The 72,089-nt window shown below is 43.4% G+C and overlaps 1 protein-coding gene across 2 annotated transcripts; it reads right to left on the bottom strand.

The window, feature by feature from the left end:
* Nucleotides 1-10,927: 10,927 nt before the first annotated feature.
* SAXO6 (stabilizer of axonemal microtubules 6) lies at nt 10,928-43,307 on the bottom strand. Of its 2 annotated transcripts, XM_008256764.5 has the most exons (15): nt 43,112-43,307; nt 42,146-42,260; nt 36,529-36,893; nt 35,362-35,496; nt 33,033-33,200; nt 31,768-31,871; nt 31,567-31,666; nt 27,659-27,688; nt 27,152-27,327; nt 25,801-26,142; nt 24,550-24,665; nt 24,352-24,461; nt 15,946-16,198; nt 12,912-12,971; nt 10,928-11,694 (listed from the first exon to the last, which is right to left on the bottom strand). In XM_008256764.5, exons 1-15 carry the CDS (start codon nt 43,127-43,129, stop codon nt 11,582-11,584), a joined length of 2,205 nt encoding a protein of 734 aa, XP_008254986.1. In that variant the 5' UTR covers nt 43,130-43,307; the 3' UTR covers nt 10,928-11,581. The 2 variants fall into 2 exon arrangements, with proteins under 2 accessions (XP_008254986.1, XP_002711364.1); XM_002711318.6 differs by lacking the exon at nt 27,659-27,688.
* Between the last annotated feature and the right edge of the window lie 28,782 nt (nt 43,308-72,089).

Below are 72,089 nucleotides of genomic sequence, written 5' to 3' on the forward strand. Positions count from 1 at the left end.
AGATTTATTTGAGAGGTAGAGTTACAGACACAGAGAGGGAGAGACATAGAGAGAGCTCTTTCATCTGCTGGTTCACTCTCCAAATGGCTGCAACGTCTGGAACTGGACCCATCTAAAGCCAGGAGCTTCTTCCAGGTCTCTCATGTGGGTGCAGGAGCCCAAGGACTGGGGCCATCTTTTACTGCTTTCCCAGGCCATTAGCAGGGAGCTGGATTGGAAGAGAAGCAGCCAGGACTCAAACTGGCCCCCAATATGGGATGCCAGCATTGCAGGCGAAGGCTTAGCCTGCCATGGCACAGCACTAGCTCTGCTTGCCCGATTTTTATTATTTGAAAACAAAATCCAAAAGCTTGACTGTCTCTCTCTCCAGTTATGGAAGTACAATATTCTGGACATAATGGAGTATGCAACACACCACGTGGATCACAGCTTATGGTCCAATGCTGAATTGGGAGAGAAAAACAGCCCAATAGAAAACCCCAGGTTAGAGGATAGGAATGGGAAGAACTTATGCTTACTATATCACATGAATATGTCACTGCACTACAGGAAATTCACTCCCTCTCCTCTCCTCACCCCTGCCTGCCAAGGAGTATGCCATTTGTCTCTGGTGCCTACCCACCCACGGTGTGCACTTCAGCTGATGCCTTAACCGTGCAATTGGGGTCCAGACAAAAATATGCCAAAGGCTGCAGAACACTTGTTAGAGTTGACTCTCCTGGCTTCTGTTTACCTGTCTCAATTACTAGTTACTCTTTTTTTTTCAAATACCAAGTAAAGATCATTGTTTCTCCCAACATCCCTCACCTCCTGTAAAATAGAGCTGTTTGCAGGACTAAGAGAACAGCAATAACAGTTACAATTTGTTTTGAGCTCTAACTATCTGCCAATGTTAAGAGCTTCACCCACATGAAATCATTTGTCACAACATAATTTAATATAACTTATGGTTAATGTCCAGGACCACACAGCTAACAAAACAAAATCTTCTTATCTGACCCAAGAGTCCAAGTCTTGTTTGGAATTCACATTTGTGTTGTCCAGGCATTTAGCCTAACAGTTAAGATGTCCACAGCCCACACCTGAGCACCTGGGCTTGATACGTGGCTCTGGCTCCTGGCTCCTGCTACCTATCAATGCAGACCCTGGGAAGCAGCAGGAATAGCTCAAGTAGTTGGGTCTCTGCCACCACATGAAAGACCTGTATTGAGTTCCTGATTTCAGCTGTGGTCCAGCCCCAGCTCATATAGGCATTTGGAGAATGAACCAGAAGATGAGGGATCTCTCTCTCTCACTCTCGCTCCCCCTCCTTCCCCCTCCCCCTTCTTCTCAAACAGCTTTTTTGAAAACTGACATTTATGGCTATCTCTTTTCCCCAGCTCCTTTGGGACCTTGTTAAGATTCGAAGAAAATCTATTGTAGGAAGACTTAAAGAGGTTGAATCATTCACCCAGAGAAAAATTTGGTAAGTGAACATCAGCAGGCAAGGGAATTTCCAAAAGTACCTGGAAAATGCATATTGTGAAAAACTATGCGTGAGTTTCAAAAATTTTTGCACCAGAAAACACTTATCTTTTGATTCCGTCTTTTAAACAAGCATTTTAAGGCATTCCTGTATTCTAAACACATTCAAATTCAGGTCATTGCCGCGTCTGGTTCTGGGACGCCCTGCTGGGGCCAAGGCAAAGGAGAGTTCTGGAGATCCGGCATAGCCAGGATGTTTGCACCAGAAGGGAGCATGCTCCACGCTTCACATGGAAAACCAGAGGGGCAAAGACAGGGCAAATGTTCTTTCAAATGCGCCAGTTTGGCAAGGCGGGGAGCATACAAGAGTTGTTATATTTCTATCTTCCTCTAAGAGCACGCATAGGAACTGCGGTCAATGACACAATGTCAGTGTGTTGGCGTTATCATTAACACACATGCAAACATGGACTCATGCACACGCAAACCACGCATGTCCTTTGTTACTGCAGCTTAGGTGGACTGTGTTAGTAACTGGGACAGAGTTCAGCGAGGGGACCCTGACATGGGAAAAAGCAACACCCTCGGGCTCTGCGTCCCCCAGAGACAGAAGGAAGTGGAAATTGCTTGTCACGGAAAATCTGAAAACGCATGAGGCATGAGTGGGAAATGATCTTTCTTATATGGAATTAACCGAAAATAATAGCAAGATGTCTAAAAAATTATTTTGTAAACCGCAACAGGGACTTATTTACAATTACGTGAGTTAACTACCTACAGACAAACACGAGATTTATGGATTTTTACGTATTGGAAGATAGCTGTGAAATTTTTGCCTGCAGTTAAAATGAATGAATGAATGAAAATAATCATATCTGTATCCCAAGGAGGAACATCAGTGGTTTTTTTTTTTAAGAGCATCTCTAATAAAAAAAATTCACTGTTTTCTGAGGCTGGCATTTGGCTACTAATTAGGATACCAGTCAGGAGGCCCACATCATAGTGCCTGGGTTCCATTCCTGGCTCCACTCCCAACTCCAGCTTCCTGCTAATGAGCACCTGGGAGGCAGAGGCGAGGGCTCCAATATTTGGGTTCCCGCCATCCTCATAGCAGACCTGCACTGAGTCTCAGCTCCCAGCTTCAGGTCCATGCCATTGCAAGCATCTGAGTAGTAAACCAGTGGATCTCTCTTTCTCCCTCCCTCTTTATATTCTCTCTGTGCCTTTTTTTTTTTTTTTAAGGAAAAAGTTTATTGGGAGAAACCAGACAGACCGGAGGGAAGGGGCAAAGAAGGAAAAGAGGGAGGAAAGCATGAGATCAAGAGAGAGAGAGATCAAGAGACATAGACACAGAGAGAAAGAGATCAAGAGAGCCATGTGCTCAGGAACAGGTCCTCTGAACTTTGCCCGGGGGCAGGCAGGGAAGCAGGAGCAGCGAATCCCATTAGGATGGAGGTGGAACTGACAATGGTGGTTGGCCATGGGGTCATCTGGCTTCCAGCCATGGCGGCAGGGGCTAGAGCCTAGGATGGTGTCCAGGGTATAGATCGTGCCATAGATATGACTGTGCCATTTTACTAACATTCCCCCTTTTTATTTTCTATAAAGCAAGTTCTCTGTACCTTTGAACATAAATTTTTAAAATTGTTAAAATTAAAAAATCAGGTTAGTTATTGCACTACTATTTAAATAAGTCATGACCATACATGCTGATACATCAATCTCTGGTATACTATGTTTTTACATTTCTTCAAAACATAAAAATAAATATGTAAATATGTAAAAAAAATTTTCTTGACTCTCACCTCTCTGACTGATGAAAAATATAACTGACATGTTCTTAGATCATTTAAATTCACAGTAATGAATTTGATTACACAAGGGTGTCTGTTAATAACAAATAATAAAGCACTTGGACATTCCATCTTCACAAAATTACAAACTGAACGTTATAACTGCTCTTCCTTATGGAACCAAAGGGTTAGTAGAGTCACACAACCAATTTTCAACTTTCTCTTAGTTTCCCCAGAACCTTAACCGTTTTGACCTGAATAATTTTTTTAACGGGAACAGTAAATACTAAGAGGCTCATTGTGGGCAAGTTTCCCAAACCCTGACTCTCACTGAATTCTGAGGGTAAAGCATCCACTTTTTCCCATAAAAAGTGGCTGCTACGTGAGTTTATATTTTCTTCTTGAAATTACAAGACTGAGTTGTACTCTAATCCACTTTTAAACAGGTTCCTTGCAGCAGACATAAGAAATCATTGATACTGGGTGTGCATTCATTCAGGGACCAACCTTGCCTCACTCTGCTTTCGTTGGTGATGATAGTGGGTCCTTGATGGCCGCATTTCCTGACTCACATCCGATAACATCAGCAATTCATGGCTACGCTCATGTAGTTTGCATATACCAGGTAACTGATTCCACCTTCTAGAGTCGCTGAGTCACAGCGATGCAGAAGCAATCCTTTCTGCTTGACCACATAACGGAAACAGACAAATCATTTCAGCACCTCTACTCAAAACTGCCTCCGTGGGAGCTGAATGTAGGTCAGACAAGCTGGGGCTGTGCTGAGAGATGCCACAATTTCAGGATATCTTGTCTCTTGCTCGCTCAAGTCCACCTTAACCTCTACTATTGCTTTTATGAAAATTGGCCAACATAATATTTTGAAGGGAATTAACATTTGAATCACACATATGAAACACCTTTGCAGACCCTATGCCATTTCATCTTAAAACTGAACTGGCTGGGGCCGGTGCTGTGGCATATAGTGCATTAAGACACCGCCTACTGTGCTGGCATCCCATATGGGCGCCAAATGGAGTTCATGCTGTTCTACTTCTGATCCAGCTCCCTGCTAATGTGTCTGGGAAAGCAGCGGAAGATGGCCCAAGTGTTTGGGGGAGACCTGGGTAAAGCTCCTGGCTGCTGGATTTGGCCTGGCCCAGCCCTGGCTGCTGTAGCCATCTGATGAGTAACCCAGCAGATCAAAGACCTCTCTCTCTCTCTCTGTCTCTGTCTCTTTCTCTCTGTCTTCCTCCCCCCCACCAACTTTGCCTTTCAAAATAAATAAAATAATTTTTAAAGATTTTTACTTATTTATTTGAGAGGTAGAATTACAGAAAGTGAGAGGGAGAGACAGAGAGAAAGGTCTTCCTTCCGTTGGTTCACTCCCCAAATGGCCACAACGGCCGGAGCTGCGCTGACCTGAAGCCAGGAGCCAGGAGCTTCTTCCGGGTCTCCCATGCAGGTGCAGGGGCCCAAGGACTGGGACCATCTTCTACTGCTTTCCCAGGCCATAGCAGAGAGCTGGACGGGAAGAGTAGCAGCCAGGACTAGAACCAGCACCCATATGGGATGCCGGCACTGCAGGTGGAGGATTAACCTACTGTGCCATGGCATGAGCCCCAATAATAATTTTTTTAAAAAAAGAACTGTTTAACCATTATCCTCAATTGCGAGGTAAGGACTACAGGCTCAAAGAAACTTAACCAGTTTTCTCAAGGTAGAACTGGGCTTAGATTATTGATTATTAAAACCCCAGCACCAGTGCTTTCCAGTCTACCTAAAACTCAGAATCACTGGGAAGATGATACACACAGATTCCTAGGCCCTATCTCTGGACAGTTCCACAGGTGAACCAGGGGTGCTCTCTCTATAAATCACTTGTCTGCTTTTTGTGCCTTGTTTTTTATTTTCTCGGTGGAGTCCAGCAGAGATAGAAAATTAAACCAAGCTGTTTTATTTTTATAAGCCAAGGAGTATGTGAATGGTACAATCTTTATTTGTTTTATTTGAAAGGCAGAGTAAAAGAAAGAGAGAACGAGAGAGAGAGAGATCTTCCATCCCCTAATGGTTGTAACAGCCAGGTCTGGGCCAGGTCCAAGACAGGAACCTGGAACTTCAGCCATGTCTCCCCTGGGTTGCAGGGATTCAAACACCTGAACCATCTCCACTGCCTTCTCAGGAGCACTAGTAGAAAGCTGGACTGGAAGTAAAGCAGCCAGGGCTCAAACTGGCACTCTGATATGGGACGCTGGTATTACAGGCAGTGGCTTAACCCACTGCACCACCACCCACTGCTCCAGTAAAATAAGATCTATCTCAAGCTGCCTCTTAGCTCCTTTCTGAATTATACTGTTTTCTCCACCAGTCTTGTTAGGTAACAAAGGGAGCGGTTGATGTAGTGGTCACAGGGGTGAGCTTGCAAACTCCCTCTGGCGGGGAGAGAAGAGAAGTGCTGACTGAGAGGGTTTGCTGATTTCAGTGGTGTAAATACTCCCACCATGGCCAGTTGCAAACTGCTGATGACTTAATCGCCTGCTCACAAAATTCCTGAACACTGAACAACTGGCTCACGAACCAGCTCCACCATATGACAGGATATAGAAGACGTAAGGGAGAAATTGAATAATTTCTCAGCATTATCTAAATCCTCCATTATGTGGTCTGAACCACTGTGAACCCCTCAGACACCACTCTACCTGTTGGCCTCATGCTCTGACTTGTAAAGGCTGCTTGGTGACCATGAGTCCTCATTTCTTCCTGTTTCCAAGGGGATGCTCTGACACTGCCTTGGTTATCCATGGTCCCGGGCATCACGAAGCCATGGATGAGTCTAGTCATGGAGACAGGGTGAGCAAGAATTAAGTGCTGGGACCATCGCTGTGGCACAGAGGGTTAACGCCCTGGCCTGAAGTGCAGGCATCCCATTAGGGTGCCAGTTCTAGTCCTGGCTGCTCCTCTTCCCATCCAGCTCTCTGCTATGGCCTGGGAAAGCAGTAGAAGATGGCCCAAGTCCTTGGGCCCCTACACCTACATGGGAGACTTGGAAGAAGCTCCTGGCTCCTGGCTTCAGATCAGCACAGCTCCTGCCATTGCAGCCAACTGGGGAGTGAACCAGTGGATGGAAGACCTCTCTCTCTCTCTCTCTCTCTCTCTCTCTCTCTCTGCCTCTCCTCTCTCTGTGTAACTCTGACTTTCAAATAAATAAATAAATCTTAAAAAAAAAAAAAAAGAATTAAGTGTTTTCTATGGGACGACTGTTTCTTTGTTGCTACCTGCCAAGTGGCAAGTATAGGATGGGGGCGCCACCCCCTGCTTGGGAGCACCAGAGTGGGAATGGAACATAAATGGGATTGAAGGAAGCTTAACTCTGAGCCTGAGAGCAAACTGTCAGGTCTCTCTGTGCCTCCACTCACCACAGAAGAGACATCTGTTTAGATTGGAATACAGGGTCAACATTAGCACAAAAAGTCATGGACACAGAGCTGATGATTCATGGTCATTGGCTACTTTTAATCCACGAGTTACGCTGCAGGGGTTGTAAGCTCTCAGAGCCCCCACATGACCCAGCCCAATGAAGGACAACCTCAGGTGGTCCAAGGGCAGAGAGAGCCCTTTTACCTGGAGTACTCAGTGTACACAATCATCTTGGGAAACTGAGTCATTGCTGCTGTGTGACAAATTCTGGGCCCTGAGCATGGTAATGTGACCACAGCCACCACATGGGAAAATACAAAAACACATTCCAAAGTGAAATACAAATGATTCTAGCACCACCTACCATTTTAGATGGTAAAGTTCCAGAAGTCAGGATAATTATTTTTGGATATCTATGAAACATATGTACCACCTCCTTAGCTTCTTGAGTAGCCAACCTCAATGCTGAGCTCTATTTTGAATGCTAACTCATTTACATTCTGGTCGAATCCATTTGTACAATATTTCAATTACCCCATACTCTTTTCCTGACTATAAAAGAAAGGCACTTATCTTCCAAGAAGGTAAAATGGAAAATTAACTCCCAAATGTATCATCAGAGGACTGAATTTCAGTAGGAATTACACTCCAGAGGAGGTAGTTTGGGTGGATTTCAAGAAAGAAAACCTAAATTGAATTCACCAGCTGAGATCTTAGGCAAATCTCTTTTTCCATCAATAAGATGAGGATATTTATGCTTCAATGACATGGTAACATGTCTCACTATGGGCCAAGCTTGTAAGCATACAGAATGCTTATAAACCATCTTCTCCAAGGGTTTTTAGCTTAAAACTCTGGGATCTGTAGATGAAACATAAAATTAACATGCAAAACCTCCCAAGTGTGTGTATTTGTGCATTTTCATCTGGATTCTCAACCAGGCAGGGACACACTGACAACCTCTGCATCTGGGCTAAAGATCACAGCAGGGACAAGAGGTGGACAGAAGGGTGAGGTGTGCGCACGTTGAAAAAATCATCTATCGTAGTGCTGACATTTGCTTCTCCATCTGGAGTGAGATGCCAACTGAGACCAAAGAGAAAGATTTTTAATATTGACCTGGATAGGCTGGCGCCGCGGCTCACTAGGCTAATCCTCCACCTGCGGCGCCGGCACACCGGGGTCTAGTCCTGGTTGGGGCACCAGATTCTGTCTCAGTTGCTCCTCTTCCAGTCCAGCTCTCTGCTCTGGCCTGGGAGTACAGTGGAGGATGGCCCATGTACTTGGGCCCTGAACCCGCATGGAAGACCAGGAGAAGCACCTGGCTCCTGGCTTCAGATCAGCACGGTGCGCCAGCCGCAGCGGCCATTGGAGGGTGAACCAACGGAAAAGGAAGACCTTTCTCTCTGTCTCTCTCTCTCACTGTCCACTCTGCCTGTCAAAAAAAAAATTGACCTGGATATACAATACATATATACTATATGTGTATATATATATATATATATATATATACACATATTTTTCAACATATATACTGCACATGTATATATATGCATATACATACACATATATAAAGTAGAAATTATATTTAAGGTGAATAAAACTGGATTATCTAGATATCCTCCAAAGAGAAATTAAAGCATACATCTACACATAAAATTGCATACAAATATCAAGAGCACAGCTTTATCCGTTATAGTCCCAAACTCCAAACAACCCAAAAGTCCCACCTGTGGGTGAATAAATTCAAAGGAAACATGCACAACAAAACATGAATGACTCTCAAAAATACTGACTGAAAGGCAAAGAGGTTCCACTTACGTAGAATTCTTCCAAACTAGTTCATACTGACAGGAAGATAAGCAGCTGCCTTCGGGACCAGGGGTGGGAGGCCAGATCAACTGCAAAGGGAAATGAGGAAATGTTTAGGGTGACGGAAATATACTTTGATTATGCTACTGGTTTCACAGATTCTGTCCAAATTCATTGTTATACTCTTTTAACAATCACAGTTTATTGTACATAAACGTATGCCTTACCTGGGAAAGCAGTGGAAGATAGACCAAGTGTTTGGGCCTCTGCACCCGCAAGGGAGACCTGGAAGAAGCTCCTGGCTTCTGGCTTTGGATGGGCCCAGTTCCAGCAGTTGCAGCCATTTGGGGAGTGAACCAGCAGACAAAAGATTTCTCTCTCTGTCTCTGCCTCTCTGTAAATCTGCCTTTCAAATAAATAAATCTTTAAAAAATAAAGAGTATGCCTTAATAAAACTGATATAAATTGAATTAGAAATCTCACTAGCAAATCTCATGGGATAGTTCTTGTGTAATTAAGACACACCCACCAACTCAAATGCATGTCTTTTGAATTCCTCTTCCAGTACAAATAATGAGATGGTACTGACTGCTTAGCAATTCTCTCCCCTGAGCCACTGAGTAGGTTAACAGAGGGGCACTCAATAGTATACTGAAAAGGTAACTGTCATACACAGACTGGAATCATGCCTTAGCCCCACAAGAACCATAACTAATCCATCTATGCCTGGTAGATCAAGTTTACCCTAACGGATGTACCCGAATTATAGTCTGTAGCTAGGCAAAATAATGTCATGGACAACATTCAATAAGCTAGCTACAATTTTTTTCTTTATACCAGTGGTCAGTCTATGCAAATTCTATGCTCACCAACTAAGCTAACCATCTTTTAAGGAAGAAGACAATCATATCTAAGCTTCCAAAGTCCAAAATATGTTACAACTAATATGGCTCAGAACACATTTATATACAAACCAATTTGTTCTAAAATCCAGTATACACCAATTTTAAGATTTTATTTCCATGCTTAGTATCTCATGAAAAAAATTTTGTGAACAAATTATTTTAAATGGTCAGTGGAATGTAGGCAAATATCTGTATTCTATGTCTATATATGTCCATTTCTGTCTTATGATCAAGATTTTGTGTAATATAGCTTATAAAATCTGTTTTTCAGAAACTTAAATTCAACATAATTTGCAAGATAGTAAAGCAACAGAATATATCCTTGTGAGTAAAGTGGTTCAAAAGTTTGTGCTAGGGGCTGGCACTGTGACTTAATGGGTAAAGCTGCCACCTGTGATGCTGGCATCCTATATAGGCAGTGGTTTGTGTCCTGGCTGTTCCAATTCTGATTCAGCTCCTGATAAAGCACCTGGAAAGCAGCAGATGATGGCCCAAAAAGTTGGGCCACTGCCACCCACGTGGGAGACTTGGATGAAGCTCCTGGCTCCTGAACTCAGCCTGACCCAACCCTCACCGTTGAGACGATTGGGGAATGAACCAGTGGGTAGAAGATTCTCTCTGCCTCTCCCTCTCTCTGTAACTCTTTCAAATAAATAATTAAAACTTTAAAAAGTTTGTGCTAAATTTTTTAAATGGCTCTGCATTTTAGATTCTGTTATTTGTACTATATTTGTGCAGAAATATTGTAGACTCAACCTCACTGCGCTTTTTTTTTTCAAAGATTTTATTTATTTATCTGAGAGGTAGAGTTACAGACAGTGAGAGAGAGAGACAGAGAGAGAGGTCTTCCATTTGATGGTTCACTCCCCAAATGGCCGCAACAGCCGGAGCTGTGCCAGGAGTCAAGAGCTTCTTCCAGGTCTCCCACACAGGTGCAGGGGCCCAAGCACTTGGGCCATCTTGTACTGCTTTCCTAGGCCACAGCAGAGAGCTGGGTTGGAAGAGGAACAGCTGGGACTAGAATCAGTGCCCATATGGGATGCCGGCGCTGCAGGGGGAGGATTAACCTACTGCGCCACGGCGCTGGCCACTGCATTTTTTTTTTTTAAGATTTATTTTATTTGAAAGGCAGAGTTACAGAGAGGTAGAGAGGCAGAGGGAGAGAAAGAGAGAGAGCGAGAGAGAGAGAGAGGTCTTCTATCCACTGGTTCACTCTCCAAATGGCCCCAATGGCCGGAGCTGTGCTGATCCAAAGCCAGGAGCTTCTTCTGGGTCTCCCATGTGGGTGAAGGGGCTCTAGAACTTGGGCCATCTTCCACTGCTTTCCCAAGCCATAGCAAAGAACTGGATTGGAAGTAAAGCAGCTGGGACTTGAACTGGCAACCATATGGGATGCCAGCACGGCAGGTGGCGGCTTTACTCACTACGCCACAGCGCTGGCCCCTTCACTGCATTCTAACAGCAGCAAAAGAAGAATAGCTTATGCCGCCACAGACAGTTATTTGTTCCATGTAATAACTTTCTGGAGAAGCCAAACACACTTGATCAATTTTTATTTCAAAATATCTACAAAGTTTTAATTTCACATTATACAAATAATTTTTCAAAATCCAGACATTATTCAATGTAAGCTGAAGTCATTATACAAATAGAATACACACCAAGATAAAAATATACACATTCTCTCAGCAAATTTTGTTACATAAATAAGAAAAATATATACAGCTAGTATTTTCAAAGTATAGTTTTCTTAAATAACATTGCAACAACATGTAGATGGTGCTAAAATAAATAGTACAGCAAAAGTTAAAGGAACAGTAACTCATTTTATGACTTCTGCCATTATAAAGACACAGTCAATCTTAGAAGAATACACACTCCCCACTTGGCTGTTAACTTTATCTTTTTAGAATATTCTCTGGCTGGGTGAAATTCACAATTCTGCCAGCTATCCCTGACAACTAATTAAAAAAAAAAATTAGGACATGTGAAGAACTATATAATCTACATCTTAAAAATTTGTATAAGCATGTGGTAAAAATTTCCAAGTAAACTGAATTGACTATTGAAAAATCACTTTTTTTTAAGAAATGTCAGAAAAAAATTCAAACACTCAAAAAATCTTAACACAGTAAGTAATACAGAAAAAATAGGGCAATAGTTCCCTAGATGAAGGTGTTGCAACTCCATTTATGTTTTGCCCCAGAAATTCTCCTTCCTCTTCTGGGCCCGTGCCAGTGTCTGGAAAGCCCGGAGACTAGAGGCTGCAGAGCGTGCGGAAATCTCAGACAGTCTGTCCTCATCTGCAATGACAGAACCCCAAGGTCACGTTCAGAGCAAGAACAACCATTAAACAACATTATGTTGTATACAAGAGTAACAGAAAATTAAAAGCATCAAATTTTATAATATTAATGTTGGACCAATCAGAAAAACATAATTCATTGACATGTAAGAAACACCTTCATGGTAACTTACATTAATCTTCCCAGTTTAACATTCATAGAAATCAATCATGCTTCTCTTCCCCAAATCCCGCAACATCATAAACTAAACACATAGCCTATAATTTCAGTATTACTTGGACACAATTAATCGTAATATCATCCTGTCTGACTTTTCAAAAACACAGCTGCTCTGAACAAAAAAATCATTGCTAAACTTTTTAAACAAAATGCCAGACCTGACCATGGTACTTACATCACCTTTCTAAAGTAATCTCACTAAATATAAACATACTGTTTGATTTTAATATGCTACTTTTCCTTATTACTGAAATTCCTCAATGAGTATGCAATCTATTTATAAAAACTGCTCTTCCATTAAAAATAAAACAGAACTGGATTCAAAGTTGCCAGATATTTGCATTTCAAAATCTAACAAATTGATTTCTAGTTCACTGAATTCTAAGGAAAAAAAATCATAAATTTCCCAAGTGCAAAGAAAATCCTTAATATATGTGAAGTATGAAATTAACATTTGCTTTTCAGTTCAAACTTCAGAAATTCAGTAATTCCATACTTCTTAGGATGAATCAAAATGATAATTTCAACTGTTCACATTGAGAACACAAAAATCTTCCGGCCACTATTAGAAGCAAATGAATGTCAGAATGAAAACCTCACAGGAGGAAAAAAAGTCCATTTTCCCTACTCATATCATATTTTGAGAACTGAAAATTGAGAAAAACATAGATATTTGAAAACAAACATGAAGGGAGTATCACTAGGAAAAATCCCTGAGCCACAAGCTGGACAGGGTGGACAAACAGAAAGAGAAACTGCCCTTGGCTGGGACACCAGGCGCGGGCTCTAATGATCCCACCGCCCTGGTGAAGGGCCTGACCACTGCGGTGCCAGCTGACTCATCTACAGATGGGATAACTTCTCCCCCTCCTCACAAAGGATCTAAGGAAATAACTGCGGAAGTACTTTATAAACAATAAAGTGCCAATCAAATGTAAGGTCATTATGCTCTCACACACACTATCATAGACTTCTAAGTCACGACACTGAAATACCTTCATCATTAAAGGCTCCATGCTGAGGTAACTGGAAATTGTGCGTCCTTGTTTTTCCCACTTAAAAAAAAAAAAAAAAGAAGAAGAAGAAGAAGAAATTATCCTCAAAGTCACCAAATAGCATATCTTAGTGCTCTGGTTTCAACGTCTGTCCCCTCCAGAGCTCATGTTAAAATGACATTTCATTGTGATGGCACTGGGAGGTGGGATGGGTAAGAGCTGCTTCAGGCAGTAATCTCAAGAGTGGGTTCACACCTCAGGCGATCACTGACGTCATAAATAAGAATGTTACTTGTTAAAAGAACAGAAGTCACTGTGCACTTACTCCCCATATAGGACCTCCATCCCTAATGAGTTGTACTATGAGAATCGACTGCAAATTTTGTTCTCAAACTGTACTCTATATGTTGTGTGTGTGTGCATGGGTGCAAACTGTTGAAGTCTATGCTTAGCATGGAGTTGGTCCTCTGTATATAAAGTCAAACTAAAAATGAACCATAAAGAAGGAGATGGCAGAGGGAGAGGGAGAGGGAGAGGGAGGTGAGATGGGAGTTGAGTGGGGGAGGGTGGGTATGGGGGAAAGAACCACTGTATTCCTAAAGTTGTATCTATGAAAAAATGCATTCATTAAATAAAAACTTAAAAAAATTTTAAAATTAAAAAAAATTGGGTTTATTATCATAGGAGCAGCTCTCTGGTGAGAGGGCCTTGATCTGGACTGCTCAGCCTCCACAACTGTGAGCCAGTAAGTTTCTGTTCATTGTGAATGCCAGTCTCAGGCATGCTAGTATAGAAGCACAAAACAGACTAAAACTTGGATCGTAAATCTTTAGTGAAAGTAGGCTATACAAATTTTATTAATTCCACATTTTGAAGGGCCAGGGCCGTGTAGTAGTGGGTTAAGCATCTGTCTGAGGCGCCAGCATCCCATATATGCACCAGTTCATGTCCCAGCTGCTCCACTTCCAATCCAGCTCCCTGTTGATGGTCTGGGCAAACAATTGAAAACAGCCTAAGCACTTGGGCCCCTGCACCTGCATGGGAGATCCGGAAGAAATTCCTGGCTCCTGGCTTCGGATGAGCCCAGATCCGGCCATTGCAGCTCTTTGGGGAGTGAACCAGCAGATGGAAGACCCCTCTCTCATTCTTTCTCTAACTCTCAAACTCTGCCTCTCAAGTAAATAAATAAATCTTAAAAAAATTCCTTATCTTGATAGAAATTGCTATCAAAGGGCCATTCATTAATGTTTAGTGTACTTAGCAAATATGTAAGCAAACTACAGATAATCTCCTAGAATTCCTTTTAATAATTATATTGATCTAACTTTAAAGAAACATAGTAGGCTTGTGTTTAGAGATGACAGGTTAAATATACACATTTACATTTAATTTACATTTAATTAATTTACATTTAATGGGAGACAAGAAAACAGTGACAAAACTTTGGGAACTGAAGGGCAGTGAGTGTGTAATGATATCTGAGCAGGGTGCATTCTTAAGCCAACAGAGGAGCGAAACCAAGAAGCAATCAGTGTGTCCCCTAAATGGGGCAGGCTTTGGGAAGACTGAGTACCCCTGAGAAGATAAGTGAGTGGACCTAAGACTAGACAGGAAACTGGGTGAAAGTCTTTCTACAAAACAGACTACAAGAATCTTCTTTAAATTTACACCGCTGGGTGACTGCCACTCACCCAAAGGAGGAATGGCAATTTAGTCTTTAAAGGTTTATTAGAGCTACCGTGACTGAAGGACACTCAGGTTCAACTGAGGGCAAGGTACCATATTTGAAACAGGGTGGGTGATAGATGTATCATTTATTTCCTCAGAGATAAAACATTCAATACATGAAATAAAAATGGAATGTTGTATAAAAGAAGTAGGTAGTAATTTTTTAATTTTTAGAAATAAAAAATATTGTAGCAAAAGTTATTTTAAAGAAAGAACAAAAAAGGTAGAAGATACAAATTAGCATCCCTTTCAAATTAAATAGAAAGACAGAGATGGAAAATAGGAGCAGGAAGGTAAACAAAATGGAATCACATCCAACAGCTAAGTAATAGGAGCACTAAAAAAAGGCAACAGGAGCCAGTGCTGTGGCATGGTAGGTTAATCATCCACCTGAGGCGCTGGCCTCCCTTATGGGCACTGGTTCAAGTCCCAGCTTCTCCTCTTCTGATCCAGCTCTCTGCTATGGCCTGAGAAAGCAGTAGAAGATGGCCCCAGTGCACCCACATGGGAACCCATAAGACGCTGCTGGCTCCTAGCTTCGGACTGGCTCAGCTCCAACCATTGCAGCCATTTGGGGAGTGAACCAGCAGATGGAAGACCTTTCTCTTTTTCTCTCCCTTTCACTGTCTGTGACCCTACATCTCAGATAAATAAATTAAAAAATTATTAAAAATCTTGAAAAAAAAAGAGGCAACAGAAGATGGAGCAGAATTAATTACTGACTGAATAATTCAAGAAAAGTTCCCAGAGGTGAGAATTTTCTAGATTGGAAAGATCTACAGAGTACCAACAAAACAGATGAAAAAGAAACCTGCTCTCACTTTAGGTGTGATGAGAAAACCCTATAAGCTTCCCAAAAGAAAATGCTATATACAAAATAAAGTAATAACAGGACAGAAATAGCACTAGATTATCAGATGTCTCAATAGCAAAAGTAGAAGGTAAAAAAGAGCAGAGTGATGATACCTAATAAAACTAAGGGAAAATGATTTCTGACCGTGAGTTCTATACCCAAGCAACGTCAGGCAATTTCAGATTTCATCTGGGGCTGTCACGCCCGGAGAGGTGCTGTGGGGACCCAATGGGTTACTTACACAGGTATGAACGTGAATAAGAACTTGGGAGAGAGCTCATACTTACGTAAGAGCAAAATGCAAACTGAGTTGTAGTATAATTGAATGTCTCAAAGAAATCTACTGTGTTAACTAAAAAACTAAATTGTTTATTAATACAGGCTTACCTGTGTACCATATATTTTACTTATCAGTCATTTCAACAGACAATAAATTGAAACTAAAATAGTTACCATTATGCTGAAATTCTGGGTGTCTCAGAGAGCCCTGAATTCGACGAGAGGGATGCCAGTAGGATAAAGCATACGGTGGAGAAGGTGACTGTCCGGGGGTGTTCATTGGATATGCTGGAATTTTTGAAACTGGAGGAGTTGCCTCAGCACATTTAGGGATATTGATTTCAGAATCTTCCCGCAAAGGCAGGGGATCAACTGTTTTTATACCAGCAGCTGGAGAAGTCAGTACAGATACAGCACGACTTTCTTTCTAAATGAAAACAACAACAACAAAAGATGTACATATTTGAGGGGACTTCAAAAATTTCGTGAGGGCTGGCTTTGTGGCACAGCGCCCATATGAGCAAGGTGCGAGTCCCGGCTACTCTACTTCCAATCCAGCTCCCTACCAATGTACTTGGGAAAGCAGTGGAAGATGGCCCGAGTGCTTCAGCCCTTGTCACTCATGTGGGAGACCTAAATGGAGTTGCTGACTCCTGGCTTCAGCCTGGCCCAGACCTGGTTGCTGTGGCCATTTGGGAAGTGAACCAGCAAAACAGAAGGTCTCCCTATCTCTGTCTTTTCCTCTCTCTCTATAACTCTCCCTTTCAAAATTAAATCTTAAAAAAAAAAAAAAAAATTCATGGAGGGGTGGGCATTTGGCACAGCAATTAAGTAAGTTATCACTTGGGACACCCACACTCCATATCATAATGCTTAGTTCAAGTTCCAGATACTTCTCTTCTGATCCAGCTTCCTGCTAATGCACATGCTGGGAGGCAACACATTATGGCCCAAGTACTCGAGTCCATGTCATTCAACTGGGAAACCCAAAAGCAGTCTTCTGGGCTCCTGGCTTCAACCTGGCCTGTCTCAGGACTGTGTGTGGGCATTTAAGGAGTGAACCAGCAGATGGAAGATCGCTCCCTCACTCCCTCCCTCTCTCTACCTCTCTCTCTTCCCCCCTTCCCCTCATCCTTCTTCCCCTGCTTTTCAAATAAATAAAGCTTTAAAATCAGATTTCAATAATAACATCTTATTTAAAAAACCTATCACATAATCACAGATTGCATATAATGTCACTAACAATAAGAATACAAATAGTATTTAATGATGTGGATATATATTTGCAATATAGGACTAAGTAAGAAAAAAAGTAGATTATAAAGCCTTTTACATAATACAATAAACAAATACATTAACACACATATATGCTTAAATATCTCAAATAGTTAACAGTGGATGTCCCTGGACAGTAGGTGTAAGCCACTCATTTTTTTTTTTTTTCCAGTTTGGCCAGGATTTTCTGTTTCCACAATAACAATGTATGATTATCCTATAAGTTCCTCATAATTCAACTTCTCAAAATACAAATAGTAAAATTAAATAAGTTTCAGACTTTCCTGATTATTCTTTCAATAACTCCCTTCACTTACTATCTTTCAGTCTATTAATGCAACATTCAAATCTCTGCTTCCTAAACTTAGGTGTTATTTTCTACAATTATAGCATTTACTGCTTTAAAGTAAAGACAGCCTGTGGTCTCCACCAAGTATATACATGTTTTAAATCAGATCTAGAGTACAATCAAAAACCTTCCACTTGCTTTCTTTTTAAATCTCAAGTATCCATTAGTACAATACATACAATTCCAGAGGGAAATTGTTCTTTTGATTTTTTTTTCTTTTTCTGCATATATCAGAATCTGGGATCTCTGTTAAACTGGTTTTACTATTATTAAAAAGACTTGTATGAAGGGCTGCTGTTGTAACACAGTGGGTTAAGCTGCTGCTTATAATGCAAGCGTTCTGTATCAGAGTGCCGGTTTGAGTCCCAGGAGCTCTGCTTCCCATCCAGCTTCCTGCTAATATGCCTGGAAAGACAGCAGAAGGTGGCCCAAGACTTGAGCCCCTGTCACCCATGTGGAAGACCTGGCTTCAATCTGCCCCAGCCCAGCTGTTGCAGCCATATTTCACTCTTTTACTCCCTCTCTTTTTTTTTTTATTTTTTTTTATTTATTTTTTTTTTTTTGACAGGCAGAGTGGACAGTGAGAGAGAGAGAGACAGAGAGAAAGGTCTTCCTTTGCCGTTGGTTCACCCTCCAATGGCCGCCGCGGCCAGCGCGATGCGGCCGGCGCACTGCGCTGATCCGATGGCAGGAGCCAGGAGCCAAGTGCTTTTCCTGGTCTCCCATGGGGTGCAGGGCCCAAGCACCTGGGCCATCCTCCACTGCACTCCCGGGCCACAGCAGAGGGCTGGCCTGGAAGAGGGGCAACCGGGACAGAATCCGGCGCCCCGACCGGGACTAGAACCCGGTGTGCCGGCGCCGCTAGGCGGAGGATTAGCCTAGTGAGCCGCGGCGCCGGCCTACTCCCTCTCTTGTTGCTCTGCTTTTTAGATAAATAAATAACTCTTTTTAAAAAGATATTTGAATAAAATCTGTAAATATTTTTAACGCATGGGGCTCCCAGGTTTAATGTAACTGATTTCATGATCTCTTGCTTTATTTAAAGCCCCTTTATGGTCTCCCTGCTCCTACCCTGCCCTGTGTACAGCAGCTCTCCACTGAGTAGCTTTGCTGCTACAAACATGCCAAGGGCTCCCAGTGCCATTACAACATCACACTCCTTACCTCTCCTCTCCTTCTAACATCACTTCCACTTCCCTATGTGCAGCACACTTTGGCCTTTTCACTCTTTTCAAAACTCAGCCCCAGAAAAGAACTCCTGCACTTGCTTTTCTTTCCACCTGGAAAACAGTCTCTGTCCCAGATCTCTACCTGGGCACCTCCCTCATTAGGTCTTTGCAGAGGTGCCTGTCCACACAACAGCAGCCTCACCCACCCCTGGAGATCATCTTGCAGTTGCAATTAATTCACAGCACTTCCTATAACTCGAAATTCAGCTTTTTAAAGTTATTTGTCAATTTCTCTCAATGAAAATGTAAGCTCCATTAAGACAGAATGCTCTATTTTCTTGATTATCAATGAATACCTTGATTTGAAAACAATGCCTGGCACATAGCAAGAACCTATTAAAGGGTTGGCATTTGGCTCAGCTGTTAAGACATCACTCCTGGCTCTACTCTGCCTCCTTTCCTTATCAACTTACTGTTAATGAGCACCATGGGAGGCAGCAGATGATGGCCCAAGCACTTTGGTCCCTGCCACCTACATGGGAGACCCAGATGGAATTCTAGGTACCTGGTTTTGTCCTGGCCCAGCCCCAACTGTTACAGTGATTTGGGGGAATGAACCCATGGATAGAAGAGCTCTCCATCTGTTTCTCTTTTTGTATGTCTCAATTAAAGTGAAAATATTTTTTTAAAAAAAATAAGAGTCCATTAAATAGTCATATTGCATGACTGAAGGAAAATGATACTCCTGCTATGCTCTCTCCAAAAGAGGTCCTCATCAAGAGTTCTCTTATCAGTGCATAGCATCCTCATCAATCCTGTCAGACAGGCCAGAAACCCAGAAGGCATCCATGGGCTCTCATCCTCCATTATGCAATCCAGCACCAAGCTTGATGTTGTTCTCCTTATACAAGTCATTAGTTGTGTCCTCTCTCCCTAGCCCCAGCAGTCCACATCGCCTACCTAGAATATTGCAATTGCCTTTTAAGGGTAACAATAGTCTATTCTTGCTTTCCAAATGAGATTTCAAATACTTAAAATTTTAAAATGCTTCCATATTTAAAATATTTCATATATTCCCAATGCTTTTGAGGTAATCATAAAATTCTCAATATTGCTATCCTGTCAAGCGCCACATTGTATGATGTCCCGTGCCGCACACTGTACAGGTCTGATTCCTAAAACCCTACGTTCTTATTCTCCACGGGATCTTGGCACATGCTACGCTCCTCCCCCTACCGTTTTTTGCCTGGTTCACGCCTCCTCTTTCTCTTTATCTCAGCTCAATCATGACTTCCAAGGAGCATCCTTCATGTCCTGGCAGCATCCTTCCTCCATGAGTAGGCTGATTCTTTCCAATATAACACTACGCACTTTCACTACGAAACCTTTATTAGTTTTACTTTGTGTGTGTGTGTGTGTGTTGTGTGTGTGTGGTTAATGAATCTGTACCTCCCTCACTGGACTACAGGTCACATAAGGAAGTCACCAACCACAGCTGTTGTCATTCATATCATAGCCACAGCACCTATCATGGAGTAAGAAATATCCTCTAAGTGAAGTAAGCTACTGAACACTCGAACTTTTAATGTCCTTTATAAGATCTAGAAATGCTTCTAGATGATCAACAATACCATGGAATTCTACTGCTAAGCTGTGTGAGATAGTTTTATTAAGGTGTTAAAAACACAGGCTTGGGGCTGGTGCCCCAAGCTAAAGCCACCATTGCCTGCTGTGCCAGCATCCCATAAGGGTGCCAGTTCGAGTCCTGGCTGCTCCACTTCTGATCCAGCTCTCTGCTATGGCCTGGGAAAGCAGTAGAAGATGGCCCAAGTTCTTAGGCCGCTGCCCCAACATGGGAGACCCAGAAGAAGCTCCTGGCTCCTGGCTTTGGATCAGCCCAGCTTTGGACATTGTAGTTATTTGGGGAGTGAACCAGCAGATGGAAGACCTCTTTCTGTCTCTCTGTAATTTGGTCTTTCAAATAAATAAATCTTATTAAAAAAAACAGGCTCTGGGGACAGACCCACTGAAATCAAATTCTACTTTACAATATGGCAGCCATGAGACCTCAGTTTCACCATCTGAACGACAGAAATAACAACACTTATCTTCCAGAGATGTTGTAGACTTAACGAGGTAATATGTATAGAGTGTAAGTTACCCAAATGGCTGCTGGGCCATTTATTTCCACATTTCAAAGTATGTGATTAAAAGTTAATAGTGAGAACATTTCTAGATATTATGATAATATATTCTCCCAAATTCCTAGGTTAAAAACACATAAGATGATACTAATCAAGGGTAACTGAACAACAGGAATAATTTATTGGAAACTGAAAGATTTATGGGTTTAATTTTATATGTAATAATAGCCCTTATACAAAAATAAAGGCGAAAAACTGATAATGTATTTCAAGCTTAGTGACTCCTGCTGGCAAGCAAGGCCTAGACAATGAGAAATAATCAAATCCACTTCCTAGACAGCCCCTTGTAGTGCTGGAGGCAGAAAATTCACATGGAGAGATTTCTAATTATGCTGTTGATAAGAAATTTTCTCATTTCATAGGAGTGCTTAATTAAAATTCTACAGGTATGTTGTGTGCCTGATGAGATGGAGATTGGCATTAAAAAGTTATAAGGATATTTTCTTGTATTTAGATTATTCAATAAATTAATTCCATAATGGATGAAAATCCATATAAATCCAGCTGCAAATGAAAGTAATTCAAAAAGTTCACTGAATATTAAATTATAAAATTTTTGTTTTGGTGCCCAAAATTCTTAAAAATCCATGACTTTCTTTTAACATACACATTTTCTGAAGCTTTCTGCAAACCCCACCTGGATCAAGTCAGCTCCATACACAGCTGCCTAGAAGCACCCCCCTTCTAGGTAGCAGCCTGCCCACTGAGGAGGGGCAGGACCATCCACAGAGGCAACAGATTCCCAACATCTGTTTCTGATCAAGCCTCTAACCGTATTCCTAATGCCACATGTTCTTTAATCAGTCAGTGTACCTACATGCCACAGGAAATGGTTTCAACATTCTGTCACTCCAATAACATGCATTCAACACACATTTAACAATTACTTGCTATAAGCTGGGTTCTGGTCTAAGTTCTCTCCCCAACCACTGAAGACTCTCACTGTGCACACACTCTTGAACTCCTAAAAAACCATCAGAAAATATCCCTTAGAGATTAGTAACCAGTTTTTTTGAATGTTCTTTATTCTACTTCAGCCACTTTCAACTTTCACCCAGAATTATGTTAAGCCTTGTCATTACTGCTAACTGCAATCTCTCTGTAATCGCAGTTTTTAACCACCAATACTTAATTTTGACCACAGGACCACAGGTCCCCCAGTCTTTAAGGCTACCATGACCTCCCATACATTGCTTCTGTCACCTTTCTTATCTGTCATCTGTCTTCATCTTCTCAATTCCTACTGTCCCTCCCTAATCCAAAAAAAACTTCCATGGCCAATCTTTATAATCACCTTTACATATCCCTTAATACCCTTACCCCTCTTTTTCATTTTCTCTCCTTCTCTAGGCAAAATATGTAAAAAAAAAAAAACCCTGGTTAAATTCAACTACCTACCCTGCACTTCCTAGAGAAAAACACACAACCTATTCCATTTCTCTTACATCACATTTATGGCTGCTAACTTAAAGCAGCCCCTTAACGTTCCCTGAAATATCCCACACTTGCCTGCCTCACTTACTCTCTGGCTCTCCAACAAAGCTATTTGGCACCTTCTTCTCTCTCCTCAGACTTCCACACATTTCCTTTCCCATCCATTCTCAGCAAGAATCTTCTTCATGCAGCACCAAAAAGCCATCAGAAGAGGCTTTCCAAAAGCTTCCACCCAATCTTCCTGTATTCATCAGTGCCCGTGAATTCTGCACCCCCTCTTGAAACAAGAACTTGACCGTTCTTGAAGACCTGTCAGAGTGCCTAAAGCTAGCCCTTCCAGGTCTCCACCAGATCTTAAGTCTTTCTCCCACTCAGTATCTAACAAGCTTCCCCTCACTTCTGCATTATCCACTCTCCTCAAAATTTCTCCTGTCCACATACAAACGTGCTGTTATCTCTTCCATCTTGATCTCACTTCTTCCCAACTACCTCTCATTACCCTGCTTCCCTTCCAGGAAAACTTCTGAAGAGTTGTCTGTGACAGCTGTCTCCAATTCCTCTCCTCTCTTTCCTCTCAACTGCACTTATATTTAGATTTTTGTCCCTTGCTGCCACCAAAATGACCCTCTACCAAGGTTACCAAGGACCCCCATGTTTTTAAAACCAACCATCAACTCTCAGAGCTGACTCAGCAGGAGCACTCCCTCCTCCTTGACATCCCCGGGATGCCAGAGTCTCCTGATTCTCAGCACTCACTGGCTCTTCCTCTCCTGTCTCCTCTCTGTCTATACCCATTCCTTTCATGGTCTCCTCCAGTCTAAGGCCTTAGATACTTGTGCCATCCATATGTTAAGAGCCTCAAATCTATCTGCAGCCCAACTTTTCCTTTACATGCAAATTCCTAGTCAACTCCCTACCCCACGTGTCTACTTGTCTATCTAGTAAGCTTCTCAAATTTAACCTGATCCAAATACATCTCTTGATCTTTCCTGACAGATACTGTCCTTATCTTGTCTTCCTCATCTCAAATGGCAACTCCATCCGTATTTCTTAAGCCAAAAATCCTGAATCACCCTTAATTCTTCTTCCTCTCTTACCCCTTATCTTTTGTATCAGCAAATCTTGTCAGCTATACCTTCAGTTTATATCCAGAACCAGACTTCATCATATGACCTCCACTGCTACCCCATGATCCAAATGAGTATCATTGCTTGCCTAGATATTGTTACTGATCCTTGCTGGTTTCATGTCCCTGCTCTTGCTCTCCCACTGTCTATTAGCAACAGAGTGGCTAGAGTGACTTGGAAAAATCCTAAGTCAAATCATGTCACTCTTCTGCCCTTCCAGTGGCTTTGCATCTCGTTCAGAAGATTCGAAGCCTTGGCCATGACCTACGACAATTCAGCCCTACACAATTCAGCACACTACTATGTTCTGATCTCATCACCCCTACTCCTCTCTGTCTCTTACTCACTGTTCCAGCCACACTGACCCACTGGCTGGTCCTTGAGCCATCAGGCAGGTACACTCTGACCTGAGGGACCTCACACTTGCTGTTCTCTTTGACTGGAATGCCTTTGCAGACGTGCACATAGGCTGATCCCTCACCTTCTTCAGATTCTGCTCAAAGGCTACCCTTGCAGTGAGGACTTCCCTCGCCACTTCCTACTCACTTCCCTTGCTTTATTTTTCTCCTTAGGGCTTATTACTATCTAAAATACTATGTACTTTACACAGCTCTTATTTACTGTGTCTCTCCTCCACCAGAAGCTAAGTGCAATGAGGGCTGGGATTTCTGTCTATTTTGTTCACTGCTATAGCTCTAGTGCTAAAACAGTGCCTACAAGTTGGCATACAAGCTATGCATAGTAGAGGCTCAATAAAGAGTAATGTTTTTCTTGTCTCTTCTCCTGTTGGGTCAGTATGACAAGAGTGAAAATATATTAGCATCAATGCAATGCCATTGCTCAAAAATAAAATAAATAAAATTAATGTCCTTGTTTTACAAAACGTAAATGAATCATCTTCACATACATTAGATGATTTTCTAAAGTCTGCATCAATCATTTTTGAACTTATCATTCATTTGTTACATATGACTGAAATAATTCCAAAACAGATGCTGTTTCCCAAACTACAAATAATTTACCTTAGGAAAATCATTCTTTGGGGTTTCCAGACCATCCTGTGGGGACACTCTTCTCCTCTGCTCTGGTGCTGCAGGCTTCACTTTAGATGGGGACACTAAAACAGCGCCACCTGGCAAAACGCAGAAAATGGCAGGTTTCAACCCATCGCAGTGATCACGTAGAAAAAGCAGTCTACAGGAGCACTGGCTGCCTATTACCAACAGCTGGAGTAGTCAGATCGTGATGAGTCCTCTGGATCCCACCCAGTTCTCTCAGCTTCGGAGTAGGAAGCCTGCCTCCCGTTCCTGAGGAGGATTCAGAAGAAGAATCTGACCTACAAATTGAAATCATCTATTAGGAAGCATTTCCTCGAGAAACTACAAGCAAGAACACTAGACCATCATTGTACAGTATCAAGGTACAAAACTTGTAAGAAAAGGCCATTTTGCTTGTGAAAATAATAACCATCAAATCCACATGCAATCAAGAGGGAGCAGACACACAAAAAAGGGGAAAGATCACTAGTCAGCAACAACCCAGCAGAGAAATCTTCCATTAAATCAGGGCCCATGGGCCCGGCACCATGGCTCAATTGGCTAATCCTCCGCCTGCGGCGCCGGCATCCCATATGGGCTCCAGGTTCTAGTCCCAGTTGCTCCTCTTCCAGTCCAGCTATCTGCTGTGGCCCAGGAGGGCAGTGGAGAATGGCCCAAGTGCTTGGGCCCCTGCACCTGCATGGGAGACCAGGAGGAAGCGCCTGGCTCCTGGCTTTGGATCTGCACAGCACACTGGCCGTAGCAGCCATTTGGGGGGTGAACCAACGGAAAAAGAAAGACCTTTCTTTCTCTCTCTCTCTCTCTCTCTCTCTCTCTCTCTGTAACTACCTGTCAAATAAACAAATAAAAAATCTTAAAAAAAAATCAGGGCCCAAGTTCCAGGTGAGCTGCAACATTCACAAATGAATAAGAGATTCAGACTACAGACAAAAGGCACCACTGTAAAGGGTAGAAAACCACTCCCCAAACCAACTTGTCCATCAAACAAGAATTCATTATTTTCAGAATGATTTCTAAATATTACAAAACATCATCTGTTCTTTTTTTTCTTTTTGTAAGACCATCTCATATTAAAATATACTACTTTTTTTCTCATTATACATGGAGACATTCATCCAAAGACATTTGTAAATCTGGCAAATCATAATTATAGGACATAAATGAAACACCCTGAGTAGTTCCTTTCCAAGTAGCCCAGTGTTCAAGGGTTTAATTACCAGCTAATTAGTGGTGACTCAAATACCTGGAAGAATCAAGTTATAAGTCATAGAGCAACGCCTACTTTGTGATATTAAAGTAAAAATCTGATCTTCATTAGTCAGAAAACCAAAAGTGTGAATCATTATAGAGACAACAAAATATATAGCAACCATGCATAATGCTTCTACATGCTGAGTGATTTAAAACTCTCACCCTTCTTTTATCTTGTCTGCCTTAGATTTCTCCTGTGCATCCAACTTCTCCAGATGTCCTGAATAAACCTGCTTGTCCCTTCCCCCCTTCTCCTTCTCTTTCTCCTTCTCCTCCTCCTCCTCCTCTTCCTCTTCCTCCTTCTCCCCTCTGGGCTGTTTCTGTTTGTCTTCGCCAGTGTCCTCTGCATCCCAGGCCAGCCGCCTTCTAACAGGTATGGTGGGAGCACCTGACATGCCCAGTTGCTCCGTGGTATTTGTCTGGGGTTGCTCTTCCAAGATCTGCCCTTTTTCTTCCAGTTTTGTAGAAGGACATTTCTGCAAAGTCTTAGGAACTGTAGGCTCTCTGCATAACAAAGTAAGTTTTAAGTTTGATTAGTTTGAGTTTTCCAGCTTATACTAATCTGGTGCATCTATCATTTTCTTCCACTGTTCACACCTACATGTTTCCTGCAGAGATTGTCTTGCCCAGGGAGTGAAGAAAGAAATCTAATTATGAGTTCATTTTATAATATAATTAAACTTGCCATCTAGAGTTTTTATTAAAATAACCCAAAATATATTTATCTTCCCTTACTCCTACCTTCACACAGAGATGTCTGTATCTCTGGTGACAAAAGTCATCCTTAGCCCCTAGACTGACATTTACATGCATAAACTAGGACCTCACATGGTATAACTTGCTTGGTTACTGAATTGAGGTCTGTGCAGACCTTGTGTACTTGTGATCAAATAAACTGATTCCAATTTTATAATTTAGACTCATCTTTCCAATACATTAAAGAATAGATTTTAAGTTTTTTAAATCAGGTGTCACATATTTAGAATTTATAGATTAATTTAGTTTGTATGACTGTATTAATATACTGTAACAACCAAAAACCATTTTATTTGCAATTCATCAGTGTGTTACTTCTCTTACAAAGAGTTAAAGTTTGTTCACTTCAAAACTCAGAACAACAGAGAATTCTCCCATTAAATCAGGGACCCAGATCCATATTAGCCTCAAAGTCCATTAGTGAGTGATATGGATATGTATTAATAGCTTATAGACCCTGTGTTTTCCTTGTACTTTTTAAAGTCCTTTAAATGTATCATATAATCATCCCTACTTTGCTATTAATTATTAATATTATATAATGTGCAATCTCCCATATTTATATTACATGCTATTTATGTACAAATAATTAAAGCAAGTATAGTTAGCTTTATTTTTCACAACAGAGAATAAACTAAAAATAATTAAATAGAAATAGCCAGTCTACATCCAGTGGACTAGAAGGCAAGTTCTGGGTAGTCAGGCCACTTTCCTATAGCATTCTATGATTCACATGAGCTCCCAGAAAGCACCTCACCCGGCCAGATCTAATGCTCTGATGTTGCTACTAATGGTTCCTTCTGAGCTTGTGGTGGAGGAGACATCCCAACAGCGGTTGTTATCAGATACAATCTGATTCAGATGGTCCCGAGAAAAATGTGTTCCCTGGACTCTCTTCCTGTAAAACTCAGCCTTCTCTCGGAGTTCTTTAACCTGGGCAAGAGAGTTTGGACATCGTATATAATCGTAAATGTCCCTTTACAAATATTACCAAGTAGCACATCAAAGACATTGCACAAATATAGCCAGAGACCAAAGAGAAAAAAAAAGAGAAAACAGCCACCAAATATGGTCATCAGACTATGTGCATAAAAAGCAGAAATTAAAACAATCAAGCTTAAGCATGATGCAGTTACTGTCAGACCAGCAGGCAGGGAGGAATTTGTAGCTAAGAAAAATATTGACACCTACTTTTTATTCCAACTGAAATTACACAAGTACTCTACGCATCATTATAGCTTTTAAAAACTCAAAAGCAACCAACCTCTGCATACCACATGGCATTTAGAGAACCCTAGGGGAGGAATACAGAAACACACTTAATGACAGGTTAAGGCCATAATCGAATACTAATGGGAATCAATGGAATCAGTCCTTCCTCTAAATATATATCAAACTTCGCAGTATTTCTTAGTATTTTCAGTAATGTTTAATTCAATAACCAGGATATGTTAATATTACCTACCTTGACAATCAGCCACACCCTGATGTGGCTGAGGTGCTGCTGACAACAGGTACCCTAAATACTGTCCTACTGGCCTACCTCTTGAACAGTACTTACAGGCAAGAAACCCCTAGGCCAGCTCTAATTGCTGACTTCATACAGCTGCTACCACCAGAGAAGCCCCCTCCCCCAGTGGCAAAGTTATGCGGCTTTCTCTATACATTCCTCAACATCTTCTTGGAACCAGCAAAACCTCAACTTTCTAGAAATGTACTAAACGTATACAAGAATAACCACAAATTAATCATTGCAACATGTTCAACAAAGTGACAAGATATAAAATGTTCTCGTGAACAATAAGATTCTTTGAATTCCCTAATATGCAAGTGACATATTTTCATATGAAAAGGAAACCTATATACCCATTCTAAATCCTTTCATTTAATACATTATACTGCCACCTGCTGGCTTCTCTTAATACAATTCCACAATAGAAAAGAAATTCAATTGAGGCACTCCATCCACTGAAGAACCTCACTGCTTGATGGCTGAGGGGCCACATGAATATCCCCTTTATGTACAGAGATCCAGTTTTGATATCAATTTTGTTTAGGGAGGAGGGAGAAGACAGAGTTTACAGAAATTCTGTAAAACTTTATTCAGCTCTATTACTGACATTTAAAATTCCATGCTTTAAATTCACTTTATAAGTAATCTTTATTAATAGTAGCGCTAATTTATGTTTTCCAAATATATCATTTTAAACTCTACAATCCTAACCTAAGATGAAAGACTAATAGGCTGACACATCCCAAAGTAAAGTGTTCTACTAAAAAGAGAAGAAACTCAACAATGTGAACTCAATATTAAGAATAGCCATGACATAAACATCATATGGTATGCTCTAAATATGTAAAATTTTTATATGTGAGTTTAAAAACGTTAATTATGAAAAATAGAAAGGACAGCCACTATAGCCAACAACCAGAGCTATCAGAAAGGATGGGAGAGGGGCCAGCGCTGTGACACAGTAGGTTAATCCTCTGTCTGCAGCACCAGCATCCCCTATGGGCGCCGGTTCTAGTCCCAGCTGCTCCTCTTCCCATGCAGCTCTCTGTTGTGGCCTGGAAAAGCAGTAGAATATGGCCCAAGTCCTTGGGCCCCTGCACCCACATGAAGCTCCTGGCTCCTGGCTTTGGATCAGCCCAGCTCCGGCCAATGCGGCCATTTGGGGAGTGAACCAACGGAAGTAAGACCTTTCTTTCTGTCTCTCCCTCTCAATGTCTGTAACCCTACCTCTCAAATAAATAAATACAATCTTTAAAAAAAAAAAGTTAAAAAAAATGGGAGAAAAACGTTCTTGAGTTAACTGAAACCACACACACAGCTTCCCATGTCAAGTCATGCCATCCAATTACATAATACACACAGAATTCTTTCATTTCTGAATTGACTTTCCCAATTAATAATTTAACTAAATTGTTCAAATTTATATGCAGAAAATTCAAACTCAGAAAACTGGGGGAAAAGAGGAAAAATAAAATTTTCTGCCAACAATCATGCCTCCCAAAATGAAGAGGCAGCTGACATCTAGTCCTTAACAATGTCTGTCAAATTCCAGGACGTCTCTCAAATGTGGGACTTTATCTTCAAAGTCCTATTTGTGGAGCACAAAGAATAAAAGTGCCTCCGCCAAAGTAGTCTGGATGATTAAAAGAGTACAGGACTGTTGAGAGGAAAACAGCTTCGGTATCAATTCAGTAGTTGTTCTGAGGTTGGGGATCTGACAATTACAAGTGTTGCTTATTATTATATAAAAACAGTCCTGGGACGGGCGTGTGGCAGGACAATGGGTCTCTGCACGGGACAACTGCATCCTGTATCAGAGTATCTGAGAATGATCCTGCCTCTGCTCCCAATTCAGCTTCCTGCTACCGTGTCTGTGAGGCAGCAGTGACAACTCAAGTACTCGGGTTCCTTCCACCCACATGGGAGACCTAAATAATGTTCCAGGCTCCTGGCTTTGGCCTGGCCCAGCCCTGGCTGTTGGCAGCATTTGTGGGAGTGAACCAGTGGATAGAAGATGCTCTCTACTTTTTTAAATAAAAATTTAAAAATAAAAACAATCCTTTAAGTGAGAACTTTAGAAAGCAACAGTGCAAGAGGGTATATTAAGGAGATGACAAAAACATAACCACCAGCCAAAAAATATCCAACTGTGTGTTCTATGAATAGATACCTGGGACTTAGGATTAAAGTAGCCTGAGATTAAACTATAAAAAGATTCAAAAACTATAATATTTCAAAAAATATAAAAAGAAATGACAAAAAATGACTTAATATCCTAATGATAACATCAGTGATGTTCAAAGTGCACTTGTGGATTCACACAAGGGCATTTCAAAAAGTTCAAGAAAAACGCAATTAAAAGATAACTTCATTTTGTAGCAAAACGTTGTTTGAAATCCATGGTTGCTTCAGAATACACAGTTGTCATGAACTTTCTGAGACCCTCATATGCATGAATTTGAAAATATTTTACACCAAAATAAACATCTTTTAATTCCATTTTCCCATGAACTTTTTGAAGTACTCTTGTATATTCCTTCATCAAATGTTAGGTGTAGGAAAATAACAGTTTCTTATATTTAGGTATCTCATAAGCAGCCACAGATAGGAAATGTATTTCAGAGGGGTAAAACAGTCTAAGACTTGAGTAAAACACAGCCCATATTAAATGTCTATAACTTGTTCAACTAAAATTGTATTACCATCACTAATCATTGACTTCTCAGCTAAAAATTATTATTCTAACTCCAACTTATTTAAGTATTTTGCCCAAAGAAGTTAAGGCAATGATGCTAGTAATTTAAATATTTTAGCCACCAACTATGATTAATAAAACAAAAATTATGTGCCAAAATATCATAAGAAGAAACCTTAAAAAAAAACAGATTTTTTTTTTATGACAGGTAGAGTTAGACAGTGAGAGAAAGACAGAGAGAAAGGTCTTCCTTCTGTTGGTTCACACCCCAAATGGCCACCATGGCCAGCGTGCTACGCCTATCTGAAGCCAGGAGCCAGGTGCTTCCTCCTGGTCTCCCACGAAGGTGCAGGGCCCAAGCACTTGGGCCATCCTCCACTGCCTTCCTGGGCCACAGCAGAGAGCTGGACTGGAAGAGGAGCAACCAGGACAGAACTGGCGCCCCAACCGGGAATAGAACCCAGAGTACTGGCGCCGCAGGTGGAGGATTAGCCTAGTGAGCTGTGGTGCAGGCCAAAAAAACAGATCTTACATCAACAATAACACCAACAATCCTCTTCTGTATCACAGAAAGATGGGGCCACTATCAGAAAAATTATTTAATCTTGAAAATTAATCTTCAGTTGAGACATTAGAGGACTGGATGTTATAAAATAATCAAATTCGTAATACTATCATCTGAGTTTATAGACAATTAAATGTTTGATTGCAGAAAAAAAGTGTTTTTTTAACTTTAACGACTTTAACAGTAACTATTAATCTCTCAAGTGCTTGTTAGTATAAAAAAAGTAAATACACTGATAAGTTAAATGCTTATTCATACAACTTTAAGTTCCTGACACTTTTAGTGCTACTATTGTTATCTCTTTAAGTTACCATCTTTATTACTAAATGAAATACACTGTGAAGTTAAGTTGTTATACAGACTCAAAGATGAGAGCTTACTGAGTCTATGCACACTCACCTGGTTTGGCACATTTTCCTTCACTCGTGTCCACACCCCAGCTTTATAGAAATACTGAGCTGGGCTCAGAAATTTTGCTCTATATTCAGAATTCACCTTCCTAATAGAAGCGAAAAGAAAGTAAATATTTCACCCAAGTTGATCATCTAAATACCTTGATTTAAAAAAAAAAAAAAAAAAAAAAACAAAAACAGTACATACCCAAGCCTTTGATGTCTCCAAGGAGTAAGTTTCTTTTTAGGCTGGTTTGAGTCTTTTGATGCCATCTCTGCTTCTAATTTTAAAGGAGTGTCTGTTTTATTACACTAAAATGGAAATAATTTAAGCTTTTCACACTTAAAATATGTTATACATTACAGTGAAAACATAGATGTTATAAAAGTTGGACTCAGATATTCTATTATATTTCTGTTTCTCGAAGTAGGCTTCAACTGTGAAAGGTAACAGAAATCACAAAAAAATTAACAAGCAAATTTCGAAAAATAGTGTAAGTGCTTTTTTTTAAATATACCTCAGGGTATTATTTCATTTTCTAACAATAAACACTACAGATCTTTGGTTAGGGAAGAAAATTTGAAAATTAACAAAACATACATGTCAAAATAAAACTTTGTTACTACATATTGAACCATTGTTCAAATTCTTAACATTTGTCCTTAATATTATAAATTAACATTTAATTGTTACAGTAATTAAACATAACATCCTAGTGAGTATGCTTACTGAGTAACTTAACAACTCTTTTTTGCTGACCAACAACTCATCATAGGTCATATGTGTGTGTGTGTGTGTGTGTATACACATGCATATACATATATACATATATCCCCATTTAGTCATAGTTAAGTCATATACTTTCTATTTTTAGAAGCCACAAAGTATCAGGTATCATCATTTCAGGAGATTTAAAAACAGTATTTATATTCCAATTATCTATAATTTACAATTATTTTTTGCCTGGTGCTGCAACTTAAATAGCTATAATTTCATACACAGAAGCAGTTGTTTGTATATCCTGAGGTAAATATTATGAGTTACACTGGCTATAACTTGACATGCTAGGCTAAAAATACATGTGTTTTTGTATTTAATTTCATTACTTAAAACAAGTATTTCTGTTATAATTACGAATCCTGAAGCTTGCACTCCTGTAAGACCAACCACCAGATATCACACACAGATTTTCCTGCTGCACTGCTAAGTATTCATCATACCACATTATCTTTAACAATTTGTTTATGTCTCCCCACCAGCCCAAGAGCTAGTGTTTCTTATCCTTGTATTCTCAGTTCTACCCAGTGCCTGGCTCCTAGCAGGTGCTACATATACACCTGACATCAGTTTAACAAATGAATGAATGAACTATTAAATATAATGCCTATATATTAGGTATTAGTGAAAGAAAATGTGTAGAATCTGAAATCAAGGGGAATTTTTTTTGTTTAAAGGTAAGAGGTTATGAGTACCTTCTTTTCAGGAGATAGTGTTTCACGAATTCCGTTTTCTTTCAAATCAGTTCTTAATTTGGGTTCTTTCACTGGAGACAAACCCTTGAAATTTCTTTTGTATTCAGTTTCATGGATGACTGAATTACCTTTGAATTGTGGAACAAATTTGCTTTTACTGTGGAAAACCTTAAAACAAAAATTAATTCAAGTTTTTTTTTGTTGGTTAAATGTATGGAACTTAAGTCTTCAACTGATTTAAAAATTTCACATTACACAAAGAAGCAATAGCATATATGCTTTCATAATTTCATTTGACATACCTACTGAATATCCAAAAGTAAACTTTCTGTATCCATTGCTATATTTTGAATAATTAATGCAATCAAAATAACCCAAAGTAAATCATAAGTAAAATAAGCATATTTTAATAATATGAACAGACTTTTGCTTTATTATTGCTTCTTTGCAACTCTGTTAGCTCTACAGGTTTTTTTTTCCTCCTTAACATGAACTGTGTTTCCATCCTGCAAAAATCTAAAAACCTTAACATTCTGAATACCTGATACATTCAATTTGTTTAGTTCCTCCTACCCCAGCACACCCCAACTTCTGCTTTCTTGCATTTAAGTTTTTCATTAAGGCAAAGAAAATATTCAGGTAATATCTATTTTAAAATGTTTCCTTTACCCTTACTACTTCACGAGATGGCTTCCATGTTATAGCACGTTACCACTGATGCCAAGTGAGAAAGTTAGGGAGTTCAAATAAGATACTGAGTCTTGCTGATTTAGAACACGGGACAATGCATCTCCACACACATCAAATCCCAATAGTCTCTTTCTTAGTACAAGACAACTTCAAGGACTTCACAGCCAAAAACTGTTCTGACTCCTTTACATGATAATATAAGGAATCTTTTCAGAAAACAGGTGTCTGATGAAATAGAGCTGAACAGCTCCTTTAGCAGATTCCCATCAACAAGCATTGAAAGTCTGTCACACAGCTCTCCAATCCACAGACCCTGAAACTGATATGCTTTGAACTAACAAAGAGCATTTGCTTTCAAAAGAAATTCTTTGAAACCCTCACTAATGAAAGCAATAAAATTGCCAGGGAAGGTACTGCTAGTGATTTATTTTATATTGTGCTTCTGATCCTAGAAAAATAACATTTCTACACAGTGCTTTCATTGGCATGTAAAATTTATCAATGGGGCTTTGATTTTAATCAGCTCTAGCTTTAAGGTCAAATACTCTAAGGAAAACTGAACAATCACAATTTCCAGGTCATAAGTACTTTTTTTAGGTACACTTAACTATGCAAGAACATTTGTGAGCAAGCAAAAGATCATAGATTCTATTTACTAGGTTATTAAACGGTATCTATCACTTTGTTACTTTATATGTTCTGAAAATGTTACATAAGTTTCAAAGGTATTTTAAAAACTTAACAAGTAAGCCTAAAGCTGCCACAATTTATAGGATCACTGGTTTCATTGTCTTAGTACTGCAGGATGACTGATACCCTCTCAGTCCTTGTGGGTATATAAAGTACACAAATGAATGCTGAAGTACAGGACAAGATGAATATCAAGGTGTGCCTGTGTTTATAAAGAAAAACACAAAGACCCACAGAAAGAAAAGAGTAAGCTGTCCTAAGTCTCTGGGGATTCTTTAAGAGGAAGTACTTCCTACCTGGGCCTGAAGTCTGGTTAAGAACAGAAATGAGAATTAAGAGCCTGAGAACTGTCCAGAGGATGATAGCAGAAAACAACATAGTATTTATTTGTAATGGTAGCACAATATTAAAACTCCAAGAATATAATGAAATCCAATATTACATTTTGTTATTCTTACAGTTTTTGAATTTTATAAATATAAATTGATAACCACTACTACTATTTATCTGACACAAAGGCAAAATTATATATCTTGTGTTACTTTTTTTATATTTATCAACATAAATATCCAAACCAGTTATACTTTTCTTAAGACAGAAAATATTATTATTGGTCAACTAAATGTAACATTTTAGAATAAAATCATTTTACTAACTTTTTAATAAACAAAAATCTTATAGCATGCAAAACTTACCAGCTTCCCAAGTTTTCATTACCCTATCTCATATTTAGCATATGTGATAGACGTGGTAACAGTAACCATCAGTAGCCTTGGACAGTATAACTACCATAAATCTTCAGTGATAGCAAAACCTTCATTTTCAGTTTTCTAGAACCTACCTCCAAGCCTACTTAAGCACCAAATTGCTTTCAGCTCTTGGTTCTCTGTAAATCTGCATCACTAGATCAGATGACAACACTCAGAAGGGTATTACATCCATTAAGTACCTGATGAGCTGGAAAAACTGGAGCAGTGTCTTTAGAGGTCTTCCAGACAAACTGCCTTTGATATTCAGAATTTCTCAGGGCATTATGTGCAGGAACAACAGTCAATCCAGCTTTCTTACGCAGAAGTCTATCCAACTGTTAGGGGAAAAACAACCACTAAAAATGCCATTAAAAATTTCTATGCAAACTTTTTCGTAAAACACATAACATGAGACTTACCCTCCTTAGCAAATTTATAACTGTACCTCACAGTATTATTAACTGTATCCACACTGTTGTGCAACAAACTTTTTGGAACTCATAAAAAAATCTATTTTTGAACTGTCAAAACTAAAGTTCTTTCTGACTACTGTCAAGGGATGATTATGCACCCCAGAAAAAGATCACATCTCTCAGTCCCTTCCTACACATCATACATAATTAAATCTATTCATAAAGAGCACAGAACACCTTGCCTGATCCACTCCGTGCTTCTTTGCCCACCAGATTCACACACCCCCCCTCCTTGATCCCCTGTACCCTCTCCTATCTCAACAAGCCATGGAATCTTCTCCACCACTCCCAGCTGCCTCTCTGGGATTCCAGTCAATCGTGGACATGACCGAGGAAGAAACGGGGAGGCAGTGAGATCCCCGCCTGGGTGCTGGTAGCCTCTGCTTATGTGCTCGCAGGCACCCGCCACAGGCCAGCTGTGACACAGGAGCGCAACACTGCAAGACCTTTGACAGCCAGCCAGAACTCTCCTTCCTCTTGCATTGTCAACTGAGGTTCTGTTTGTTTGCTTGCTAGTACCCAATGACAAAGTGAAAGGGGATAAGTAAAAAGTCGGCTCAGCATCCCTGCCAGAAGCAACGGCCTACTCCTCCTCTCTGTCTCAACTTGATCCCTCCCTGAGGACAAGGGCTGCGATCTGATGAGAGAAATCCAGGGGCAGGCTGAACACCCAGTGAATGGCTGAGTATCTTAGTAGAACCAGCACAGAATATCGAGTATCTAGAACTACATACAATAACCAAAATCAGCAGCCTCTTACCAACCACACTATAGATACTGGATGAGAAAATAACAATGGAAAATTTTAAACACAAAACATAGGAGTACTGAAATGATGATGAACTCAATAAAGAAGTTTATGCTTCTGAAAAGAAATATATTGAATATGCTTACCCGATTATCTACATTTTCTGAAGGAAGCTTGGTAGAAAGTTCCAGTTCCTCATGTTCAGTAACCAGTTCATGGTCCCTTTTCACACCTTCATTATCGTCCACCACATCTGAACTGCCTTCAGCTCTGGAGTCTGCCGAGTGAGATCTGGTTCTCTTAGAAACCCTGGGGGCTTCCAGTGGCAGGACTCCTTGTTGGCTAACACCTTCCACTTCTTGTGGTTTGGGTGTTTCTGGGGCTTCAGGTTCTGGTGATGCCACCACTTTGTTCTCTGTGATGGCTCCATTCCACTCAAGAGATTTTGAAATCTGTGGGTCATGGTAAGGGACTCTTCTCTTTGAAATAAAACTTGGCTCTTTTGTGATCCCTACAAAATATGGTATACAAAGATAGCAGCCATCAAAGCACCAAGTTATAAAGACAACTTTCAATAATACTTTTGAGAGGAGACACAGACTTTAAGATTTAGTTGGGATATACACACATACACACACACGATCCTTCAGGTTATGGAATTAAAAATAAGTACTTTTCAATACTTGACCATCACACATATAATAAGTACTTTTCAATACTTGACCATCACACACACACACAATAAGTACTTTTCAATACTTGATCATCTCACACACACACACACACACACACACACAATCGAGGTCACCATGTTGAAGTTATCCTCAGGGTCACTGGAATGGCAATGAACCTGGCAAGCCAAGCAGTACATGCTGCCTCCGTTTCTAATTACTTTCCTGTGCTACTTAATGGAACAATGGGCCCCAGTACTGTCAAAATTTGGAACTTTTCACAAAGCTGCCCTTATGCGCAGCAGACCAAGATGAGCAGGATCAGATGTCATTATGCTGGGTCTTGGTTTTATGTTTGTCTTGATTTCCTGAGAATGAAAAAGAATGAGCCCTTTTCACAAGAGCTAAGGTGTGATTTCTCTGTATTTCTGTCTGGCAAGCGAATGTCCAAAAACTCCACCTTCTGCCAAGGTAAAAGGAGCTCGGTGGAATGACAGCCACTGAGGCATCGCCCTAGTTAGGGGCCATTCTTTAAATAGAAAGGAGACTGCTACAGGATGGGAAACAAGACTAAGACCAGGACAGAAGGAAGGGAAGGTGGACAGAAAATCAGGCACGAGGTAAGCTCAGAGCTCCTCAGCCCTCTCATGGATGCTTTGGCCACTGAACCCAGGGTCCCCACCCTACAGGCCTTCCCTAGACCAGGGGTCTTCAAACTGGGTGCACTGATGACCGAGGGGCACACAAAAACATTCCAGGGGGGTAAACAGAGATGGGCAGCTGAGGGGGATCATTTCCCAGATCCTCACCCCTATATGCGCTCTGGCCTGACACAGCTCTGTGTGCCTGAGGGCTGCACCTGCTACCAGCAGTTCTATTTGCCTCTGCCCCTTTCGTCAGCACTGCTTTACAAAAGACCAGCCTCTGCACCGCAAGAAACCTACTCTGGCAGCCAACCCCAAGGTGTAATACAACCTCAGGGGTAGGGGGACAAACAAAGGGATGATCTAGAAAGCATAATTCCTGAGGGAGAGCATGGGACAGGCAGGCAAAGGCAGAGGTTAGAGGTCACAAAGGAACACCACCTTATTTCATACAGCTCCACACCTTTTCCATCACCCATTTTAGGATTAAAATTGAGATTGGACAGGGCTGTCACACAAAAGGCATAGATACTATACTAACTTTGTATTGAAATCAGGCAAATTTGGTTGCTTACTTTGCCAAGAAGGACTGACTCTGCCAATTCTATAATGAACATTTTCCATATACTGAGTGAGCTACATTGGCAGCTCCAGTTTTCACAAAATATATGTAAAATAGATACACAATATCCAATATGCTAGAAGTTATTATATCTTTCAAAACTATTTGTAAAACTTTTGATTCAAAAAATTAAATATCTGGGCAGGTGTTGTGGTGTAGAGGGTTAAACTGCTTCTTGGAACACCTGTACCCCAAATTGGAGTGCCTGGGATCAAGTTCCCCCTCCACTGTTGCCTCCAAACCAGTTTTTTGCTATGGTGCCTGGGAGGCAGCAGATGATGGCTCAAAGAGTCCCTGCCACCCCTGTGGGAGACTCAGAGTTCCTGTCCCAGTCCCTGCCGCAACAGGCTTTTGAGGAATGAACCAGTAGATGAAACATCTCTCTTTTTTCCCTCTCTCTTCCCCCACTTGCCTTTCAAATAAATAAAAATCTAAAATTTTTTTAAAAGTTTATAGAAATGTGCCTGGCGCAGTGGTGTAGATTAAATCTCTGCTTGCAGGCTGGCATCCCATTTGGGTGCCAGTTTGAGTCCCGGCTGCTCCACTTCCCATCCAGCTCTCTGCTTATGGCCTGGGAAAACAGTGGAAGACTACCCATGCTTGGACTCCTGCACACACACAGGAGACACAAAGAAGCTCCTGGCTCCTGGCTTCATATTGGCACAGCTCCGGCCATTGTGGCCATTTGGGGAGTGACCAGTGGATGGAAGACCTCTCTCTCTCTCTTTCTCTGATTTTGTCTCTCAAATAATAAAAATCTTTGCAAAACAAGAAGTTTATAGAAATCAAACTAAATGATAAGTTAATTTTAAAAAATTAAATGTCAATTTAAAAATATGTGAAGCAGAACAAAGAGTTTCTAAATTCTTTTAAAGACTACAGGCTTAGGGCGGGCAATGTGGTACAGTGGATTAAGCTACCACCTGGGACACCAGCTCCCAAATCAGAGTGCCAGTTAAAGTCCCTCTCCTTGACTTCCAGCTGAGCTCCTGGAAAGAGAGTAGGATGATGACCCAAGTACTTAGGCCCCTGCTACCCATGTGGGAGACCCAAATGGAATTCTGAGCTCCTGGCTTTGGCCTGGCCTAGCCCCAGCTGCTATGGGCATTTTTAAGGAGTGAATCAGTAGATGGAAGATACACTCTTTTTCTGTCACTCTGTCTTTCAAATAAAATAAAAAAAAACTTTTTTTTTTTAATTAAATAAAGGGGCCGGCACCATGGCACAGTAGGTTAATCCTCCGCCTGTGGCGCTGGCATCCCATATGGGTGCCAATTCTAGTCCCGGCTGCACCTCTTCAAACCCAGCTCCCTGCTAGGCCTGGGAAAGCAGTGGAAGATGGCCCAAGTGCTTGGGCCCCTGCATCCACGTGGGGGACTTGAAAGAAGCTCCTGGCTCCGGATTGGCGCAGCTCCGGCTGTTGCAGCCATTTGGGGAGTGAACCAATGGAAGAAGACCTTTCTCTGTCTCTTCCTCTCACTGTCTGTAACTCTACCTCTCAAATAAATAAAATCTTTAAAAAATAAAATTAAATAAAGACTACAGCCTTAGCCTTCTCTTTGCTTTAACAGTGGCCAGGGCTGCAGTGGAAAATGAAAAAGGAAGATTCTCAAGTTGTCTGGCCTCGTCTCCTGGCATCAGCAAACCTCTAGAGAAAAAGCCATACTGTGCTTAAAGAAAGGCCAGTCCTCGGCAAAACCACCATATTCCTTGCCGCCCTTCTCCCTCCCTCGCTGAGCAGCCTGGAGTTGATACTCCACCCCTTACCTAAAGCCCCCATTGACCTCCCTCCTAGAGACCATTCCATCTTTCAAAATGTGTCATGCTGCGAAGTACCTTTGCTCCCATGGTCTCCTCCCATCCAATGCAGGTGATGAAGCTAAAATGTTATAGAGGCAACAATCTAGTTAACTAAACATGCAGTGCTGTCATATCCACATCAGGCCACGGGGGATATCTATACTTAAAGACTTATTTTCAATTTTTTTTTAAAGAATAATGTATTTATTTACTTGAAAGACAGAGTGACAGAGAGACAAAGAGAGAGAGAGAGATCTTCCATCTGCTGGCTCACTCCCCAAATAGCTACAAGAGTAGAGGCTGGGCCAGGCCAAAGCCAGGGGCCCAGAACTCCATCCAGGTCTCCCACATGGATGGCAGGAGGCAAGTCCTTGAGCCACGATCTATTGCTTTCCTAGTACATTAGCAGGAAGCTGGATGGGACACAGGGCAGCAGAGATTCAAACCAGTGTTCCGACATAGGATGCTGGTGTGGCAAGTGGTGGCTTAATCCACTGCACCACAACATCAGTCCCTTGATTTTGGGTTCTTACCTGTTGGATTCTCAATAGCATGGAGTTTCCGGTGGCTTGAGCAGGGATGCTGGGAGCACAGAGAGACCCAAGCTCTTAAGTCAGGCTCAGGACTAAGGATCTTGATGCCACAGGAGGCACCTAAAGGAGCAGCCAGTTCTAGCCCACTCTCCCTTTGCTGTCCAAACCTAATTCTCAAGATGCTCGCCTTGCTTTACTAACTTCCCAGGCCTGGCACCCGACCCAGGTTTCAAACAGCTAGCATCGCGTCGGCACACTCAACCACCAAGCACTGCTCTGCATACGCACCAGGACTTATCAGGCAACACGTCACTTAGCAATCCTATGCAGTGAGCTTCCTACGAGGTTCAATTTGTCCAGTGTCACACAGCCAGTGTTGATTCAAACTCAGTGTTACTCATTCATCCAAAAATTCATTTTATAAAGCAGCAAAGTAGCCTTAGGCTCTGTTAGTTACTGGAGGGTGCAAGGTAATGCGTAAGACAGAGCCCTGTTCTCAGCTATCTTATATCCTAGCAAAGGAGAAATTAAATAAGTAGGTACAATAAAGTCAGTCCCACTCTGGGAAACTTTGGCTGATGGTTGACTTCTCTGGGATACAAGGAGGAAACATGTAATGACAAAAACGTGACCTGTGAACTCATGGCCTTCAAACAAAACAGACTTGATTTCAAATCATGGTTCTGCCACTCACTCGCTGCCACCCTGGGGCAAGTTGTTCAACTCATCTATGCTTGCATTCCTCAAGATCGTGGGGTATTCTTCCCCACCTCTGTCCCTTGACAGCTTTGGGGTCCAGCACAGATGTCACCTCCCTAGAAAAACCTTTCCTGACTATCAAATCTAAAGTGTAGGGGCCAGCACTACGGCATAGCGGGTAAAGCCGCAGCATGCAGTGCTGGCATCCCATTTGGGTTCAAGACCCAGCTGCTCCACTTCCGATCCAGCTCTCTGCTATGGCCTGGGAAAGCAGTAGAAGATGGCCCAAGTCCTTGGGCCCCTGTACCCACGTGGGAGACCAGGAAGAAGCTCCTGGCTCCTGGCTTTGGATCAGCCCAGCTCTGGCTGTTGTGGCCATTTGGGGAGTGAACCAGCAGATGGAAGACCTCTGTCTCTGCTGCTTCTCTCTCTGCCTCTTCTCTCTATGTAACTATGACTTTCAAATAAATAAATCTTTAAAAAAAATCTAAAGCGTATTCCATCCAATGCAACTCTGCCTCTATCACACTGCCCTATGATTTTGTACACAACCGGAAATCCCTCCGCTTACTTATTGAGTTGGGTGTACACTGTCTCACCACAGGTCAGAGACTCTGGTCAGGGCTACATCACTAGCAGCTGGAAACACCCCCTGGACGACAGTAAACCCTCAAGAAGTACCCATTAAACCAATGAATCAGGCGACCAGGCCAGCTGAATTTTGAATAAATCATTTTATAAACTTAGCCCAAGGTGGACTCAAGTGATAATGGCTCTCAGTTTGCCCGACTTACCTAATTGATCTGACCTAAGTCCAGCCCATGGGTGCCTCTGCCCCCCTGAGGAATTACAGGACTCTGACAAGTAGGACTTTTTCCACAGAAAGTTCCTCTGGTATTCACTCAGCCCCTGTAACGCAAAGAACAATGTGAGTACGGTGTGGTATGAACATTTCTTTAAGGCAGACATCAGAAAAAAATAAATAAGACAATTGGAGGCTTCCAGCTTGCTAATTCAACACAGATGGGCTCCTTAATGATGGCTAATATTTACCCAGCTCTGTGCTAAGCAGTTCACATGTATTATACCCTTTAATCCCCACAGCGACTTGAGGCAGGTGCCAGCAGGGCTCCAAGGCTCACAAGCTCCCCCACCCAGAGCACACTCCGTATTATGCCGCGTTCCTTTGGGGGCTTTGATAAAGTGAAAAAAGAACTCCCTTCCCATTCTGGATAAGAGCCCTTAAGATGAAAGAGTAAGAGTCAGGAAGGCTACAGTCACCTGTTCTTCAAGGGGCGCCTGTCGCGGACAGCTCCCAGAGACTCGGAACTTTTAACGAACCTTGAAACTACACCACCGGGAAAAATGTGTATTGCTTGTATTCCCTCTTTACTGAGGACCCGTAACTGACGTCTTTAAAACACACACTTTAAAGTATCACAGGGAAGGAGGGCCAGACGCTACCCAGTGAGAGGGGGTCAGTTCCTCCCATAGGAACAGCGCCCTCCTCCCTTCTCCGCTGCTGAGTCCCTCCATACCACCTGACTCGCCGCGAACCGCACTCGGAGGTGTGTGAGCGGGAAGGGAGCCAGGTACGCGGGGCCTCGCGGCTCCGGGCAGGGCCGCGACACGCAGGCCGGGGCTAACAGCCCCTGCGGGGCCGAGGCGCGCAGCGCACAGAGCCAGCGCGGCCCCTGCCCCGTCCCCGCCCCGCCGCGGCTCCCCTCGGCTGCCTTCCGGCCCGGCGATCCCGGCCTCACCTTGAAGCGCACCGGCATGTCGCCCGGCGCCGGAGCCCCCGCCACTCCGACAGTTAACGGGACGAAAAGCCCGGGGGGGCGGGGCGACAACACAGTTCCCTAGGAAAAGGCTCAGCCTGGCGTCCCCGACTACGCGCCGGCGCACTCCCCACGTCTCGCCTTGAGCCCTGTCGCTCCGCTTTTCCCCGCCCACCGTGAAGCGTAAGAACCAATACAGTCTCGCAGAGCCCCTTGCCGTCATTATAACTCGACCAATCAATGCTCGGTCGGGGACCGCCCACCTCCAGTGCCCAATCCAGAGTGCTCATAGAGATGGCGGGCGGAAGTTTAGCCAATGAGGCTCCCGGAACTGGGATGGGCGGGGCTCCGCGGGAGCTTCGTCCTAGGAGGGATTGATGGGTCCTGGGCCGCCGGCTGCTGGTGCAACAATGGGTTTGTGTGCTGGTGGGATTCGAACGTTCCCGGCCTCGCTAAGCCCAGGATCTTTACATCATAAAGCAAGAACGTGTGACAGAACAGAATGCTTCTTTTTCTGCAAAGTGTGCAGGTCTGCTCCGCGGAAAACCTATTCCTGGAACCGGCAGCCCGCCACTGTGTGCTATTGATGGTCGCATCGAAAGGGGTAGGCCAGAAAACAAATATAGCTTAGGTAAATTTAAAAACATTTTATTGAAACTCCAAAGAGTTTCCTTCAATCTCCACCTTCCCTCCACCCCCCCCCAAAAAAAGGTATACACAGAGCACTTGTTTTAGAAAATATTGATTAATCATCCTTGTGCATCTCAACTTCCAAACCTTCAGCCTTGTTCCTCCGCTCGCCCTTTTTTGAAAACTAAAATTCCATCTGATTTTAATAGACCATGACTAGCATCATCAGTAAATATTTCTTGACAGAACACTGTGCTGACTCTGAGCACTGGGAAGGAAATAAATTTTCCAGACAGTCGGTGGATGCACTTGGAAAGGAAGTGCATCTGTTTATTCAGGAGCAGTAAAAAGCATCAGGTGCTAACTGTCCAAATGAGAGGTGTGGGAGTCATTGCCGAGGGCAGAGATGACTAGACAAAGGCTCAGGAGGAAACACGCAGGCTGGGCCTTGAAGACTGCAGTAAGCAGAGAGGAGGCTGGGATGATCAAAGGGCAGGCGGCTGAAGAGGATGCTGCCAGGCTCTTTCCAGGAACAACGAACACAGCGCTTTTTATTTTGTCATTCGTGGATGGTGTAAAAGCCACCTTTTTCATACTTTCAAATATCAACATCAATCCTGGCTGCTCTGCTTTCAGCGTTTTCTGCAAAGGCTTGTCTTCCCAATCCTAACTGATGTCGCTGTTCTTCATCATCATCACCGAGATACTTAAAAATTCATTTGAAGGAGCCACTCGATATCTGAAACAAAGGGAATATTGAATTAGTCCCCATGCAGCCGTGCAGCCAGGGGCCCTTGATTCGTGTTAATTGGTGATGACAGCATCTCTGTGGTGTCAATTAAGAAATGCACAAACAAGACAGGGGAACATACAACAAAAGTCCTCTCTAGGAAGGCAGCCAGATCTTAAAGGGTAGGAAAGACACATCTCTGCTTGTAGACATAGCTTTGTTGCCACGTATCGCTAAGGTGAAATCAACAAAAGCAAGCATGCAGAATGTGTCGGCTAAACAAAGGCAATGCTAACTGTGGAAGAGCTCAGAAGAGCAGGGAATAAAATACCAGGAAAACCAAACAACCGATGGTAAACCTGGTCACATTTACTACAAATGTATTATAAGGACTCGAGGAAGGACAACCTACTTTGTTATGGTTAAACAAAAGCCCACCCTCGTTTACCAGGCAATGATGTAGAAATGAAGAAACGGATACCTCAGTAGCTGAGTTTTGCAGCCTGTGGTTTGCCAGCTCCTTGCTTCTCAGCTACTGCAGGAAATAGACCCAGGACCCTACGAAGTCCCACCCAAGTGTTCTGAAAGCCCCTAGGTGGTGTCTCACATGTTCTTACAGCTGCCACCTACACTGTGCCCAGCAGCACTGCCCTGTGTTCCAATAGTCATGTGCCCATAGGTGTCACTCTTGCTGACAGCCACCTGGTTAGCTTGGTACTGAGTCTCCGCTGGGCACAGCAGTCTTCCTTATCCCCAAAGGGCTCGGAGAGAAATGCATGGAGTCTGGGCCAGCAATTCCTCCCCTCACAGCTCTCATGCAATGCTTCTGTCTCCCACTAGTGAAGGCCCCTCTTGCCTTAGTAGATTTCTCTGTTGCCTGTGAGAGACTAAAGGAGTACAACCCCTTTGAAAGGCAATTTGTCATTCCTTTGGACCCAGGAATTTCTCGCCTATAAATCCATCTTACATAGATATGTGAAATCCATCATCCACATGTATGTGAAAACATATTCACTTAAGGTTGTCTGATGAACAAACCGGTTATCCTTGCAGGGGTGGGAAAGTTTTTTCCTGCCAAGGGCATTTGGATATTTATTGCAACACTTGCAGGCCATACAAAATTATCAACTTACAAATTAGCCTGCTATAGATTTACTGAATTTCGAGTCCTGCCTGCAGTTGCCTTGGAAGGGCCGGACCCAGTGATTCCATAGGCCTTACATGGCCCACGGGCTGGACCATTCCACCCCTGTAGGAGGGAACTGTTTCAGTGCATTGTGGTTCCCCTGAGGCTCAGAGCAAGAGCAGGCTACCCGGCAGGTGCGCGGACGGCAGGGAGACTGTTCTGTCCCTTTGAACCTTCTCACCCAGCAGTCCCAGGTGAGTCGCTCCCCCCACAGGTATCCAGTACTGCATCTGTTAGGATCCAGCCAGAAAACAGAAACTGCAATGGGCAGTTCAACCAAAAGAACTTAAGTTAGTAGATTACGTTCAGAAGAGGGGATATTCACTCCAGCAAGGAGTTCAGATCCTGAGAGTGAGAGGATGCAGACCCTGAGGTTACTAGAATGAAGAGGTCTGCAGGAGGGGCCTGAAGGGAGATTGCTCAGAAAGGCTCACGCCCAGCCAGTGTGGGTGCCTCTGGGAGACAGAGTGAGGAGGTCTCTGGGAATGCCAGGAAAACAGGAGACTGCAATCAGCTACCAGCTTTGTGGGACAAAGGATCCCCATTGAGGTGTTGCTGACAGGAACAGTGAGCGAGAGAGGACATTGCCTTCCCTCTAGTGTCCTCGCTTAGCACACCTGACAGGAGCTGCCATGTGGTATGCGGAGTCTGAAGGGCAAGATGGAACTGATAGGAGCAGCTCACTCACCTGCACACAACCCTTAGAAGGAGCAGGCATCAGGGCCAGCGTTGCGGCACAGCGGGTGAAGCTGCCACTGGGAATGCCAACGTCCCACGTGGGAGCACAAATGCCAGCCACTGCACTGCCCTCCCAGCTTCCTACTGCTGCACTCGGGAAGGCAGTGGAAGACGGCCCAAGTACTTGGGCCCCTGCTACCCATACGGAAGACCAGGATGGAGTTCCAGGCTTCTGGCTTCGGCCTGGTCCAGCCTCAGTCATTGTAACTATTTGGGGAGTGAGCCAGCTTTTGGAAGATTTCTCTCTCTCTCCTTCTATTTCTCCCTCTTTCTCTGTCACTCTTCCTTATGAATGAATGAATGAATGAAAAAAATAAATAAATAAATAAATCTTAAAAAGAAAGAGAGTTTCTTGAGAGTTAACGTGGAAGAGTCTCAAAGAACAAGACAAGACACTAGAGTGTGTATAGAGTACTCATATCCCACCCAGTGAGATGGAAGAAGGAAAAATGAACCAAAACAGGCCGGCGCCACAGCTCACTAGGCTAATCCTCCACCTGTGGTGCCAGCACACCGGGTTCTAGTCCAGGCTGGGGCGCCAGATTCTGTCCCAGTTGCTCTTCTTCCAGTCCAGCTCTCTGCTGTGGCCCGGGAGTGCAGTGGAGGATGGCCCAAGTGCTTGGGCCCTGCACCCGCATGGGAGACCAGGAGAAGCACCTGGCTCCTGGCTTCGGATCAGCACAGCATGCCGGCCATAGCGGCCAAATGGGGGGTGAACCAACAGAAGAGAGCTCTGTCTCTCTCTCACTGCCTAACTCTGCCTGTCCAAAAAAAAAAAAAAAAAAAAAAAAAGAACCAAAACAAATGTCATGTGATATCAAATGAGTATAGTGGTGTTATTTACAGGTGCTTTCCCCATCAGTCATGAGTCTAACTCCATCAGCAGCAACTGTAAGGACAAAGAACACTGTATTCAGCTTACTTATAAATAAATGGAAATGCAATTATATTGGTAGTTATGCTTCTCACACAAAATAACCCCTTCCAGTAGCCCTTTCTAGATTCATCCTGACTTACATTCATCACAATAAGGTTTTTTAAAGACAAAAACATATCCTTTAAGTCAACTCTTACTGATTTGAAATAATAAATGCACTTGAAATACATAAATGTAAATATACTCACATACTATTCATTCTATAGAAAATAGGAAGTTGATGAAAGCGGGCATTTGGTGTAGTGATTAAGACGGGGACCCATATCCCATATCAGTGTTTGAGTTCAAGTTCTTGTTCTAATTCTGATTCTAGATTCCTGCTAATGTGTACCCAAGGCAACAGTGATCACTACTACACACCTGCAAAACCTGGATTGAGTTTCCAGCTCCCTGCTTCAATCTGGCCCAGCCCCGGCTGTTTGCTGGCATTTGGGGTATGAACCAGTATATAAGAGATCTCTCTGTTGGGTTCTCTCTGCTCTTCAAACAAATAAATAAATATTTTTTAATAAGGAAGTTGTTCACTACAGAAACTAATAAGCTGTCATTTTCTTGGTAGCTGTTGAAAGCATTGAGAATTTTCATTAGTCTCTAACAATATTTAATGTTATTTAACAAAAAAGTATTCTATATGTGCAAAACATAATCAGACAAGGGTTGAAGAAGGAAGACAGAAAGATGAGGAAGACATGGCCCCTGCTTTCAAAGACAGTAACAATCTAATGGGAGGACTGACATGGACACGAAGAACACAGGAAAGGAAAGGAACAAAGGAAGCAAGGCAGGGGCAAATGTGAGCCCCTGCACACTCCAAAGACGCTTTTAAATCTAGTGCCAAGACGGGGACTAGAGAGCAGGCAGGAGGGAGGAGCTGCCTTTATATTCCATTCTGAGAGACACCTGATCTGGTTCACTCTCCTCTGCTATGCCCTTGGTAGCTGAATTCTGACCAGCCATTCTTTGGGAAGATCTAACATCTTCTCCAGACCAGATCCCCTAAATGGTAAATCACTTGCTGCTATCTGTTGTGTCTCTCTCTCTCTCTCTCTCTCTCTCTCTCTCTCTCATCTTGTTTCAGAAATCAAAGTAAAACAGAAGCTGCTGTTTTATCAACACAGTGATAAAACAGCCTGGTATTTGCAAATATGTCATTTTCTCTGAAATACCTTGCAAGAGAACTAAAATTCCAGTGTCCAGGCTGAGCGATGCTCTTAACCCTGTGGGCTTTCATTGGTGAATCTTGAGCTTAACTTTGCCAAAAAGCAGTCAGTCTGATGACTGCTTTTGTATCCCTCTTTCAAAAGGTATTAACTGATTGTTCCTCATATGAATGAATCTCTGATTGCACAACTAGAAAAAAAAAGACAAAATTAAGTCAATGGATTCAGTCTCAGAAGCGAAATTGCTGATGAATGTCAGTAAAAATCAAATAAACAGGTCTAGGATTAATGCTTTCCAAGGAGCCAAGTGCAATCTGTCCTCCAGACGCTAAGCCAGGGGATGCCTCTGCTGACAAGGGAGTGTCTGGCTTTTGAATCAGTGGGGCACCTTTTTGGAGAGACTCCAGGTTCTCCTGACAACAAGGACCTTTTTTTTTTTTTTTTTTTTTTTTTTTTTGGTGGTGAGCCTGAGGGACTCCTTGCCATACAAGGCCACAGCTGAGTAAAGTAATTCTCAAGAAGGCATAAACCACTGCAAGCCTCACATACCATAATAACAATGTTACATCCTGGCTGAACAAGACACAGAGACCAAAACTGGAGGCCTCAAGATTCCTTTCATTTAAAGGTTCTGGCTCTCAGTGATTCCAAGAATTGCCTTCTCTTTCCTCCACTGATTGCTCATTGTCTTCAATTACCATCTTTTTGCAAAGCATCCATAGGGGTGCACATTTGTCCAGAATCGCTAACTACAGATTTGGAAGCCCTAATTCTCTGACCACGTAACATCAGACACTGTGTCTAAGACCAAATCAGAAGATGCTATCCAAGGGACTTCGTGAGAACCTTGTAAATCTCTAGACTTACAAAAAAATACATTTTGAAATCTGTGTTTTATTCTTTTGTAGTTCATGTACATGTGCTTTAATAACTACAGGTCGATACCAAATTGCCATTATGATTCCTTCTGAAATCACTTTTTTTTCTGTTAGCAATATGCTATATCAAGGATCAATAAGGGGAGCCAGATTTGTGGCACAGCAGGTTAAGCAGCTTCCTGTGATGCCAGCATTCCATATGCACACCAATTCATGGCCAGGCTGCTCCACTTCTGACCCAGCTCCCTGCTAATGCACCTGGGAAAGCAACAGAAATTGGCTCAAGTCTTTGGACCCTTGCCACCCACTTGGGAGATCTGGACATAGTTCCAGGCTGCTGATTTTGACCTAGCCCAGTCCTGGCCATCGTGACCATTTAGGGAGTGGAAGATCTCTTTGTTCTCTCTCTCTCTCTCTCTCTCTCTCCTTCTCCCCCAACTCTGCCTTTCAAATAAATAAACACTTTTTCTAAAAAATATTTTTATTTGTATTTTGCTTCAGCAATGAGTTCATAAAAACTTAGACTATGTTGTACATTCTTTGGTCTCCCAACTTCTATTAATTGAGTTATGATGTTTGACAGTGTAGAGCATGATATATCCAATTGTAAAAATATTGCCCACATAAATTTTAAAAAATTGTTTCAGTATCACTGGGCACTACCTATGGGGTTTTAGAAATCATATTTATTTAGTTAATCATTGCTATGGAAGATACTGAGACTGACGGTTATGATTTGAACAGAAGAATCAGCAGGCCATTATTACAATAAGCCCACCTCACCTCTGTATACGCTGCAAAGATAATTTCTACTCTAAATAGCCAGAATAAATTATATTCTCTGAAATTTCACTCTGACCAATATTATGGCAGCTCAAACACGTGCATTTATCTCTGTTACCTCTTTGAACTCCATAAAATGACAGCAAATGATTAAAGCATGCATAAAGTGGTGAAGTCAAAGAGCAGAGCAGAGAAGACAAGTACAAAACAGAGACATCAACAAGGGTTTGGAGCATCTGTTGTAGACTGGGCTCTTTTTGAAGCAGACTCTGAGATGAAGTTGAATGTGCTGAATGTTTATTAATGAAGGCCCCTGGAATCAACACCTGTGGAAGGGAGGGTAAGAAGCAGAATTAGGCAGAAGTCAAGTTGCAAGCAGGGTCTGACGACAGCCTCAGCCAGTCCCAGGAGGAGTCCTGAACAAAATGGCCCATCAGAGTTGTCCTGCCTTGGCCAAAGTAGGCCTCCATAGGAAGACCATGTCTGTGGACACTGGCTGTCTGTAGCAGAGGCTATCCCAAAGGGGAAGACAGCAGAGGGAACTCACTTGCAGCATCCTTCCTTGAAATGGCATATGGACAGTGCGCCCTTGAAAGCAACTTCCTACTAAGCAATCATCTGTACCAATTGGGAGCTGGTCTCAATGCAGCTATTACAATCTTTTCTAAAAAAAAAAATGTATTTATTTATTTGAAAGGCAGAGTTACAGAGAGGCAGAGGCAAAGAAAGAGGTCTTCCCTCTGCTGGTTCGCTCCCCAAATGGCTGCAACGACCAGAAATGGGCCGATCTGAAGCCAGGAGCCAGGTCTCCCATGTGGGTGCAGGGGCCAAGGACTTGAATCATCTTCTACTGCTTTCCCAGGCCATAGCAGAGAGCTGGATTGGAAGTGGAACCGGCAGGACTCAAACCAGTGCCCATATGGGATGCCAGCACTCCAGGTGGTAGCTTTCCCACTATGACACAGCGTCGGCTCCAATAACAAATTTTTTTAAAAAAGATTTATTGACTTATTTGAAAGAGTTACACACAGAGAGAAGGAGAATCAGAGAGAGAGAGAGAGAGAGAGAGAGAGAGATCTTCCATCCGCTGGTTCACTCCCCAATTGGCCCCAGTAGCTGGAGCTGCGCCAATCCAAAGCCAGGAGCCAGGAGCTTCTTCTGGGTCTCTCACATGGCTGCAGGGGCCCAAGGACTTGGGCCATCTTCCACTGCTTTCCCAGGTCACAGTAGAGAGCTGGATCAGAAGTGAAGCAGCCAGGACCCGAACTTATGCCCATATGGGATGCCAGCACTGCAGGAGGTAGCTTTACCCACTACGCTACAGCACCAGCCCCAGTAATTACAAATTTTTTAACTGTGAGTAGTTGTTATTAGGTTACAAGAATGGTCCCTGTTTGCACCACTTCTCTTCACAATTCTCAAGCAATGGAAATCACATAATCTACTAATTTCCAACTTATTCTGAATAATGCTCTTCTGATTCTGATCATTATTACTACTGGCCTCTATTGATACAGTGACTGCTTCATGTGTATTGTGTATCTGATCGGTTCTGTCAGGGCCGCTGAACATTGTGCAGGAATATGGGGCTTCATACAGAAAGGAGAGCCCATGTGGATGTGAGAGAAGCTGGGAGAACGAAAGTCCAGAAGGTCACAGCTGGAGGACTGGAGAAAAATTCACTGACGCTTGAGTCTGGGGCCCTGGCGTATGGTGAAGAAACTCGAACACACAGGTGGGGTGTGAGAATCCTACTTTGACTCCAGAAAGAGGGCTCACGGATAAGATTCCGAGCTCTCGCATCTGCTGAAATCCTGGTCTCATCAACTCCTCAACCTGAGAACGACAGTCTCCCTTCTCTTCTGCCCACCAAATCTTGCGCAAGTCACAAAGTTTCATTCACCAACTCCAACCCAGATCCACAGAAGAAAGAGGATCCTGGGAACACTCCTAGCCTCAGGCAGAGAATTCTAGGAAAGTTCCTAGCCTCAGACAGCAGGGATGCCACAGGTGCTGAATTATCCACTGACTACCCATGCAAAGATAACTCCACTATCTAGAAAACTCCATTATCTAGCATGTAGGTGTCCCTGTTAACATTTGTTGGCAGATACATCTCTAAGGGATGAAATAACTTGCCTGAGGTCACATGCTAATAGCTGGCAGAATTCAACTCAAACCCAGGTCTGCCTAATGCCCTTGGTGATATTTTCACAACTTTGCTGTAATAGCCCTTCAAAATCTACACAATTACTGATAACCTGTCACAATATTCCTTTAAATAGCATGCCCCATCTCTCATGAGTGCCAGAGGCATATATTTTGACTAAACTAGAACATTGTGGGTAAGAGATTTCAAGACTAAAGTGATGCGTTGGGGATGCGTGCCTCCTTCGGGACCAATCTGGGATATTTCTGTGCTGATCCTTGGTACCAGGTGAACTGTTAGCTTACAGAGCTGCACGTTACCAGTCATGGAGGAGAGGCCGGTTGCAGGAGCAAGTTTAGTGGGTTCTTTTCTTCAGCCAAGAATAGAAATTAAAAGCCAGGAAATAATTTGCAAAGAAGCAGAAACTTTTATTTGATTGGCAACCGACAGAAAAAGCATCTGGTCCGAGAGGAGAGCGGGCCGAGTGCCCGAGCGGGACACTGGCTTTTAGGAAGTGTCCTGGTTTTTAAGGCATTACTATTTCTTCATTGGGTCATTCTATTGGGGGTGCCCATCGGATGAGGGACAGCCCGACTCTTTCCAGGAGTTCAGTCCCCTCCTCTGCCAGCTCTGGGCAGAAGACTGCAACTAACTTGAAGGCGAGATTTAAAACCACAGGCTCACACACCTAGCACAGAAGCTATAGCAGGGGAGATGCTGGTGGGTCTGGAGACAGGCTCTCCAGCCACAGCGGCCAGCCTGCTTGTGAAGGACATTCTGCCTACGTCTGAGGGGCCCACAGACCCCCAGCCCCACTGGCCAGCCTCACTGCATCTTCAGAAAGTGCGTGTTCTTCTGATTGGAGAAAAGTTAGTATCCACTTGTCCTCAATTCTCCCAGCTTTTCCAGGTATTGTGCCCTGCAATGCTGATTCCTTGAGCTTCCTTTTGGAGAGAGGGAAAGACATCTTTCCCACATCCTCAAACTGAGGGTGAAGACCCCCAAGGACTCCATTTGGAGAGCTTGACCTGTTCTCCCTAGACTTAATGAAACAGAACAGCTGCTACCTAATTCCCACCTACAGAAAGATGGTGGGGAATGATTGTGGCTTAAGTCGCCAGTTTGATGATAGCATGAAGAGAAACAGATGCATGAGGAACTAAGTACATTTCTACCCACTGTCAGGCAGAAGGTATGAGTTTCCTAAGGGCCAGGTTGGGCAGGTGGAAGGGAACTAACTGGGAGTCGTGCCTGATCCTACCTAAGAGAATTACCTGATGGGAAGGTGTGACCCAACAATAGCTTGCCAGAAGTCCAGGTAGTGAGAACAGGATGGAGTGTTCCCCCAGGTACAGCCCCATCCACACCAAAGAAACTATAATCAGAAGTCTTTGGGGGGCAGACCTCCACAACACCCCTTGGGGGATACAACCATCAGTTGTGCACCTGTCACCTAGAGGAAATCATCAGATTACAAACGACAAAAGCCACAAGAGACCTTATGTCATTAATCTCCTTTCCTCCTGAGCCTGGCTCTGGAAATGTCAGAAATAGCACCCAGAAAACAGGGAGTAAAAGTTTAAGGCAAATCAAGGAGATAGAGGAGTTAATTATGCATTTTGCTGATTGCAAGTATCCAAGCCCTAATCAGGCATATGTTTGGGGAGGAAGGGGTCAAAAGGAAAAAAAAAAAAAAAAGGGAACTGGATCCTTTTTGTTCTAGGTGGGAACTTTAAGAATCACTAAAAGGAGGCTGAGATTACATCTGGGAATGGGATTTAACAGGGAGAGGTGGAAAGAAAAAAAAGTTAATGCCTGGTTTATCCTATTCAGCTCAGCTTCCAAGTAAAATGATTGCATCACTATAATAGGAACATGAGGATAACATAAAAAGATTTATAGGATATAAAAGCATATAGTAGAATTTTAAAGTGCCACATAAAAGACAATAAAGGTGAGGATACCTCCTGGAAATTAGAGCAAAAATTCAAAAATTAAATTAAAATGAATAAAAGGGTAACATTCATCGAAAAGATCTAGAATCTGACATTGCAACAGGACTTTGAAAAAAAGAAAACCAGAGGGGGCAAAGTAGAGAAGGAAATCACCAATGAAACAGTGGAATAAATCTTCTTAGCACTGAAGACATGAGTTTCTAGCACACACATTAATTCATTCTGCAAATATTTGAAGGCATCTTCCATATGCTAGACCCTATTCTGGAACTGTAGCAGACACAAACGAGCCCAGTCCCTGCTACAGAGACTGCATTCTCTGGTGACAGAGACAGGTAATAAATAAAGCAATAATTGGGTAATGCGTCAGATGGTGATAGATGTTCCTAATTAAAATAAACAGGAAGAAGGAATTTGGGACGATGGGGTGATGGGAAAGAGTCAACATTTTAGACTTTGTGCTCCGAGAAGGCCTCTGATGAGGAGACCTTTCAGCAGAGGTGGTAAGAGAGACAGATGGAAATGTAGGCACAGCAAGGACAAGGGTCTCGTTCACTTGTTTCCTGCTGTATTGCAGCTACCCAGGACAGTGCCTAGCACAGTAGAGGCACTCAAGAAGCATTTGTTGAGCAAATGAATCAAGGCATGGCGAGCTCAAGAATAGCAGTGTCAGAGTGGACATTTCCTCCATCTGGTAAGACACCCACATCCCATATACAACGGTTTACCTAGGAACAAGTGCCGGTTCTGGCTTCTAACTCCAACTTCTTTCCAGTGCAGACCCTGGGAGGCAGCAGTGGTGACTGGAATGACTGGGCTCCTGCCATCCAATGAGACACCTGAGCTGCATTCCCAGCTCCTGGTTCTGGTCTTGGCCCAACTTTTTTCCTTTACAGACACTTGGGGAGTGAATTAGTGGATGGGAGTTCAGTCTTTCTCTTTCTCTCTCTCTGCCTTTCTCTCTCAAAAAAAAAAAAAAAAAAAAAAAAAAATTTCAGCGTAGCTGAAGCAGAGCGCTGGGGGAAATTGTAGGCTTTGACCTTGCAGACAACAGCAAGGGCTCTGGCTTTTATTCGGAGACATATGGAAACGCATTTCAGAGTTCCAAACATCAGAATGTTATGATGCAATTTACATGTGAAAGAACTACCTTTGTTCCTGTGAGGAAAATAAATTGTAAGGGAACAGGGGTGGGGGCAGGGAGATCACCCTACTGCAGACAAACATTATCAACAAATAATAGTAGGGTGGCTTTGTGGAGAAGCCATCTAAATACGAAGAAATCTTAAAGACACAGCAGACAAGACTTTCTGATGAATTAGAGAACGGATGTCAACAACAACAACAACAAAATGTTAAGGAGGAAGCCGGGGCTTTTAGCCCGAACCACAGAAAGGATGGAGGGAGAAACAAGCAAGCCAGTTGCAGGATGAGAACTTGGGAGCCATTTTGAATTTATTAACTTCAAGATGCTTAGAAGCCATCCCGGTGGAGACGTCCTGTGAATGTCTTTGCTGAAAAGACAAAACTGGAAGGAAATCACATAAATCACATATTCAAGTTCACCCTCCTTAACACAGCACCTCCATCTGCAAGGGCCGAATGAAGGGCTAGATTTGAAGGCCCATCCCCAGCCTTCACAATCCCAGAACCCACCCCTCACGGCGGCAGGCAGCTACCTACTCTCTCCCTCTCCAGCGCCTGGGGGAGCGTCCCCCGCCCTTCCTGTGGCACGTGACCTTCTCTGGCCTGAGACCTTCTCTGTGTCCTCCAGTTTCTGGGGAGAAAAAAAAAAAAGACGAGCCAACTCTTCATTCGGCCATCCTGTTCGTTCTTCATTTTCCTGACAGAGACGTTGTTGCTTCCCCCTGCAGTCATGAAAGCTTTCACTCCTGGACCCTAACCTCCATCTCCGGCCCCTCAACAAGCCAGGCCTTTCACGGCCACAGCTCCGGCTCTGGGCTGCGCACGGATCTCCCTCGCCCTCCCTGGGGCTCTGCAGGCTCGCTATGGCTAACCACTCCTGTGGCTCCCCCAGCCGTGACCATCTGCACTCCATCTGCGGGTTTCCTCCCTCAAAAGCTCAGCCTCTCCCTCCCGGCGCTGCCATCAGCGCCTCTGCCCTGAGGACCCCAAGCCGCCATGTTCAGGCCCCACTTCCTGAGAGGCTGCCAAGCAAAGGAGCGGTCTGGCGCTGAATTCAAGTAGCGTGGGTTTAACCCCAATGTGTGTGGAGAAGCTCAGGATCACGTGGCCTCTATAAATTGTACTGAAATAGTACTGATGAAACGAGTTTGTAAGTGGAAAACAGAGTGCTTGGTTAAACAGGAAATCGGAAGGCCAGCTGTCACTACTGGTGGTCACGCTGGCACCACAGACTCAACTAACACAACACCAAATGCCTCATTTGTTTCCCTTCCCCATTTAATCAGTTTTCCCGTTTTTCCACGGAGTCTCCAATTCCCAGAACTGCAGAACCAATTTTTTTTTTTTTGACAGGCAGAGTGGACAGTGAGAGAGAGAGACAGAGAAAAAGGTCTTCCTTCTGTTGGTTCACCACCCAAATGGCCACCACACCCAGCACGCTGTACTGATCCGAAGCCAGGAGCCAGGTGCTTCCTCCTGGTCTCCCATGCAGGTGCAGGGCCCAAGCACTTGGGCCATCCTCCACTGTCTTCCCGGGCCACAGCAGAGAGCTGGACTGGAAGAGGAGCAACCGGGACAGAATCCAACGCCCCAACCGGGACTAGAACCTGGGGTGCCGGCGCTGCAGGCAGAGGATTAGCCTAGTGAGCCACAGCGCCAGCCGAAATATTTTACTTTTGACTTGCCTTCTATTTCTATGCCTTTATCCAGTCATTTGTGAGACAGGTTTTGCTAATTTTCCTACTAATTTTTCCTCCTTTTTTGTGAGATTATTTATTTGAAAGTCAGAGTGACAGAGCGAGAGGGAGACACACACACACACACACACACACACACAGATCTTCCATCTACTGGTTCACTCCCCAAGTGGCCATAACAGCCAGAGCTGAGCCAGGCTGAGCCAGGAGTCAGGAGCTTCATTAGGTCTCCCATATGGATGCAGGGGTCCAAGAACTTGGGCCATCTTTCACTGCTTTTTTCAGGCCATTAGTAGGGAGCTGAATCAGTAGTGGAGTAGTCGGGACACAATCCAGCACCCATATAGGATGCTGGTGTCTCAGGTAGAGGCTTTACCCAATATGCCACAATGCCAGCCCCTAATTTTTTATTTGAATTGTCATTTAAATCTTTTTCTTCTAGCCAAGCCAATCAGCATGGGGCAGGTATCCGGCACACTGGTTGAGATGCTGCTTGGGATGCCCACATGCCATATCAAAATACCTGGGTTCAAGTCCTGGCTCCACTTCCAATTCCAGCCTTCTGCTAACGCACACCCTGGGAGGCAGCATGTGATGGCTGAAGTACCTGAGTCCCGGCCACCTACATGACAGACCCAGATGGATTCTCAGGCTCCTGGCTTCAGCCTGGCCCAGCACCGACGTTTGCAGACATTTGGGGATGAACCAGCAGATGGAAGATCTCTGTCTCTGTCTTTCGTTCTCTGATTCTTCACTTTTCAAATAAAAATAATAAGTAACTAAATTTTTTAAAGATTTTTTTTTTGACAGGCAGAGTTAGATAGTGAGAGAGAGAGACAGACAGAGAGAAAGGTCTTCCTTTTCCGTTGGTTCACCCTCCAAATGGCTGCTACGGCCGGCACACTGCGGCTGGTGCGCTGCGCTGATCCGAAGCCAGGAGCTAGGAGCTTCTTCCTGGTCTCCCACGCGGATGCAGGGGCCCAAGCACTTGGGCCATCCTCCACTGCTATCCCAGGCCACAGCAGAGAGCTGGACTGAAAGAGGAGCAACCGGGACTAGAACCCAGCGCCCATATGGGATGCTGGCGCCACAGGTGGAGGATTAACCAAGTGAGCCACGGCGCCAGACAGTAATTAAATTTTTAAAAAGACCATCAGCAGGACAACCTCTCCCTTAGGTTCTATAAACTCAGTTCCCCACCCACAACAATGAAAATTTCTTTTAAGTCCCAATTATTGCTCTTTCCTTTACCCAGAAATCTCTGCAATTCCCGGTTTCCCTGTGCATCAAGTAAAGAAGCCTCCAGGTAGACAGAACTTTCTGAACTCCCATAACACAACTCCACCCTATGAGAACTTCCTTCCACTTTGCCAGCTCTGTCTGCCCAGGTCCCAAGCCCATGTCACACTGTTTTCTGGCGTCTCCTTTTCTTGAGTGTTGATCCCATCTGAGCAGCCCCTCCCACCTTTCTCCACCTAACTTTAACTTTTTTTCAGCCCAGCTCAACCTCCACTCTTTCCCAATGGTGCACAAACTCATTTGACCTCTTTCTTCCTGTTACTACAACACTCAGCACCAACATTTGATCCTGATTACCTGAAAGTACTTCAAAACACTCAGGGGAAATGAGATCAAAATGTAAGTTTATTCTGGTGCAAAATATTTTTGAAAGCCTTCCATAGTTTTTTCATAATATGTATATTTCTTAAACTTTTGGAAGATTCCTTGTATGTATGAATGCCCAAAAACTTTGCACCCAAATAAATTTATCTTTTAATTTCATTTTCATGAACTTTTTAAATGATCCTTATTTGTTATAACATGTTACTCCATGTACTTTCAAATATGTTCATCATTTTCTGTGTGTATTAGCTTACAAGATCCTAGAAGGTTGTGATATTTCCTAAATTTCAGTGTCCCTGTGCCACCAAAAGCCATAAATATACAGAAAAGATTCAGAAAACTTTGGTGATAATATTAAAAAAAATTCACACTTTACTATATGCCAAGTACTTTTCTAAGGAACTTTGTATACATTAATTTATTTAAAACACAATAGTTCTATAAAGTAGAAATCTTATCTGCATTTGACAGCTGAGAAAAACTGATGCATAGAGAGTGTACGTAACTTTCCTATAATTGTTCACTGACACAGAGTACACATCACATATGAAGATGTGTGGAGGGAGGTAAAATTTAATCTAAGAAAACTATGTTGTAAAAAACACACGCAAGACTCAAGGAAAAGAAATCCGAGAGCTCACCTTCACTCTAGTGACACAAAACAGCTGTCTGGGTTGTGAAGGGGAAGGAGTAAGTGGGAAGGACATTTCTTTTTTAAGATGCAATTTACCATTTTTTGATTTCCATACTTCTCTAATTCACAGAAGAAATCTAAAAATAAATAGTCAATCTGCTCTCCCTGCCTCCGTTTTAGAGGTGAGGTCACTAGGTTTGTTTAAGAGCCCACCCAGCGCCCATGATAAAACAAGCATTGCTGTAAATTGGCGACTGCCCTGCAGGAAATCACCTGTGACATGGTACGCTCTGAAAATCCCATGCTTCCCCTCTTTGCTTTGTCACAGGGAACAGTTTAGGATCTGCACATATAATGAAGAGCTATGCTAACTTGACTGCAAAGTGCTCGGGCATTGCCACAAATAGGAGTGTGTGCACACCTACCTGAATAGGTCTTCATTCTTCAGAAGGAAATGTAAAGGGGCTCAGCGATCCCTCAAGGACTGGCGGAGCTGCCCACACTTTAACCCTCAGAGTAACGGCCCCTAGAGCTGGGCTCTTGTCTCAGCGTGCATCACCTCCTATGCACAAAGGAGAGTCAATGGCTGGGACAGTGCTGTGGTGCAGCAGGGTAAAGCCCTGGCCTGAAGTGCTGGCATCCCATATTGGTGCCGGTTCTAGTTCTGGCTGCTCCTCTTCCAACCTAGCTCTCTGCTATGGCTTGGGAAGGCAGTGGAAGATGGCCCAAGTCCCTGGGCCCCTGCACCCATGTGGGAGACTTGGAAGAAGCTCCTGGCTCCTGGCTTTGGATCGGCGCTTGCAGCCATGTGGGGAGTGAGCCAGTGGATGGACGACCTCTCTCTCTGTCTCTACCTCTCTCTGTAACTCTGTCTTTCAAATAAATAAAGAGAGAGAGAGAGAGAGAGAGAGAGAGAGAGAAAGCATCAATGGCCATTCTCCAGCAAAAGAAACCTGAGGTGGTGAGTCTCGGAGTTAAAAAAAAAAAAAAAAAAGCAGTCATTTGCCTGTGACCCAAGTAGGAATTTGTACCTCTTGGCTTTTTTTTTATTTTTATTTATTTATTTTTTTATTTTTTGACAGGCAGAGTGGACAGTGAGAGAGAGAGAGACAGAGAGAAAGGTCTTCCTTTGCCGTTGGTTCACCCTCCAATGGCCGCCGCGGCCGGTGCCAGCGCACTGCGCTGATCCGATGGCAGGAGCCAAGTACTTATCCTGGTCTCCCATGGGGTGCAGGGCCCAAGCACTTGGGCCATCCTCCACTGCACTCCCTGGTCACAGCAGAGAGCTGGCCTGGAAGAGGGGCAACCGGGACAGAATCCGGCGCCCCGACCGGGACTAGAACCTGGTGTGCCGGCGCCGCAAGGCGGAGGATTAGCCTATTGAGTCGCGGCGCTGGCCCACCTCTTGGCTTTTTGTTCAAGGAGGGAATAACAGTAACCTGCCCAGTGGGAAGCTAGCCCTTTAGAGTGTTGGAAAGTTTGCAAATCTAGTTAACAAGTTTTGAAATAGTTACCTCTGCTTACAACAGTGATTTAAACAAGGAGGTGGGAATTAAGAAACCATGTTATATAATTAAAGTTTTCTATCACCTCATTGGTATTCAGATACAGTATTTTTTTCCCTAAGCTCAGATGATTCCCATATGCATGGAAGACTTCAGGTTTGATTTTATTGAAGACAATTAACATGACTTTGAAACAGTCGTTATCTGCATGGCATTCCACCTCCAGCACAGTATTTGTATGAGAGGATGTTCCAGCTGTCACACACATTCTTCACTGACATTTAAGTGGATTGTTAGCTGTCTTGCCCCTAGCACCTACTCTGCCTCCCTGGCTTCTCTCCTCCAACAGTGCTGAAAGTGACTTGGGGCACTGCATATTCCAAAGGCAGCCTGCCAAATCAAGCAGAGAGGCTGCGAGAAGGGAACGTACATTGTCAGAGAGAAGTCAGTTCAGTTCCCCTGAGATAGGTGTGTGTTAATGTAACCATGGTTTCTAATCTCCTCGGATACTCTCTTTGTACCTATGCATGCCTTGTACACCATGTTCAAAAGACACATGATAATAGCTAACAGCTGGACTCTTTCTAGCACTTTTTGTTGAGTACCTTCTGGTTTGCAGTTTCCCAGAACAAAGAATGTCTCTGATGTTTAAGCCCAGAAGCTTGATTTATAAACTAAGCATAATGAATCCTGTCAAAATTTTATTACCAATTGGTTTCCACCATAATATATGGAGGGTGCAGCTATTATATACAAGGATGACTTGTTTGAATACACTGGAACTTTCCATTTGTTAACTTTCTCTTAGCCCTGGGAATTGTAATTCTATCGTTGTTTTTATTTCAACGGTGTCATTTAGCCAACTGCCATAAAGATAGTCATCTCCATCTCATTTCTTTGGGCCTACAATTCATATGTTCAAGTAGAATCCATATCTTTATTCACCTTAGAGGAAGAAGAATATTCACAACTAGTGTAATGCCCAAGTGTTCTCTCTCATCAAAGCCAATGCCCAAGTTAAATCTTGGATGATATGTCATCATTACAGTCTTTTTGGAAACCACCAAGGCTGAGGAATTTGCTCCACAAGACAACCTGGAGCCTGGAGGTTGTAATCAAGATTTCCACTGGTCTCACTGGACTGGGCTATGAATCATCTTCTCTCCTTACCCACCAGCACAAATAACAACTGAGCGGCATTGTGTCACATTTCTCTAAGTTACCGTAAGGGACTAGCGATTGCATTCATATCTTGGGAAGCAAGCTGCATGCGGAGAGACCCTGTTGCTGAAGGAGACAGCAGGCAGAATCATCCTCATGGGGCACCTGCCTGGAAAATTGAAGCCGATGGAACCTAAGCAGCCCCGCGGCTCCAAGCAATGACACCATCTTTTGTTCTCAGGTTCATTTTCCTGCCCAAATCCTTCTGTCACCTGCCTCTTCCCTAGGGGATGAACTAATAGAAGATTGTTAAATCTCTCAGCCAGTCCATCTGGTTCACTGACATTTATCTCACAAATAGTAGCCAAACGAATGGGAAGAAAGAGCAGCAGCAAGGGGTCTAATTTCTCCAAGCCCCCCAACTTTGCAGTCAAAAAGTAATAGCTTCCCTTTCACGGCAGCAGTGACCTGTAAGGGAATGGATCCTACCACAGCATCTTGACGAGCCCTAAACCAGGGCTGATATTAATCTGGCTTGTTTCTGGCATTTTATTCAGATTAAATTTATAATGCCTAATTCTTCCACAAGTCTTCTTAATCTTCCTAACATGGAGGGAGTGCATTTCACTTAGACATACACAAAACGTAATAATGCATCTACATTATAAACAAAGAGCAGAGAAATTTTTATTTTTCCCTGTAGATGCCTGCTGAATCTTTTAAGAAGCAATGGGGCCAGTGCTGTGGCTCACTTGGCTAATCCTCCGCCTGCGGCGCCGGCACCCCGAGTTCTAGTCCCGGTTTGGGTGCCGGATTCTGTCCCGGTTGCTCCTCTTCCAGTCCAGCTCTCTGCTGTGGCCCGGGAAGGCAGTGGAGGATGGCCCAAGTGCTTGGGCCCTGCACCTGCATGGGAGACCAGGAGGAAGCACCTGGCTCCTGGCTTCGGATTGGCGCAGCGCTCCGGCCATAGCAGCCATTTGGGGGGTGAACCAACAGAAGGAAGACCTTTCTCTCTGTCTCTCTCTCACTGTCTAACTCTGTCTGTCAAAAAATAAAAATAAAAAAATAAAAAAGAAGCAATGGGCCTGTGGCACTTCCTCACTTTAACTGGGAGTCAGATTTTCTTCTACTAGGCTGTGGCTTAGAACAGTGTTTCCCATCCTATGTGTGCTAGAAGTGACAAACACACATTCAGGAACAACTCACCTGTGTATGTTGTATATATATTGTGTATATTGTGTGTATATATATATGTATTGTACATACAATCTGCCTAAATTCAGGTAACTTACTTCATCCCCATGTGCCTCAATCTCTCTTCCTTTGCCATATGGGGATAGTAACAGTGCCTTCGAGAATTTATTTGATAACTATAGTTGAAATATTTAAGAAGTGACTGGCTGATTGTCAGTGCTAGCTCTTATCATTTTTATATTCTATGGAACACTAGTTCTCAGAGGTGTTCCTGGGAAAGCAAGAGTCTTGGTCAAATACACTTGAAAATGCTTCACACTAACATACCCAATCAAATCTACCAGGCTGTCAGTTAATACCCACCAAGTGGGAAAAAAATAATGGCTGAAAAAGGAATAAACAGACCAGGGCCGCAACTCACTAGGCTAACCCTTCGCCTGCGGCGCCGGCACACCGGGTTCTAGTCCCGGTTGGGGTGCCGGATTCTGTCCGGGTTGCCCCTCTTCCAGTCCAGCCCTCTGCTGTGGCCAGGGAGTGCAGTGGAGGATGGCCCAAGTACTTGGGCCCTGCACCTGCATGGGAGACCAGGAGGAAGCACCTGGCTCCTGGCTTCGGATCAGCGCAGCACACAGGCCGAAGCAGCCACTTGGGGGGTGAATCAACGGAAAAAGGAAGACCTTTCTCTCTGTCTTTCTCTCTCACTAACTCTGCCTGTCAAAAAAAAAAAAAAAAAAAAAAAAAAAAAGCAATGTCAATTAAACTGGAGCATCATGCTTCTTCCAAGATTTGACAATTCTCTCCACTTCAGTTGCATTGTTGCTTTGGCATTTGGTAGGCAGTCCTTTGGAACCTACCTCAGTAACAATACAGCTTCAAGTATTGAGGGTCACCTTAAGTTCTATAAAGCACTTTGTTAGTGCTTTGCAAGAAAATATGGAATGATAGTGCTATGCTCAGACTGCTGGTGTCCCCTAAATTCCCATGTTGAAATCCCAACTCAAAAGTAATGGTATTAGAAAGTGAGACCTTGGAGGGAGGGGATGTGATTAGGTCAGGAGGATAGTGCCCTCATGAATGGGACTAGTGTCTCTACAAAAGAGGCCTGGGATAGGCATCTGGACTAGTGGTTAAGACACCTGCATCCCATCTTACCAGGCCTGGGTTCAAGTCTTGGCTGCACTCTCAATTCCAGCCTCCTGCTACTGCAAACCCTGAGAGGCAGTGGGAGGCTCAAGTGGCTGGGTCCCTGCCACCCACATGGGAGACTTGGACGGAGTTCTGGTTCCTGGCTTCAACCCAGCACAGCCCAGTTCATTGCAGGCATTTGGAAATAAGCCAGTGGGTAGGAATGCTCTTTCTGTGTCTCTCTTTGTTTCTATGCCTAATCTCCACCTAAAATAAACAAAGAAATAAAAATACTTTTAGAAAAGGAGGCCTGATTGCTTCTGGGCCATTTGGCGAAGATTAAGTGAAAAAAGAGGCCTGAGGCCCCCTCCCACTTTCCTCAGAGAAAGTACCATCAACAAGCCAGAAAGCATGGGGCTCACCGGACACCGCATCTCCCACCAGCACCTTGATCTTAGATTTTCTAGACTCCCAAACCATGAGAAATAAATTTTTATTGTTTGTAAGCCACCCAGTCTGTGGTATTTGATAACAACAGCCCCACAATGATGAATTTTTGCTGCTCTCCTACAGAAACCCATGCTCTTTTCCCCTCTTTTTTCGTATATACAGCAACTTTCTATTTCAGTGCTAATCGTGGTGTGATTATTATTTAGACATTTGAAAGGGCAATTAAACATGATATGGGTTGTGCTAAGGATGTACCTAACTCAGTTCATGTGGTAAGAACAGAAAGTTCACAGATGCCCAACAGCACAACTGCTCCCTGAGATTCCACAGCCTAGCTTTAGAGATGATAAAAACATGGAGGGCAAGTGCTGCTTACAATTGATGAAATATTGATGGCTCCCTCTAGGAGACTGCCAATGCATATTAGCATATTAAAGGTACAAGGAAGCCCAAACCATCTTCCCTGACCCAAGGCAACATCTACAAATTATACCTATCAACACATTGTAGTGTTGAACCTAACGGCTCTGAGCCCAGCATAGAAGGCACTGGCCCAACCACTTTATAGCAAAGCAGCAGCAAAAAGAAGGAAGAGGGGCCCTGTTCTGGGATCAAGGGCAGAAGAGCAGCTGCCACAGAAACCCCAGATGCTAGTGATGACTCAGCATCTCCTGTCTGCAGTGGGTGTCTGGTGCGGCAATTAAGATGCAGTTCCGGACACCCACAACCTGTATCAGAGTGCCTGGATCCAAGTCCCAGCATCCTGCTAATGAGCACCCTGGAAGGTGACCTCAAGTGGTGGGGTCCCAGACACCCATGCAGGAGACCTGGTCTGAGTTCCAGGCTCCTAGCCTCAGCTTGGCCCAGCCCTGGCTGTTGCAGGCGTCCAGGGAATGAACCAGAGGATGGAAGACCTCTCTGTGTCTGTATGTCTGTCTCTCTTTCAGATAATAAGCAAATAAATAAAATCTTCAATAGGAGCTGAACATTTAAATATTTATATAATATAGATAGATAGATAGATAGATAGATCTTGATCCTAGTCCAGAGTTTCCATTGTGAAGACACTAACTCCTCAGAACTGGTAAATTCCAGCTTCATAAATATTACTGAGTCCTCCTTATATATCAACCCTCAGTGCAGAGCCATGGCTACAAAATGATTTGGAGACCTCTGCTTCATCACCTGCAAAACATGCAAAACCTTAATAATAGGGGCCGGTGTTGTGGCATAGCAGTACACCACAGTGCTGGCCTCCAGACTTTTTAAAAAAAGATTTATTTATTTATTTATTAAGAAAGTCAGAGTTACACACACAGAGAGAGAGAGAGAGAAAGAGAGAGAGAGATATCTTTCATCCATTGGCTCCCTCCCCAGATTGCCGCAATAGCCAGTGCAGGGCCAGGCCAAAGCCAGGAGCCAGGAGCTTCATCCAAGTCTCCCATGTTGAGTGGCAGGGACCCAAACACTTGGGCCATCCTCTGCTTATTTTTTCCAAGCCATTATCAGGAAGCTGGATCAGAAGTAGAGCAGCCAGGACACAAACCAGCATCCATACAGGATGCCAGCATTGTAGGCAGCAGCTTTATCAGCTATGCCACAATGCCAGCCCCAGAATATCAAGCTTTCAAAAAATCAAATTGCATTTATTTACAAAATTTCTACTAATAGAGACAATCTGGCATAATACACACTGGGCACCCCACAGATGGGCATGATTTGAATGTGGTCTGTCCTCCAAGGGATCAGGTGTTGGTGCAGTGATGTGAGAGGTGATGGGGCCTAGTGAGAGGTGGTTAGATCACTGGAGACTGGAGACATTGCCCTTTGAAGGGACTGCTGTAGTTCTTGTGAGACTCAGTGAGTTCTCATGAGTGTGAACTGTTGCAAGACAACAGAGCCTTAGTTCCTATCTACTCCCTGGCTTTCTGTGTTGCCATGTGATCTCTCATACATACACTCCCCTGCCATAGTGCCATCTGCCATGTGGCCCTCACCACGTTGCTGTTTGCAGCCTCCTAAATTCTGAGCTAATTTTTCTCTTTTCTCTGTAAAGTACTCAGCCTTAGGTATTTAGCTATACAAACAGAAAATGGACTAATACAATGGGTAACTTGTGTTGATTTGATTTCATTTGTCATCAGGAATTTCAGTTACAGTAATTTATTTGCAGTAATTTTTTTAAATTTATTTGAAAGGCAGAGTTACAGAGACAGAGACAAAGAAAGAGACAGAGAGAGATCTTCCATGCACTGGTTTACTTCCCAAATGGCCACAATGGTCAGGCCTGGGCCAGGCCTGGGCCAGGCCAATGCCAGGGTCCAAGTTTTTATCCAGGTCTCCCATGTGGGTGCAGGGGCTCAAGCACTTGGACTACCTTCTGCTGCTTTCCCAGGCACTTTAACAGGGAGCTGGATCAGAAGTAAAGAAGCTGGGACTCAAACTGGAACCCATATGGGATGCTAGCACTGTAGACAGCGGCTTAAACCACTGCGCCACAACACAGGCTCATATTGTGACTTAACAATTGAAGCACAACACTGCACAGACATTGAAACATCCATTACTGGCAGCAATGAAGTTAATAATATTAAATCGCCTTGGCGTCACCATGCAGACGCTGAAAAGGATGAGGAGCAAGTTGCTGAATCAGCAAAGATTGTCCCACGTGGAAGGAGGAGAGGAAGAGCAAAGTAGAAGGGAACAAAGGACCAGAAAGCTATGCCATGCAGAATCATCCACGGAAGGGAGAGGGGGAGAATTCCAGCAGAGAATGATGTAGGCGAAGGTGCAAGAGACCCATTCAAAGAAAAGCGTAGTGGTGAAAGCGTCTGCAGACCAGCAAAGGAACTTAAAGGTGTACGAAAGGGGCGCGATCATTTCTGTAGCAGTCTCTGGAACTGCCTGCAGGGTGAAGAAAGGCCCCAGAGAAAAAGGTGGCGTTTATCACGGGTTTCCATGGTGACGACTACAGTGTCACCGCAGCACGTTATGACTTCAGAATAGGAATGAGGGCATGATAAGAGCATATACAAATGTCTCCCTTTGAAATTCCTCCCCAGGCTCTTGGTATTTATTCATTAAAGTAAGGAGGATTACCCATTTTACTTAAGAAGAAGAGCGGTCTAAATGGACTCGATACTGGAAAGTTAAATTCCATTCTGCAGTATCAATTTGTGCATTAATTGACATAAAGAGGGTCTCTCTGGTGCTCAGGACAAGTAATCTGCTAAATATTCTGAGCTCACTTTTTTTTGAAAAATGTACATTGGAGGACTGGAGGAAACAACTGCTCCTAAGTGCTCTTATATTCCTCATTTGCTTTTGAAACAAACAAACAAAAAAAAGTAGAAATTCCAACATTTTCAACAGCACTGCTTCCCAAACTGCTTTTGCCCCAAAGATCGTCAGTCCATCTTCCCCATGGATTATTTTTATTACAATTGGTATTCTTTCATGATTTTACTTGTCTGGGCTTTGTTTTACTTATTTTTTTAAAGATTTATTTTATTTATTTGAAAGACAGAGTTAGAGAGAGGTAGAGACAGAGAGAAAGGTCTTCCATCCGCTGGTCCATTCACCAGATGGCTGCAACAGCCAGAGCTGCGCCGATCTGAAGCCAGGAGCCAGGAGCTTCTTCCAGGTCCCCCACATGGGTGCAGGGGTCCAAGCACTTGGGCCATCTTCTGCTGATTTCCCAGGCCATAGCAGAGAGCTGGATGGGCAGTAAAGCAGCCGGGTCTCAAACCTGCACCCATATGGGATGCCCGCACTGCAGGCCAGGGAGTTAACCCACTGTGCCACAGCGCCGGCCCCTCATAAGCCCTTTCAAGCATACCCTCCAACCCCAGTGTGGGAGGGCATGTGCTGGAATATAAGAGCACTTAGGAGCAGTTGTTTCCTCCAGTCCTCCAATGTACATTTTTCAAAAAAAAGTGAGCTCAGAATATTCCTCACTGCAAATTCTTCATAGCACCCTAATTAACACAGAGGGGAGGTTTGGAGTCCAGTTAAGGAGGCTTTAGAATTAGACAATCTGGGTTCCAATCCTGCCCTCTGCCACCTGCAGCACGGTGCTCTTGGGCCAGCTACCTCTCTAACTTCAGCTTTCTCCTCCAGTGAAATAAGATTACGTAAGCCATGTACTTCCCAGAGTTGTTTCAAGGATCAAGCTGGATAATATACAGAGAGCACATAGCCAGAATTGATCCTGGGGCCATGAAAAACCAGGGGTCCTTCCCAAGGTGGCTCTCCCTCCACATTCTCAGACCCTACAAGGGGTCTGCAAACAGTTCATGGTAAATGTATGCAGTGAAAAACTACACATGGGGGCCAGCACTGTGGTGTAGCAGGTAAAGCTGCCATCTGCAGTGCCAGCATCCCATATGGGAGCTGATTCAAGTCCCGGCTGCTCCACTTCCAATCCAGCTCTCTGATTTGGGCCTGGGAAAACAATAGAAGATGGCCCATGTCCTTGTGCCCCTGCACCCTTGTGGGAGACCCAGAGGAAGCTCCTGGCTCCTGGCTTTAGACTGGCGCAGCTCTGGCTGTTGTAGCCATCTGGGGAGTGAACCAGCAGGTGAAAGATCGCTCTCTCTTTCTGCCTCTGCCTCTCTGTAACTCTGCCTTTCAAATAAATAAATAAATCTTAAGATAAAATAAACTACACATGGATCCTCAAAATTTTTTGAGCCAAAATAAACTAATCCTTTTTTTTTTTTTTTTTTTTTGGACAGGCAGAGTGGATAGTGAGAGAGAGAGACAGAGAAAAAGGTCTTCCTTTTGCTGTTGGTTCACCCTCCAATGGCCACCACAGCTGGTGCACTGTGGCTGTGCTGACCTGAAGGCAGGAGCCAGGTGCTTCTCTTGGTCCCCCATGGGGTGCAGGGCCCAAGCACTTGGGCCATCCTCCACTGCCTCCCCGGGCCACAGCAGAGAGCTGTCCTGGAAGAGGGGAAACCGGGACAGAATCCAGCGCCCCGACCGGGACTAGAACCCGGTGTGCCGGCGCCGCGAGGTAGAGGATTAGCCTAGTGAGCCGCGGCGCCGGCCAAATAAACTTATCTTTTAATTCCATCTTTCTCTGAACTTTTAGAAGTATACCTGTGTTTCACAATCCTCACTTTAGAGTGAAAGGCTTTGGACACTAACCACCTTTGGGGGTTTCTCCTTGTTCCTATCTTGAGGACTAAGAGAAAGACAGCTTGGAAAACAGTGCTCATGTTCATTAACTGTGAAGAGCTCAGGAACGGCTGAGGGACTACCGATTCAGAAGCCGATTTTCATTCTGTGTTTCCTTCTTTCAAATCATGTGATCTTGGACATGATACATAACTTCACAGACCCTAGGTTTCCTCTTCTGTAAAACGGCATCCCAGCCGGCGCCGCGGCTCACTAGGCTAATCCTCCGCCTAGCAGCGCCGGCACACCGGTTCTAGTCCCGGTCGGGGCGCCGGATTCTGTCCCGGTTGCCCCTCTTCCAGGCCAGCTCTCTGCTGTGGCCAGGGAGTGCAGTGGAGGATGGCCCAGGTGCTTGTGCCCTGCACCTGCATGGGAGACCAGGATAAGCACCTGGCTCCTGCCTTCGGGTCAGTGCGGTGCGCCGACCGCAGCGCGCCAGCCGTGGCGGCCTTTGGAGGATGAACCAACAGCAAAAGGAAGACCTTTCTCTCTGTCTCTCTCTCTCCCACTATCCACTCTGCCTATCAAAAAAAAAAAAAAAAAAAAAAAAAAAAAAACAATGGCATCCCAGCACCTACTGCCTGCGGATCCTGTAAAGGTTGATTCTGAATGTGGAAATGCCTTGTACAGAAGCACAGAGCACAACATTTGACTAAGAATTTAAAACAGTCCCTTCCACTCTCACTTTCCTGGAATTTAACAATAACTAGATATGAAATTCTAGATATCCTATGATGTGGTTATGAAATCATGGAGTAGAAGAATATTTTTTGGAAGTGAGCATTCAGCCTAGTGTTTAAGGTGCCCATGTCCCATATGGCAGTGCTTGGGTTCAGTTTCCAGCTTTAGCTCCTGACTCGAGCTTATTCCTGATGGAGACCTTGGGAGGCAGCAGTGCTAACTTAAGTGGTTGGGTTCCTGCCTCCCATGGGAGACCTAGATTGCATTCCCTGGACTTGTGGTCATTTGGGGTGTGAACCAGCAGACGGGAGCGCTCTGTGTTCGTGTATCTATCTGCCTGCCTGTCTGTCTGCTTCTCAAAGTTAAGCCTCTTAAAGACTATTTGTTGACACAAGAAAATGCCCATGATCTATTACTAAGTAAACAGCAGTATTTTAGGAGCTGCCATTGTGGCACAGCAGGTTAAGCCACCACTCAGAACCCAGCATCCCATATCTGAGTGCCTGGTATCAAGTCTCACCTCTGTTTCTGACCCAGCTTCCTGCTAATATATCTGGGAGCCTGGACATGAGGCTCAGGTACTTGGGTTCTTGCCACCCGTGTGGGAGACTTGGCGTTCTTGCCGTCAGCCTGGTCCAGCCTCAGCTGTTACAAGCATCTGGGGAATAAACCAGCAAATGGAAGATATTCTCTCTCTCTCTCTCTCTCTCTCTCTCTCTCTATTTCTGTGTGTGTGTGTGTGTTTGTGTGTGTGTGTGTCACTCTGCCTTTCCAATAAAATAAATATTTTAAAGTAAGTATTAGTATTTTCTTTTTCTTTCTTTCTTTTTTTTTTTTTTTTTTTTTTTTGACAGGCAGAGTGGACAGTGAGAGAGAGAGAGACAGAGAGAAAGGTCTTCCTTTAGCCGTTGGTTCACCCTCCAATGGCTGCCGCGGCTGGTGCACTGTGGACAGCGCACCACGCTGATCCGAAAGCAGGAGCCAGGTGCTTATCCTGGTCTCCCATGCAGGTGCAGGGCCCAAGCACTTGGGCCATCCTCCACTGCACTCCCGGGCCATAGCAGAGAGCTGGACTGGAAGAGGAGCAACAGGGACAGAATCCGGCGCCGCGACTGGGGCTAGAACCCGGTGTGCCAGCGCCACAGGCGGAGGATTAGCCTATTGAGCTGCAGCGCCGGCCAGTATTAATATTTTCTTAACGAAAACTACCATACACCCACACAAATAGGAGAAAGGGCTGTAAGGACTTTTGCCAAAATGTTAACAGTGATGATCTCTGGGTGTTGGTCCTGCAAGGAGAGGTGTGTGTGTTTCTCTGCATTCTGTGTTCTGCACTGAGCATGAATTCTTTTCTATTTAGGCACAGAGAGTGAAGAGAAAAACGTTGAAAGAACTATAGTAATAAAAAATAAGTGTT

Source organism: Oryctolagus cuniculus, chromosome 11 (genome assembly GCF_051225735.1).
Source record: "Oryctolagus cuniculus isolate XC-2025 breed Fujian yellow rabbit chromosome 11, ASM5122573v1, whole genome shotgun sequence".
Classification (NCBI taxonomy): Eukaryota; Metazoa; Chordata; class Mammalia; order Lagomorpha; family Leporidae; genus Oryctolagus; species Oryctolagus cuniculus.

What these genes read in the sequence shown, in the direction of transcription:
- SAXO6 (XM_008256764.5), bottom strand. An exon ending in AGAGCATTAGATCTGGCCGG is followed by an intron (nt 26,143 to 27,151) that starts GTGAGGTGCTTT and finishes TTTGTTATGCAG; the next exon opens with AGAGCCTACAGTTCCTAAGA. An exon ending in TCTGACTACTCCAGCTGTTG is followed by an intron (nt 24,462 to 24,549) that starts GTAATAGGCAGC and finishes GCGTTTTGCCAG; the next exon opens with GTGGCGCTGTTTTAGTGTCC.